We start from the raw sequence: 60,948 nt of genomic DNA, 5'->3' as shown, positions 1-60,948 counted from the left end.
CACTTAGAACGTTTTTCTTCAGGTAGTTTGATGTAGCGCACCAGTGTCATTTACCGCACGACTGAGACCCCGAATGGTCAGCATTTCTTCACAGGCCTCAGATTTCTGGCTCTTATCGCTTTAGCGGCAGTTACTTGTGGTGGCCGAGCTTCCGCCAGGCGGCAGTTCTCGTCACCTCCGGCGCCACGCAGCTGACATCTCAGTATAAACGCAAGGTGACCTCCATGCCACTTGCCACAAGCTGCGCCGCGCTGAAGCAGGTAAGCTGCTTACTGTAGGAATATTTGCTACTGGACCAAAAATGTTGTGAGAAAAATGCGATTTTCGGTAGAAATAATTGTTAACTGAAGATTCAGTTATAGTGCCATTAAGTATAATAGATTTATTCGTTTCATACGTTACGCTTTAACGTGCCGCAGACATCGATGTCAGCATATGGAGCACTAGCTACGCAGGATGTTAATCTGAAACGAAATAGTGTTTTGCTGGAGGAAACATTGTGGAGTGCGAATGACACTCTTCAGTGAAATCACGGAAAATCCAAATCACAATCACCGTGCTACTGAGTATCTGAAGACTTCATACAGGAGACTAAGCATGTGCCGTATCTGCTCTGCTGTCATTTTAAGACGCTTAGCGATTCCCAGAAATGTTTTACCTCATTCATCTTAATATTTTTTACAATACTGGCCATTGCCATTGCTACACCAAGACGATGACGTGCTACAGACGCGAAATTTAACCGACAGGAAGAAGATGCTGTGATATGCAAATTATCAGCTTTTCAGAGCATTCACACAAGGCTGGCGCCGGTGGCGACACCTACAACGTGCTGACATGAGGAAAGCTTCCAACCGATTTCTCATACACAAATAGCAGTTAACCGGCGTTGCCTGGTAAAACGAGGTTGTGATGCCTCGTGTAAGTAGGAGAAATGTGTACCATCACGTTTCCGACTTTGATAAAGGTCGTAGCCTATCGCGGTTGCGGTTTATCGTATCGCGACATTGCTGCTCTAGTTGGTCGAGATCCAATGACTGTTAGCAGAATGTGGAATCGGTGGGTTCAAGAGGGTAATACGGAACGCCGTGCTGGATCCCAACGGCCTCGTATCACTAGCAGTCGAGATGAAAGTTATCTTATCGGCATGGCTGTAACGGATCGTGCGGCCACGTCTCGATGCCTGTGTCAGCAGATTGGGTCGTTTGCAAGACAACAACCATCTGCACGAACAGTTCGACAACGTTTGCAGCAGCATGTACTATCAGCTCGGAGACAGTGGCTGCGTTTACCCTTGACGGTGCATCACAGACAAGAGCGCCTGCGATGGTGTACTGAACGACGAACCTGGGTGAACGAATGGCAAAACGTCATTTTTTCCGTATGAATCCAGGTTCTGTTTACAGCATCATGATAGTCGCATCCGTGTTTGGCGACATCGCGGTGAACGCACATTGGAAGCGTGTATTCCTCACCGCCATACTGGCATATCACCCGGCGTGATGGTATGGGGTGTCATTGGTTACACGTCTCGGTCATCTCTTGTTCGCATTGACGGCACTTTGAACACTGGACGTTACATTTCATATGTGTTACGACCCGTGGCTCTACCCTTCATTCTGTCCCTGCGAAATCCTACATTTCCGCAGGACAATGCACGACCGCATGTTGCAGGTCCTGTACGGGCCTTTCTGGATACAGGAAATGTTCGACTGCTGCCCTGGCCAGCACATTCTCCAGATCTCTCACCAACTGAAAACGTCTGGTCAATTTCGGTCGAGCAACTGGCTCGTCACAATACGCCAGTCACTACTCCTGATGAACTGTGGTACCGTGTTGAAGCTGCATGGGCAGCTGTACCTGTACACGCCATCCAAGCACTGTTTGACTCAATGCCCAGGAGTATCAAGGCCGTTATTACGGCCAGAGGTGGTTGATCTGGTTACTGATTTCTCAGGATCTATGCACCCAAATCGCGTGAAAATGAAATCACATGTCAGTTCCAGAATAATATATTTGTCCAATTAATACCCTTTTATCATCTGCATTTCTTCTTCATGTAGCAATTTTAATGGCCAGTAGTGTAGTTATATGTTCCATAAATCACTTGAACGATTTTTTTTTTCGAAATGATGTGGGAACAGTCAGTTTACACACGATGTATATATGTTGAGTCTCAGCGGACGGCTTTACAATAGCCATTTATAAGTTCCTGAATGTTAGACTGCCTAAATTTAACTTCAATGAGTATATTAGTAAACATATTTATTTTGCAGTCGTATTCAAAGAGCTACGATTAAAACAAGGTTTTTTTTCCTTTATAAGCTACCAGTTTCTAAATAACTGTATGTCTGTCAAACAGACTGAGTTTTCCAGAGGAAATGTTTTTAGGATATATTTGTAGAACCACCAGCTGCGACAAAGTCGCATATATGAACAGTGATCCAATACTGTCCAATGATTTTTATTCCAGTCTTTGATCACAATATCAATTCTTTTGAGGATGACCGGTTCCAGTCAGTAATGACCATCCTCAGATCTGTTTCTGCACCATGTCCCAAAGTGATAAGGCCGTAATAGAATAAAAAACATATATATATACTGTGCGATACTCACTGTCAGACGTTTTATTTTACTGGGCAAAGCGTCAACCGTTTTTGTTAACGCATATTGCACTCCTTTCTGGTCCACTGACAGCGTTTAATAATCTGTGTGTCTGGCGTTCCTGTTAATGCTAGGGGGTAAAATATTGTTACTGGAAGACCATGGTAAATTAACTCTTTGCAGAGACAGGCGTTTAATAGGATCATATTAAAAAATGTATCTTCAAGCGATGGCACTTCAGCACACAGTTGATGGTACTAAATATTATTTCTCTCTTCTTACTTCAGTCAACATCGTGTTTTCCTCACACCCCACAGCAGGAATTCGGTTAAACCGAGTTGTTTCTAGTCCGAAGTACTTACTTTGAAATATTTACTTCTCTTGTCGTATTTGTGCCAGTCGAGCGAGGCTCATCAGTTTCTTGTGATATCTGCGTGCTACACCGCGAACTCAACATACAAATGACCAAACAAGCAATTCCATGTTCAGATAGACTCTACCATGAACAAATAACTGTTGAACTGATAATTATTCATTTTGCTCAATGCTAATGCAGCTGAATTTTAAACATCCACGAAATATTATTTAATTCAGTTGTTAGAATTAAAAAGTGTCCAGCTATATTTCCAGATTAAATGGTTCAAATGGCTCTAAGCACTACGGGACTAAACATCTGAGGTCTTCAGTCCCCTAGAACTTATAACTCCTTAAACCTAACTAACCTAAGGACATCACACACATCCATGCCCGAGGCAGGATTCGAAACTGCGACCGTAGCAGTCGCGTGGTTCCGAATTGAAGCGCCTAGAACTGCTCGACCACAGCGGCTGTCTTTCCATATTGAAAGAAAAGAATATGTTTCTCGTAACGGTACCACTATTGCGATAGAAAGTCTGTCGCACTGAGAGTGCAATTCGGTGAACCATAATCTTCTGACGATATTAATTTTTCATGGAAAGGGTCACGTCATCAGAACGTTGAGGGAGCAGATGATTGAGTGAGTGAAAGATATCTTTAAAGTACTAATTTCTTTTCTCTCAATCAGTATTGTTTAAGTTGAAGGTAGATTAATTTACAATCACATTCATTAAAAAAATGCAAATAGCAATATGCCTTAAAAATTAAAGATTTTCCTAAGTCGTTAACGTCATAGTATCCAGATTTATAAACACAGTAGGCACCCAATATAGAAAGCACCCAAATGCTCTCTGGAAGACTGTAAAATGACATGTAAATCATTTTCTGAAGTCTGGGCGACTCACAAAACGGACTTTCACAGCATAGCATCAACGTTTGATCCCAATATAATAGAAAACTAAATATTAAATTCAATCACAACTTCCGAAACAGATTCTCAAATTGTGAACTATGTAATGCAAACAAAAAACAAATACTGAACATGACATTTACGAAAAAACAGCTGAAGGAGCGCCAAGCCGAAGCAGGGCACCGATCAGCGACTCTCTAACACCGATACATAAGCCGCCGCCATATGCTAGCCCCAAAATCGAGTACAGGCTCTTTACTCTCATCCACTTCTCAGAATTACAGTAGGAGTGGAAAGCTCAAGGATTGCCACAGTGACAACCGGAAATCTTCCCCTTTCTTGCTGCAAGCTGGGAAAGCTTGGAGAACTTTCTTTTCCAGCACTTCTTGTCTTCTCTGTCAACAAACTATAAGCTGGAGATGTACTCCCCCCTCCTCCCCTTCCCCCCCCCCCCCCCCCCGCCTTATGACTGACAAAATGATATCTGGACTTGTAAATAAAGTTTGCTGCACACGTCGCTTATGGCAACATAGTTGTGGCTCTGTTCTCTGCTTAATCATTCGCGACAACTTGTGGGATTTTTTTAAGATCCGTTGGGAGCTCACATGGTTTGCACTACTTTAAAAGGCACGTTTGAAGTACTCTGGCTTAAGAGGTACCTAAAGTAGCTTAGTCGCGTGACCATTGCCCGAGTAAGTTCCTGATGAGAAACCTCTCAGATTTCTACTATTGTCTATCCACCACCTAAAACTTAAAAGTGGCACGTCTCGTCAAAATTCCAACTGGAGGCAACATGTGTAAAATGTCAGAATTTATACGCCCTTTTCTCCTTCAGAAAGTTTAAAGAATACAACATTGAACAGTTATACTATATTGCCGCTTTAACGAATAGAGAAGATTGACTGAGAACTGGCGTACATAATTAGGAATTCCTTAAACGACGATACGTTTGTGAAGCATAAAAATGGCATAGAAGCAACTGAGTGTTATTATACGAAAACAAGGAATTTGTACCACTTTCCATCTGTCTTTAAAGAAAAGTGATCTAAAACGTACATGTGAAACAGAAAAATAATGTAATAGCACTGTTCACACCACCGCCTCTCCTCGTCATATCCATAAGTATTGACGGTGAAAATACCTCACACGGCCAAAACGCGGCCTGAATTTCTCAGAGTCGAACATCACTACACAGTAGTGCATTAGCGACCTTGTCTACTGAGCTGTAAAATGTCAGAATTCATACGCCCTTTTCCCATTCAGAAAGTTTAAAGAATACAACATAAAGCGATTATATTATATTGCCGCTTTAACGAATATTGAAGTTTGACTGAGAACTGTTGTTCCACTTCTCCTTCCGCTACCGTCCATTGTGCGTTATACATACATCAAAATAAGTTTTGCATTACCTCGGTTCCGAGAGTTCAGGATCCTGTACAGAAAATTGGAAATAGATCAACATAAACATCATCTCCACCCTTTTTATTGCTCATGAAAACCACACACTGCATGTTGTACCACCATACAGCGAGACGTTGAGAAGTGGTAATCCAGATTGCTGTACACACCGGTACCTCTAATACCCAGTAGCACGCCCTCTTGCATTTATGCAGGCCTGTATTCATCGTGGCAAACCATCCACAAGTTCATCAAGGCACTGTTGGTCCAGATTGTTCCACTCCTCAACGCGCATTCGGCGTAGCTTTCTCATAGTGGGTGGTGGGTCACGTCATCCATAAACAACCCTTTTCAATCTATCCCAGGAATGTTCCATGAGGTTCATGTCGGGAGAACATGCTGGCCACTCTAGACAAGCGATGTCGTTATCCTGAAGGAAGTCATTCACAATATGCGCCCATGAAAACGAATGCCTCGCCAATATGCTGCCGATATTATTACACCATTAGTCGGTGGATGGCATTCACGTATCGTACAGCCGTGACGGCGCCTTCCATGACCACCAGCAGCGTACGTCAGCCCCACATCATGCCACCCCAAAACAGCAGCGAACCTCAACCTTGTTTCACTCACTGAACAGTGTGTCTAAGGCGTTCAGCCTGACCGGGTTGCCTCCAAACAAGTCTCCGACGATTGTGTGGTTGAAAGCATAGGCGGCACTCATCGGTGGAGAGAACGTGATGGCAATCCTGAGCGGTCCATTCGGCACATTGTTGGACCCATCTCACCGCACTGCATGGTGTCGTGTTTTCAAAGATGAACGTCGTCATGGACGTCGGGATTGAAGTTGCGCATCATGCAGCCTATTGCGCACAGTTTTAGTCGTAACACCACCTCCTGTGTCTGAACCAAAAGTATTATTCAACATGGTGGCATTGCCGTCATGGTAGCGGTCATCCACTGCAGCAGGAGCCCTTGGGCGGCCTGAGCGAGGTATGTCATCGACAGTTTCAGTCTCTCCGTACCTCCTCCATGTTCAAACAACTTCGCTTTGGTTCACTCCGAGACGCCTGGACACTTCCCTTGTTGAGAGCACTTCCTGGCACATACTAACAATGCGGACGTGATCAAACAGCGGTATTGACCTTTTAGGGACGGTTGAACACACAAAATGTGTACCTCATTCCTGGTGCAATGACTAGAACTGATCGGCTTTCGAACGCCCTCTGTGTAGTAGGCACTGCTCAAGCATGGTTATTTACATCTTTTGGAGGGTTTATTGACATCTCTGAACAGTCAAAGGGACTGAGTCTGTGATACAATATCCAGTCAACATCTATCCTCAGGAGTTCTGGGAACCGGGATGATGAAAAACTTTTTTTGATGTGTGTAGATCGTTCAGTGGGCCATCGTATAAAAAGACGTCTCTGGCTACAATCCACTACATTCCATTAGCTTGTGTACACGAGATGAAAATTGTTAAAGAAACGAAAGAATGGGGACGGTAACGTACATACTTGCGTGACTTATAGGCAATGTGCACCATTTTTCAAGGCATTACTTGCCAAAGTGGTGTCATCTGATTTGTAATAACTCGTTCACCAGCCGGATATAAATGCCAAGAACTGACGAAGACTTTTGGTGCGGCTTAGTGCTCCTCCTGAATTAAGCACTGGGAAGCGAGCAGATGCAGCAGCTCGTCGGCCGGCGTTATAAATTCACTGCACGCACAGTAGGAGGAGTGGAAAGCCGTATGAAAATTAACCGCCCTCCGAAGCATACACTTTTATAGCTGCCAAGCAGAACGTTGATCCCCAAACTCAAGTTGCAGGAGTGTTATTACTGACTAGAGATCCTGAGAACCGAGACATTTAAATATGGTTTCTATTACATTTCGTTTCCTTCACAGCAGCACACGTGTCAATACGAATCCATTAATTATATCGTTATACTAAATTTGAGGACAGTTTCTATGAATGGCGCTTTAAATAGGTGTGATACCAAACCAGTCTGTTTCTCAATTTAATACCATTCAGTGCACTGTTAAGTAGTTTTTGAGACACTGCACTCTCATCAGATGATGTTACAGAGATATTATGTTCTGGACCATATGCATTATGGTGGTGGTGGCGAAAATAACGCAAATTAATTAATGTATTTATTTACGCATTTACCTCACGTGTCAATATTAGGACCATTAGCTACAAGTAACGAATGTGAATAAAACTAAAAGGTCGTTCAACTTTAAAGCACCTCCCTAGCATGGCATTAATGATAAAATCATTTTAATACAGTATACTAGACCTAGCTTAAACACACGCATATGCACACATTCTCTACCTCTCTCTCTCTCACTCTCACACACACACGCACACGCACACGCACACAGTAATACCTATGTGCATTCAGTTTAACCACAAACAAACACTGAATGTAAACTGAACAAATATGAAAATGATAGTTATACCATCGTGATCTTTGGTGTGAGATGTATTAAAGGGCAGAATAAATACTTGCATTCATAAAAACTCAATACTTCAAGTCGATGTTCCTATACATTGGATATATACATACCATGCGGGGGTCAGAAAAGTTACTGAAAAACAATTAGAGTGAAATATTTATTACATAAAAAAGTGAATGTGTGTCACATATCCTGGTAACTACTTCACTCTGTTTGCCTCTATTTTTTTTATTCACGCTGTATATATATTACCAATTAATGGACTCATAAAGCTCCAGTGTTCAATTATGTCCACTGTCAAGCCATGAGAGCATCTTATTCCGGAATTTAATGTATCTAGTGTATAAGGGTATAAGGTCGTGTTTTGACACAGTGTAATAACTGCCCCCCTCCTGCTCTTAGTACTTACGTTCAGTGTTTGCTCACTGCACTTAAATACTGTGTGTGTGTGTGTGTGTGTGTGTGTGTATGTGTGTGTGTGTGTGTGTGTGTGTGTGTGTGTGTGTGTGTGTCTGCGTGTGGGTGGGTTTTTGCGTGCATGGGTGTGGGTGTGTGTGTGCATGCGCACGTGCATTTGCTACAATGTACATTTTCGAAATGAATTTCTAGTGTATGTCAATGCGAGTATCATAAAATATTAGGATATTTTCATTTGATACATGTTCGTTAATTTTGAGTAAGCACTGCAGCCCTACGTCTAGCTGCAGATAGCTCAGAAAATAATATTCCTGCAACATCTCCATCTGATGATGAGCCCGCTATAGCTTGATAACTGGTTAATGTTACAATGTAAACTATCAACGTCTAAAATTCCATATCATAGCTACACATACCACTGTCGCACCACTAGACCTTTACCTTAACGGTCTGGGTAGATACGAACTTTAGTCGTTTTTTTCTAATAATTTCCGGGTATGCAGCCGGATCCCGTCGACATTCTGCCACGATATTTCGGCTCAGAGACGTCCGGCCATCATCAGGTCAGTACACAACTACTGAAGAGCCCAGGTGCAGTCGCGGTATTTATGCCGAATCTAGCGCATGCGAAATGTACTGGCATCCTACAGCGCATGGGTCACGTATTGACATGCGCGGCATAGCCGAGTTGTACGTGCTGCCCTCGGTGGTGAAAGTAAAACATCATCTAGTCATTGAGTATCGAATGACGCTATCTATTCCGCTGTGATTGTATAATTTTAATAACAGTCGTACTGCCTGCGGATTAGGGTAACGCCACAATTCTTCTGACAAGGGAAGCCTACGAGAAGATATATTGTCAGCTAACTGATTCTACGTACCGCAGAATTGAAGAGGACCCAAAAAGCCGAATATCAAAGAAAAGTGCTACCCTTTTGAACGACTGTTCTCTACCTGAACAAGTTATCAAGAGATTGAGACCACACAATGCAGTACCACCAAGACTCTACGGTCTTCCCAAGATACACAAGGATGGTGCCCCACTACGATTAATAGTGAGTAATATTGGTGCTGCCACCTATTCTACAGCAAAATATCTGGCCTCACTACTAAAGCCGTATGTGGGTAGGTGTTGCCACCATATACGTAATTCCGAGGATTTTGTCAGTCGCTTGAAGGAAGTTAAGCTTAGCAGCTCGGATTTATTAGTCAGCTATGATTCCCGCGAAAGGCAAAGGTCCCGAGTTCGAGTCTCGGTCGGGCACACAGTTTTAATCTGCCAGGAAGTTTCATATCAGCGCATACTCCGCTGCAGAGTGAAAATCTCATTCTGGAAACATCCCCCAGGCTGTGGCTAAACCATGTCTCCGCAATATCCTTTCTTTCAGGAGTGCTAGTTCTGCAAGGTTCGCAGGAGAGCTTCTGTAAAGTTTGGAAGGTAGGAGACGGATACTGGCAGAAGTAAAGCTGTGAGTACTGGGCGTGAGTCGTGCTTCGGTAGCTCAGATGGTAGAGCACTTGCCCGCGAAAGACAAAGGTCCCGATTTCGAGTCTCGGTCGGGCACACAGTTTTAATCTGCCAGGAAGTTTCAGCTTTGAAGCGGTCTCACTATTTACCAAAGTGCCTTTAATGGAATCGTTACATCTTATTGGTAACTTATTCAGTGCAGAAATGACGGCCTTGTTTGAACATATACTCTCCTCAACGTACTTTTTATTCAATGACGTATTCTTTGAACAAACAGACGGCGTCGCCATGGGGAGCCCTTTGTCCCCCGTGGTCGCTAATCTCTTTATGAAGGACTTTGAGGAGAAAACACTTGAGTCTGCTGTCTTAAAGCTTACGGTCTTCTGGAGGTACGTAGATGATACTTTTGTTGTATGGCCTCATGGCAGACAGGAACTGGAGAAATTCCTTCATCATGTAAACTCTTTACATGATAACATCAAATTCACGATGGAGATTGAAAAAGATGCCACTTTACCACTTCTAGACGTGCTAGTATGCCGTAAATATGATGGGTCATTAGGACATTCTGTGTACAGGAAACCGACTCACACAGATCTGTATCTCCAGGCGTCAAGCTGCCACCACCCAGCACAAACAGCCGGCGTTCTCAGTACCTTAATACATCGAGCGCATGTAATATCGGATGATGAAAACCTCCACGCAGAATTAGAACACTTGGAGAAGGTTTCTAAAGAGAATGGCTACACTTCCCGCCAAATAAGAAAGGCCATGCGCAACTGTCATAACAAGAAGCAGCGCACTGAGGACGCTGATGACGACTTTAAATCAACTGCGTTTCTTCCATACGCTGTGAATGTGTCTTCAAAAATAGGCCGATTACTGAAGAAGAATAGAATCAAGGATATCTTCCGTCCACCAGCAAAGAACCGGGCCCTGAATGGATCCGTTAAAGACGATTTACAACTGAAGAAAGCAGGCGTCTACAAAATTCCCTGTGAATGTGGCTCTGCATATATTGGCCAGACGACAAGAACTGCCCATGAACGATATACAGAACATGAAAGATACACCCGTCTGCGGCAACCGTCAAAATCGGCAGTAACAGAGCACTGTATTTCATTGGGAAATTCAATGGAATACAATGGAACAAGAATTTTAGCTCCGGTTTCCGGATTCTGGGATTCCGTAATCAAGGAATCAGTGGAAATATGTCTTGCCGATAATCTTATAAATCGTGACAACGGCTTTCAACTGAATAAAAATTGGAATCCTGTTATTAAAATTATACAATCACAGCGGAATAGACAGCGTCATTCGATACTCAATGACTAGATGATCTTTTACTTTCACCACCGAGGGCAGCACGTACAACTCGGCTATGCCGCGAATGTCAACACGTGTCGCATGCGCTGTAGGATGCCAGTACATTTCGCATGCGCGACATTCGGCATAAATATCGCGACTGCACCTGGGCTCTTCAGTAGTTGTGTACTCACCTGATGATGTCCGGACGTCTCTGGGCCGAAATATCGTGGCAGAATGTCGACGGGATCCGGCTGCATACCCGGAAATTATTAGAAGAACAAATACACCGGGAAAATTTTAGAAGTCTTTAGTCATTTTATTTTAACAAGTAGATTTGATTTTACAAAAGACTCCATATTCAGATACAGCAACATTTAAAGACTGCGTAATGTTTTCACACATTAATTTTTTAATGGTAATAGTAAATTTCAACAGTTGCTTAAATCTTGCACTTAATGAGTCACATAGAACATACAACTTATAGAACCTTTCTTAAAATTAAGCATTTCTTTAGTAACAAATGTGAACAACTTCTAGCCAGTTAACATCTCTCGGTTGACGACACGGTTGAAAGAGATTAGATATAAAGCTGAGCAGTTCGGTAACACTTTACAAAAACATTAGTAATGTATTGCAGTTGAGTAACAAATTGATCAGCTGAGCAGAACCGCAACGAATTCTGTTCTCTGGTGCTATTTCAGCGCAGTGTTCCCTCGACTAAATACTTCTTAAACATCAAATCGGAAATTCGGCTTCTTTGGCCTTACAATGCTTGCATTAGCAAAGTGAACGAACAGTTCTTTCTCACATAAATGTATACGCCTTAAGGCATGGCGGCTTGTTTATAAATTCCTAATTGCAGCGTATGCATTAAAAATCAGTACGTCAAAATGGAGCATGTACCAGTAAGGTTTCTTCAAGGAGCAACATTTATATTAACTCAAATGCACTTCTATACTTGACACTTCCATTTTTTCTTGTAACTAACAGATAAGTGCCCAGAAGGCATGTTCAACGCGTACAGGTGCTTGCTGTCAGGGACCAGAATTCCCATAAAACGAACATATCTGGGTATGTACAGTACTGATACTGATAGTTTCAAACTAATCATAAAAAGTACATCACGTGATAACAAAGGGTCCTTGTCAACTATAACTTAGAGAGCGCCTCGAAACGACGCATCTGTACCAGTGAAGAACATTTATTGCTTACCTAGCTTAACATCACTGAAGCTGCTTAATGAAAGTACTCACCTACGAATATGCCTTCCTGTATTCAGCAGGGTACATTACAATCAATTCTGTATTCAGCAGCATATATTACACTCCCCACTTGTTGCAGTGTCATTGACAGTATGACACCAAAAAGTCTATGGAGTTATCACTAACTGGACGCAAGCACAAATGACCTTGCAATTTATGCTGCTGTGAATCTCTTTTGCAAACTGTCTCTCGTAGACGTGGTGATCCGATTATGTCTATACAATTTAGCGCTCCGTTGCACAGGTTACAGTTAATACTTCACACGCCACAATCACAGTATTCACGGGCACTTGCTCCGTCAGACCGCCGAGAACCACCTTCCTGGCCTTAACCAGTGGCCACTATATCCCGAGCCAAGACGAGACAATTTAATTCACTTGTCCTTCATCTTTGAATTAGTGGTCATGAAAAGTGTGATAGCGCAAGCCTTGTATCAAGATAGTAAAGAGAGGACATACTGATACGAGGGAATAAAGTGGCAGTGAATTATTGCACGTATTCATTTGGACAGTAACTATACCTTGCAGACAGGTGTCTGAACAATACACGCAGATGTCATTTAAGAGTGACTTGTAATTAGATTCAAAGAAGCCAGTCTCAGTAATCGGCGAATTGCTCGACATTTCAATAGGAGTGATGCCGCTGTTCGACGATGTTGGCAGGAATGGGTGAACCACGGTCGAACACAGTCTCATGAAGGAAGCGGTCGACATAAAGAGAGCACAAAGAACGTGATAACTTTTGAGCATTAGAGACAGGGCCTTCCAATGGCACAATATCTCTCAGGACAAAAGTGAAACTCGTTTCATAAAGACTAGAGGTGGACCAACGTATTATTCACTTGTTCAATCTGTGATGCTCTTCCTCTTGAAAAATAATCCAGAATTTCTGAAATTATAATCTTTTGTTTGTTTGTACCTGTACATCACCTACCGATTTGCGTGCCACTCTCACAAAGCCTTCATGTGCGTTGTCTTTCTCTTTTCTCTACAATGTGTATATACACTCTAAGAGAAAAAATACGACGCACCGCATAGGGTTTGTAGTACATTTATGTGTCTTTAGGTTAATTTATTAATATGTAAACTTTTATATATATTTATGTGTGGATGCACGTGTATGAACAAGTATACATGAGTGCATACATTGCAGACCCAAAGAAATTGGTACATCTGTCTAATATTGTGTAGGGCCCCCGCGAGCAAACAAAGTGCCTCAACACGATGTGGCATGAACTCCAGTGACTGAAGTAGTGCTGGAGGGAAATGACACCACGAATCCTGCAGGGCTGTCCATAAATCCGTAAGTGTACGAGGGGTGGATAACAGCATGTTTCAAAGTATTCCAGATATACTCAATAATGCTCATGTCTGGGGAGCTTGATTGCCAGTGGAAGTGTTTAATTTCAGAAGAGTGTCCCTGAACCACTTTTTAGCAATTCTGAACGTGTGTCGCATTGTCCTGCTAGAATTGCCCAAGTCCGTCGGAATGCACAATGGGCATGAATGGATGCAGGTGATCAGACAGGCTGCTAAGGTATGGGTCACCTGTCAGAGTAGTATCTATATGAATCAGGGGTGCCATAGCACTCCAACTGCACTCGACCAACACCATTACAGAACCTCCACCAGCTTGACCAGATCCCTACTAACATGCTGGGGCCATTGGTTCATGACACAATTTGAAGCGCAATAAGACAGCATGTTTCTAGTCATCAACAGTCTAATATTGGTGTTGACGGGTTCAGGCGAGTCGTAAAGCTTTGTGTCGTGCAGTCATCAAGGGTAGAAGAGTGGACCTTCGGCTCCGAAAGCCCATATCCAAGCTGTTTCGTTGAAAGGTTCACACGCTGACAATTGTTGATGACCCCGTACTGTAATCCGCAGCAGTTTGCGGAAGGGTTCCACTTTTGCCACGCTGAACGATTCTCTTCAGTAGTCGTTGGTCCTTTTCTTCCAGGATCCTTTTCCGGTGGCAGCAATGTAGGAGATCTAAAGTTTTCCCAGATTTCTGATATTCACGGTGCACTTGTGAAATGGTCGTACGGGAAAATAGCCACTTCATCGCTACCTTGGTGTGTTCCATCGCTCGAGAACTGACTATAACACCACGTTCAAACTCACTTAAATCTTGATAACCTGCTATTGTGTAACAACTGCCTCAGATACCTGCTGTCTTATACGGATGTTGTCGACCGTACCGCCGTATTCTGCCTGTTTACGTATCTCCGTATCTGAATCGCATGCATGTGCCATTTTCTTTGGCGCTTCAGTTTATATGCACATATGTATATATTGCCTATTAGCTAATAAGTTTCCCTTCTCTGTGATATAAAATTAAATATAGAGAACAGGAAACCACTGAAGATAAGAGAGAAGCAAGGGAGTACACATTTCTTCAATCCTTAGGTTAGAACTTTTTTTTTCTCTTTAATCTTGCTACTGATTTAGAAGGTGTGATTTCCTATCTGTGAATGAATCTATAACATTATGAACGTTCGTCAAACGTTTTGCTAGATGAAAAATCAAAATGTCGTCTACTAACGTTGTCTAAACACGAGTAACGCTCAGGACGGGTGGGGTTTCTCGATTTCGTTTCGTCTGACTTGTCACTGTCTGCTAGATAGAAAGAAATAGCTACTTTCAATATTGCAGAAGTTAAAACACACATCAAAAAGTCGGGACTGTTTTGGCACAATTGTTCATTTTATGTACCTCATTTACCTAAATAACACGACAGAATAAAATTCATGAAGCACCAATATCAAATGGACTACCAACATACCAGGTCCTGGCACAGACATCTAAATACTGGGATAGCGACGTTAGAGAGGCTATCGAAATTCGTGCCGGGGACACACACATCAATCGAGATTGCGGCTACAACATCAGCAGTGCATGGGAACCAGCATTGAGTCTAATTAAAAAGACGCTCAGCAAAGGAAAGGAACGGGCGACTAAGGCGGACGAGGCAATTACACCGACGCCACGACAGACGCCGACGCCAGCGTCTGACCGACCGCTGACGCGCGAGCTAGTACCGCAGAGAGAAAGCCTCGCGTGGGGAGGGGATTTAAGACAGCCACCCACCCTCAGGAGCACCTGCTGTGTGGCTGCCGAAGCGTGCGGAAGCCCTGTGCTGACGCTACCGTGGCTAACCCTTCGCTCGTGATAATGTAACGACCGGTCGCGCGGGTTCACGCAGTCGGCTACTCGCCTCGCGTGCTCTCGCTCACCAGCGTTCTTCCAGAATTGACATCAGCCTGCAAGGACCTTTAGGGACTCGGGTGGCAAAATGTACGTGGCGTGACCCCCCTGTCAAAGAAAGGAAAAATTTTCTTCGCTTTGCCGGCCGGGGTGAGCGAGCGGTTCTAGGCGCTAGAGTCTGGAACCGTGCGACGGTCCCAGGTTCGAATCCTTCTTCGGGCATGGATGTGCGTTATGTCCTCAGGTTAGTTAGGTTTAGGTAGATCTAGGGGGATGATGACCGCAGAAGTTAAGCCCCACAGTTCTCAGGGCCATTTGAACCATTTTTTCGTCGCTTTCTAAAAGAGCAAAGTTGTCGTGTTGGAGGAGGAGCCGAAACGACATGATCACTCTGGCGAGACGCAGGGTGTGACAGATGACGGTCCAAGGGATATTTCCAAGACACCGGCAGCGTCTGACGCCGGATGGACGTGGAAATTTCCGCGAATGTTCGCGCCCGCACACTCTCAGGACGGAGACGACGCATCGAGCCGCCGTTCCCCCACCACGAAGTAGGAAACTTCCCCCGCCATCACCAGACTGACCCCCGAGGAGAGTTGCATCTACATGCAACGCTTGGCCATGGGCACCGAAGAGGACAGGGAGGGTGTACTCTCGAGACTCCGGTCCTTGGTGCTCGTGGGTCGCGACATCCAAGCGCATGTCGCAGCCGTCACGACCGCTGCCGTGCCAGCAATCGCACCAGCCGGGCCGACTACAGAAACAGCCAAGCCGTCGCCAACGTCCAGTCTGACTACACTGGACAAGCCTGCAGAGGTCGCGCCAACCTCGCGGGAGCGCCCAGCCATGACCGTAGAACACACTCTCTCCCCCCAGGCAAGTTCCGGTAGCGCCAGGCGGAAGAAGAGGAGGGTGCGTTGCAGAAAACCCGATAAAAAGGCTTCATCGCACCCTCCCGGCGCCACACATCGAGAGCCAGGGCGTTCGAACTCGTGACGCCGGAACAGGTCAAGGCTGCAAGCCGGTATGCAGATCTGCCGGGGCTAGCCGAGACTGACGGGGACGGGGCCACACTGACCACAGCGACGAAACCGCCCCGCCGCCCGCCGCTGATCACCATCCAGTGGCGCGAGGGCTATAGTGTGCTGAGAGAGAAGCTCTACTCAGTCGTAAAACTGCAAAAATGATGGCGGGGACCGACACGTACAAGGTTAGAGCAGAATTCATAGAGCACCACGCGAAACTCGTGCAGCTCTGCGAAACCGAGAAGAGGAACTGCTTCACGCAGAGCAAAATGTTCAAATGTGCGTGAAATCTTGTGGGACATAACTGCTGAGGTCATCAGTCTAAGCTTACACACTACTTAACCTAAATTATCCTAAGAACAAACACACACCCATGCCCCAGGGATGACTCGAACCTCCGCCGTGACCAGCCGCCACGCAGAGCACTGAACAGCTGAAGCAGCTGCCACTGAAGATGGAACCGGCGTTCCTACAGCGGCAGCTGCAGGAAATCGGCTTCCAGACCCAACACGTCGGCCTGATGGCGTCGCCCAGGACCCACAGGGACAAGCCCTTGTTCATAGTGGTATTGGTTGACAACCGGAAAATTTTTCAGGTTGACAACATTGTCGACTTCGACGTAAAAGTCGAACAACTCCGTGCGAAAGGCAAACGAGCCCAGTGCTTCGTCAGCGCATGGGTCACGTGGCAAAATACTGCAGGATGCCTGAGCGCTGCTGCAAGTGTGCCGAGGAGCACCAGTCACGGGACTGCCCCAAGAAGAAAGAAGACCGGCGGAAGTGCTGCAACTGCAACGGGGATCACGTCGTCTGTTATCGAGGATGCGCCGCACTCAAGCACGGGAAACGCGCCAGCCGCATAAAGGCCAGTCGCAGCTTCGCGGACGTCGCTAAGAGTAAGCCGACCGCCCCTCAGAGACGCCAGAGCCGCTCGCAGGGGAGGCCGCACCGGCACCGCAGCCGTCACACCTACCTTCGCCGGTGGCGTCGCCTGCAGTCGGGAGATGCGGCTTGCCGGCGCCCACGGCTGCAAGGAGGGTTGCCGGCCAAGTACGGCGTTCCCAGCGCGCCGCTCCGCTGCCGACTACGGGAAACGTCGCGATGGGGTCAAACGTTCCCGAAACAGCGAAGGAAGACACCACCGAGCTGGCCGCGCTTCTGCTGTCGCTCGGCCAGCAGTGACGGCGGCCATCCAGGCCACCAGCCTTATAATGGATAACGACCATATTTATGGATTAACCATTTGCACGTTCAACGCTAGGGAACTCCACACCCGGCAGGGTGAATTTCGCCTATTCCTACGGGACGAAGCGGTCGACATCTGCCTTTCGCAAGACATCTTCCTCAAACTCGGGGTAGACGAGCGGGCAGCAAAGTTTTGATTCTACCGGGAAGACAGAGCCACCCACCGGGGTGGCACTGCCATCTACGTGAAGTCACCGCGCCACCACTGGGTTCAACTGCCGGCGCTTAATGCACTGGAAGCAACAGGAGTGGCCGTCAACACTACTGCAGGAAAGATTCCATTCGTGTCGATGTACCGGCAACCTGGCAGATCATTAGACGAAGCTGACTGCGACGCCCTGCTGTCGTTGGAGGGCCGAGCTTTCATTGCCCGTGATTTCAGTACGAAACACACCGAATGGAACTCGCGAACTCTCAACCGCAGCGGGTGCCGCCTCTTTCGCGCTGTCCGCCCTGGAGCCGTTTGACCCCACGATCTTCCCTGTACGGGGACAACCGGACGTGCTCGATATTGCTCTTCTCAAGGGCATCGGGCAAATCGCGATCGCCGAGACGCGAAACGTCTTGTCCTCTCAACATGTACCGGTCATTTTTTTCCTCGACGTGGTCGGAGCTTCTCTTCCAGAGAGCCATCCGAGCTATCGCAGGCTGGACACCGAGCGCTTTCGGACGAAAACCCCGCAGAGGTAGGGGCAAACGCCACCCTAGCATTCTGCACCCGACGAATACTCCGAGCAGCAGATGAAGCCACGCCGAAACATCACCAAGGGCCACGAGACTTTTCGCGACAGCTACCTAGCCCTATTCTGGACGCGATCACCGAGAAGAACCGGCTGTTTTTTGAATGGCATCTCACTCGCCAACCAACACGAAGGGCCGCTTAAACCGCATGCGACGGTAAATTAAGGCAGCAGTCGATCAACAACGGAACCAGAAATGGGCAGACCTTGTGTCTACCCTCAATCCTGAGGATGGTAGTACATGGAGGGTGGTAAGAACCTTCCTACGATGGAGAGAGCGAATACCATCCTTACAGGTCGGGAACGACTTCGCCAGCGATCCGGACGCGAAACCAGCGTTCTGTCTGACGTATTCGCAGCAAACTTCACACTGGTTGCCGACGTCATCGATGTGGAGCACATTCGGCAGGTCCACGAGCAACTAACAACCTACCGCGCTGCAATGGAGGAAGGCCACGTTATCTAGCAGATAACGGAGGAAGAAGTTGCTGTGCAGCTTCACTCGCTGAGGCCCAAGAAGACTGGAGGCAGCGATGGCGTCACAAACCTCCTGCTGATGAACCTTCCACCGGGATTACACCGGCAACTTGCCGATGTTTTCAACGAGATCCTCAGGTCAGGTGTCTACCCCTCCGCTTGGAAACACGCGGAGATTGTGACCATTCTCAAATCCGGAAAGGATACCGACCCAGCAGCCTGCTCGCGTCCCTCTCGAAGATTTTCGAGAGGCTGTACGCAAGAAGACTGATGGGCATGTCACCCAGGAGGGCATCATCCAGGACGAGGAGTTCGAGTTTCGAGAAGAGCATGCCACTTCCCACCAGCTCCTGCGGGTTGTAGACCAGGCGATGAGGGCACTGGAAACAAGGGCATACCTTGGGGCAGCGTTCCTCGACGTCTGCCGAGCGTTTGACTTGCTGTGCTACGACGGTCTCGAGTTCAAACTTTCTGAACAAGGGATACCGACGTCCCACATGACGCTAATGCTGTCGTACCTGTCTCAACGAACCTTCCACGTGAGGGCCGACGACGGTACGTCCACAGACCGACAGATATGTGCAGGAGTTTATTTCAGACAATAGGACATTTTGTGCCCGCTCCTGACGCCTGAATGCTACACGCGAACATCATGAGTGTACCACGAGCATTTCACCTGTTCAACTGCATCGCTGATCTTTTTGTGTCCATCTGGAAATTCCCCAATGCTGTTTTCTAAAGAATTTCTCCATCGCAAGCAGCGCTGGCCTGCTGCCTGCTCTCCTCGATGTATTGCCTGGTGCCTTCGTTGTCTCTCTCGCTGTGGGTCACGAATGCCTTTTTAGAAGCATTCTGTTGTACTTGGGCCGTGTCGGCACAGCTCACGCCTGCCCCAAACTAAAACATTTCCTCCAGCAGCTTCTTCACCTTTTTCTCATTGACATGCGGGATTCAGGTTCAGTGTGTTAATATCGTCAAATTGAGTGTCAGCCCCTTGCATTACATACTGTACATTTTGATAGGCGTATCTGCTCATTATCACCAAAATATGCCAGGTGACATAAACAGCTACTTGTTACGATTTGTATAAATCTCTCATGTAAGGTGCGAAATTGATATTCATTCAAGCTGCCACCTTACAGCTTGTTCTGGTTATTTCGTGCCTTCTTCCGTTATGAAGAGACACTGATGCCTGTAGTACCCCAAGGCTTCTTTAACTGATGTGCCATTACTACATTTAATTATTTTTTGGGAAAATTCTATGAAAATGGATACAAACTCTTTGGAAATATGATGAATTTAATTACCATTAGGTTCATTGTAAAATTCACCCAAATTAACAATTTTTAAGCTTTCTTTAAGTCTTCAACAGTTAGCGTCACTGTTTTCTTAGAGTGTCTCCAAACTGTGTGTGTAACTAAGTTGTATAATGTGACTAACTATGCCCCATGACCTGACAATGTGTTTACCACTGGATTGGTCCATGTCTCTTAACTTCTGCTTGTTGAACAAATACTGTAACTGTAGTGATATTACTATCTTGAGGAACTTTGGTAGGAAAATTTATGACACAACAAATCATAAGTGGATAAAACCACCTCTAAATCACTTTTCCTGTCAGCTTAATTCGAAAAATGTACATTAAAATGGCCACAGATAAATAATTCCTTCCTTTTGTCTGAAATATAGCAGAAAAATTCATCAAAATTTCTCATGCAATTTTCCAACTACGCTGTGGAAACCTGTATACTGTATCAATCACAAATACTACATTTTCCTAAAGCATCTTATAAGCACATGCTTGTAAGTCTTGAACTATACAGAATGTATTTATCCCTACATTTTTATATTTATATGCCTTTTCTATAAATCTAATACCACCTTTATTCAGATTGTCTCTACATGAATAAGAAGCTAACTTATAACCACATATATTAAGATTTTCTATCCCTGTGTTTATCTGGCGTTCAGAAAGACAAATTACATCAGTTTCTTTCCAGCTGCTTAACTCTTTCAAATGAATTAATTATTCATTTACTTTAGTTTTAACCTCCATACTATTCTGATGACGCAACTGATTTCATTTTTCCTCAATTATTATAAAATGAATTAGGGTCTCTCTCGTTTAATGATTCTCTGAATTCTGTATTTGTCCTGATGTCAGTCTTCCATGGCCGCTATAACCATAAGGATTTTGCTTTATGGGCCTGTGGTCTCCTTTGTTTTTTCTGCATTCAGATATAGGCCACAAGAAATATATCACTATCTTCCTACAGCAGTCACTGGAACAGCACCATTATGAGACTTTGCATCCATCTGAAGGAGCCGACACAGCTCAGTGTTTACTCGCTCTGCAGCAGAGTTAAGCCAGGATTCGTCATGGTACCACAGAATTTCCATAAAACCAACATTTATGCGCAGCGTAGCTGCTACTATTTCGACCAGGTCAACCCTAGTATGGTATTTTTCGATTCTTACCAGGCTGTCTCCAGCTCCTCCAACTATCAGTACCATACCTTCTTTGTTAAAATCCCTACGCATTTGTGTTAGTTTTCTATTATGTAGCTAAAGCTACTTCGTTCCAGAAGTTTGTTACCTCGAACTCTGCTACTAACTTTTCCTATAGCTGCTGGTCTACACCCCTCCAATGGCTGCTACCTAGCAGCAGAACTCTTCTTTTCCTGTTATGTTTTCACCCGACTTGTCTAGTAGCTTCTTAGCGTTGTCCTACTGTGCCCTAACTTTCTCCACATCTGTAAGACCCTCTTCCTTACCTAATTCTGACAGCAAGCGAAGTCCACTGTTTAATGAGTTTCGAATATGCTAATAAAATTTTCCCCTGTTCACCCTCTGTTTGCTGCCTTTCCCCAGCATCAAGTCTCTTTTACGTCCTTTAGGTGCGATAGTTCAACTTCCGTGATTTCTAACTCTAGCTGAAGGACAAAAGTGTTCACCTGCCTTTCCTCCGTTTTCCTTCGTATCTGGAATAATCTAAAATTCCGTGGATGAGCCAAATCGATCACCTCATACTCTTCCGCACTACAATAGCTCCAGTGAAAGCCTACCATGGAATGTCCGTTGCAAATTACCTGTTTGACTAATCTAAGACATCATCTGCACTTTTCACAGAAGGGTTGTTGATTTCATCGCTGTATACTATGACACAACTGATAAACGAATTTTTGTTACTCTTTTCGTACGATTCTCACGCATGGGTATTGACCTCAAATTAAGACTGTAGATGCAGAAATAAAAATACTCCTTTTCACCGTTTTACTTTGCTTTTCACGACAATAACAATTAAGCCAATGTATTTACGCTTTAATATATTTACAACAACTAGAAATGTGTATTATTAGTTTATAATCTATTATTTACGTAATTATTTATGACACTAGAATGGCCAACGTGCTTGCGGGCGCACTACTGCAAACTCACGCATTTCTGACTCTTCACAAAAGTTTATTCGGTGACTTTCATTTGTATTAATCAGGTTAAACACGTATATTAGTCTGAATACAATGCATGAGCCACACAGCATGGATACATATAATGGATGAGATCGAAACGTAATGTAAGCGAACATGTTCGTCTGTTACAGAACAGGAACTTATTTCTGTACCTTTCTGCACAGGACATGGGTTCCAGGGCTGAATGTGTGGTGCTGTTGCTGGTGACAGCTCTGGTGGCGGAGGACGTTCAGGCAATCACCCGCCAGGACGTGCGTGACTTCTTGGGTAACCGCGCTTTTATGAGTAGTTTATTTTCCTGTCTGATGAATTACTGGCGATGCAGCTACATCACACAGAAAATAAAAGGTAAAGGTATACCCAGCTGGTAGATTTGTAGACTGATCCGCAATACGTCGCACGCACACGCACACTAGCATGAAAATATAAGTATCACAAGCAGTCCATCAGCTTGCGCTGTACCAAGAAACTTCGACGTCTCGTTTTTGTATCAGTTGTCGGAGAGTAGCTCAACGGAATATAGACAGTTTTCGCATTATACACTGTTGTCCAAATCAAAGCAACAAACGGAAATTTTGTAAGGTCACGTTTATTTTGCTACAAACCAGCATAAAGAGGTGATAGTAAAGTGGAAATAATGTAAAGAATACAGAACGTGAACAACTGCAACATGCATAGAGGTACACAATCATGTTCCTCGTTTTTCCCAACTTGTCGGATCTGCACACATGTTCTGACATCTGGTTAATGTGTTGTTCAGTATGGGGTGTGACCATCTAATAACGACGGGGTGTACTGTAAACGATGTCATCAGTCTCGTGTTGAGGCAATAACGCCCGTTCTTAATGCAGAGCAGCTCGCAACTCGTGGAGAGTGGTTGGTGGATGGTGATGTGATGCAACCCGTCTCCCAAGCGCATCCCAGACAGGCTCTGTGGGATTGACGCCGTGCGTCAAATATCCCAAGTTTCCAAGGAAACATCAAACAACCGTGCTTTATATGGTCGAGCATTATCTTTCATCAGTACGAAGTCTGGGACCACAGCTCCTCGTAGCAACCACACATTACGTTGCAAGACCTCGTCACTATGCCTGACAGCAGTTAAACCTTCCTGATTCACCCATACAATTTCATAAAGAGATGTCAACTTAATCCCTGCCCACACCATTACGGATCCTCCTCGATATCTCTCTTTCCACAATGTTTGTGTCCGGAAATTGTGTTCCATGTTCATTCCAGACAAAATCTGGATTCACCTGTGACAAGAATATCGGCTCACTGTTCGACCGTCCAGATGGCGTGTTGACAACTCCGCTCTAGACGTTCTCTTCAGTGAAGATGCGTCAGAAGTACACATACAGCACGTCTCCAACAATAAACACCACTCTGACGAAGCCTACTGTACACCATTTGCATCTATGCAACACGTCCAATGGAGGCTGCAGGGTCAGATGCCAGTTGCTGTGTAGTGGTAAGGCGGTACCGTCGTGCCCTTACAGAAAAAACCGGTCCTCTCTTTTTACGTCACACGTGTCGGCCGTCCCCTGGTCTTTGGGGTACAGTTTCGGTCTTTATGAACTGCCGCCACGTCCGAGAAACAACATAACAATTCACATTAAGCCATCGAGCTTCCTTTCTTCCTATGGCCCTCCACCGCAGGAAGTCTGGTAGGCGTCTTCTCTGTGCCATACTGCACTGTCTGTGGCTGTATACACGGCGATAGTGGATGTGGGACTACCCGGCAAACATCACCACGTTTGAGAGATGCCCTGACGCAACTGTTGTCGTCGTTGTCCGTTGACAGGAATGCTACCTTCCGCGCAGAACACAATCGTACCGACATCTGTTCACAATTTGTATGGTTATATCGTGAATTACATACAGGACGGGATATACTGACGAGGTTTGTTCCTCTAATTTTGGACGCCAGTGTACATCACACTGTGACTAGACTCTACGACAATATTTAAGAATATGGAATTTTAAGCGGTAGGTTTCTACAAAAACAGGTACGCCAAATTCATTGCAAGACATTCGCCATGTCCTGCCAGCCAATTCTGAAGAACGTAGGACGTTTTCACTGTTACGACATTCTCTCGCTTGTTTTACCAATGATGCTTTCAATACTGTTAAAAGGCCAATGCGCTCCGTTTTGATGACATCGCTACATATCTTCATAGTGTCATCATTCTTGTGTTACATAGTTTACTGTACTTCCTGCTTGCTGTTTGTGGGCAAGAAATAGCTCCACAGGTTCTAAAATGTTACTAATTGTAAATATGTGTGCCCTGTATAGCGCAATTGTCCTGCTACCTGTATAATTACCGTTTCAAGAAAACAGTTCCAACATGACTATTGTACTGTGTTGTTAGGACCTCACTCTAGCTCAAGTACTGTTGCTGTTTGGCTTTCCTATAGCAAACTGCTGGAATCAAGTAGTTTTACGGTCAACTATTTCCTTCTAAGCAAATGCTACCTCAGTGACTATTGCGTACCTGAGGATATAGTGTATTCGAACATAATGAACTACCTCAAAGAAAACGATTTATTGACACAGCCAGCACGGATTCAGGAAATATCGTTCTTGCGAAACACAACTAGCTCTTTATACTCACAAAGTAATGAGTGCTATCGACAGGGTATGTCAAACTGACTGTATATTTTTAGATTTCCAGAAGGCTTTAGACGTCATTCCTCACAAGCGTCTTCTAACCAAACTTAGTGCCTATGGAATATCGCCTCATTTGTGCGACTGGATTCGTGACTTCTGTCAGAAATGTCACAGTTCGTAGTAATAGACGGAAAGTCATCGAGTAAAACAGAAGTAATATCCCTCGTTGGCCAAGGAAGTGTTATAGGCCCTCTGTTGTTTCTTATCTATATTAACGACACAGGAGACAATCTGAGCAGCCGTCTTAGATTGTTTGCATATGATGCTGTCATTTACCGACTCGTAAAGTCATCAGATGACCAAAACTAATTGCAAAATGATTTAGGTAAAATATCTGTATGGTTCGAAAAATGGCAGTTGACCCTAAATAGAGAAAAGTGCGAAAGTATTCACATGAGTACTAAAAGAAATCCACTAAATTTCGATTACGCGAGAAGTCACACAAATTTTAAGGCTGTAAATTCAACTACATACTTCAGGAATACAATTACAAATAACCTAAATTGGCATGATCACATAGGTAATGTTGTGGGTAGACCAAACCAAAGAATGCAATTCATTGGTAGAACACTTAGATGGAGCAACGTCTATTAAAGAGACTGCTTACACCACGCTTGTCCACCCTATTCTGGAGTATTGCTGTGCGCTGTGAGATCTGCATCAAGTGGGGTTGCCGAATCACATCGAAAAAGAACAAAAAAGTGCAGCTCGTTTTGTATTAACGCGAAATAGGGGAGATTGTGCCACAGACATGATACGTAGATTGGAGTGGCAATTATTAATACAAAAGCGTTTTCCGTTGGGACGGGATGTACCCATGAAATTTCAATCACCAGTTTTCTCCTCCGATCCAGAAAACATTCTGTTGGCACGAACCTGCGTAGAGAGAAATGATCATCACCATAAAATAAGAGAAATCGGGGCTCGCACAGAAAAATTTAAGTGCTCGGTGTTCCCGTGCGCCGTTAGAAAGTGTAACAGTAGAGAGACATATTATAGGCCGTCCATTGAACCCTCTGCCAGAGTAATCACGTAGATGTAGGCGTACATTCATAAACAATCTTTCTTTAAATAGCAAATTACACTGTTTTGCAGAGAAACACGCGCACTCAGTCAATCCCACACACAGTTACAGTTGCGTCCGACTTCTTGGACACTGAGGTGGTCAACAGTAAAACAGTGAAGTAGATCGCTCTGAATAAGTAACACTTTATTAATTACGGCGAAACTTATCTTTTCTCGCCAGGCTGGGCTGTAGCAATGAAACTATATACGCGAAAGTAGGGATCAGAACACACTAAATGATCTTCGATTAATGAGGGGGGAACTGATACAAGTTCAGAATGGACCTGCTGCTGTTTCAGTACAGTCACTAGAAAGAAAAAGTTCGTAGACACTTGTTGATACAATTCTGATAGCGCTGGCGCATAGGTACACTTCACAGGAGACGAAGTCTCTTCACTCCCCGGCGGTGGACGCAGGCTGTGTCACAGTTAATAGCTAGCAGAACGACGCTATTGCGACACGAAGTTCCTGGAAGTGGGCAGGATGCGACCTCGAACAGAACCGCCTTCCTGGCCTCTGGTGATACTATTTCGGGCAGAGGCGCGGAGGAAGCGCCTCGGAACTATGGGAGGGACGGATTCCTACTGGCATTTCATTGGCGCCTCGTGATACCGCTTTGCTGTGCAGTATCTCTTGCAGAGGTCCATACTTCTTGAGCTTCTATCGATACTAGACAACACATTTACAAAGCCAGGAGAACATAAAATAAACAGTGAAGGATTCCAGTGGTAATGATAATAATCACAACAATAGATAAATGGCAGTCTGGGCCTGTACATATTAGGCCGGACTATAGCAGATCTCCACAAAATATCTTCCATTGTGAATAAATACACTGACAGAAACAAATCGTAACACAAACAAGGAGTTGTGGAATATTAACAGAAGTTGGTAGGTCTGTGTCTGAATATGACAGATGACGAATATGAGTGGTGCTAGTAGCGAATCAGGTTTGTTTTAAACACACACCATAACGGTCGTGGGAGTTAGTTACCTTTGGGATTCGACGTGGGAGTTAATATTAGTCAAGAATGCCTTAAAGGCGACCAAGACACAGTTATCAACAACTCACAGCGTATGACTTGGGCCACGTAGTAGGGCTAAGAGGAACTAGAATTTCCACCTGTGATTTGCAAAAAGACTTAACGGCCACCAGCACTGATCACGGGAACGTATAGTCGCAAGAAAACCGGGCTCCAGACGGCCACGTAGCACTACCGAGAGGGAAGCGCGTCGTATTCGGCATGTGGGTCTGACGCATCACACGGAACCTGCAGCAGCAATCTGAGCAGCAGTCGGCACCGCAATGACACAATGAACCGCTACAAGTCGGATACGTCAAGGACAGCTCCGAACCAGGCGCCCTGCAGTGTGCGTTCCACCGACATCGGACAACGCCGTTTGCGACTTTTTTGGTGTCAGGTGAGAGCTGATTGGACGGCAGGGTGGAGGTCTGTTGTGTTTTCGGATGAAATCTGGTTCTGCATATGTGCCAGTGGTGGCCATAACCTGTCTGGGTGCCAGACACACTGGACATACCCCTGGAATTATGAACGTTATCGCGGCTATGCAACGCGTCCTGAATGTAAATTCAGTGTGTTGGATCCATTTGATATGTTACCATTCATGGAGCAGCATTCCATGGGATGCTTTCCGAAAGGATAATGTTCACACACATGCCGCTGTTGTAACCCAACATGCTTTACAGAGTGACGACAAGTTGCCTTGTCCTGCTCCATCACCAGACCTGTCTCCAAACAAATAAACATGTGACGTTATCGGAAGACTACTCCAGCGTAATCCACAAACAGTATTAACCGTCCATCTAATGACTGACCAAGTGTAACAGGCATGGGACTCCATCGCACAAACTAACATCTGGCATCCGTACATAGCATGAACGTTTGCGTGGTCGGACTCAAAATTCTGGCGGTTGTACCGGTTATTAGTGTAACAGCATTTCACATTTGCAATGACTTATCTCGCGCTTGTATTAACCTGTACTCCTGTAATGATAATCACTTAAATGTGTTACCCAGACAAATGCGTTCCGAAATTTCGTCACCCAACATTAATTTCGTTTTGGTGTTGAGATTTTTATCCGACATTGAATATACTAGCATTTCAGATACTGTTTTTAATTAATGTAACTGTAAACTGACACCAATGAAAAATGAGAAAATATACCAGCTTGCGGCATTCATGGATGTAGTAATCATTCTGATCATACTCTGAAGTGTAAACGAATCACAGCTCATTCGTAAGAGGACTCGTTCAAATGATGTTTTATTTTATAAAGGAGTCAAGCGGATCGCCGTATTCCATTAGTGTCCATTGTTCTCAAAGCGTAGGTGGTAGCGCATTGTCTCGGGTGCGATACTCACCACCATCCCAGGTCCAATTCTTGTGTCGCTCTCTGGTTCGGTTGTAGGGAACCGGTGAAGTACACTTTTGGCGACTGAAAATACAAATTTTGGGTGCGCTCTTCACTTTTTTTGTAGCGATTTTATTTCTGCCTTCTCACTTAAAATTTCCTGTCAGTCCAACTCGAAAAGGTGTCTGGATGAACGCTGTGAGTAGGAAAGATTAAAAACCTACCAAAAATAGCAAAATTCACTGACAAAAAGTCGCAATATCGAAAAGTAATTAATGTACAGTAATGAAATATCGGAATTTCATTTGTCTCGGTAACATATCTTAGTGGTCGACATTGTAAGATCACAGGTTAATGCAACTACAAGATAATCCATTATATATTCTAAATGCTGTCAGAATGTTGAATGCAAGTATGCAAACGTGTATCCATTGTGTGGTGCCGGATATTAGTTTCTGGGTTCGTTGCCTGCTGCTGTTGGTCGATTAATGCAGGAACACTTAAAGCTGCTTCTGGATTTCGCTGTATTTATGGTGCGATACTGCCCCATATCTGCCCGACTGGAGGCTGACTGGTGGTCAAGCAGGCCAAGGCAACTTTTCGACACACTGTAAAGCGGGTTGGTTCAAAAAAGCGGTATGCGGGTGAACGTTATCGTTTTGCGAAGCATCCCCAGTAATGGTGCCGTAAGAGATAGAATCACCGCACTGACGTACAAATTTACATTCAGAAAGCATGGTACAGCCACGAGAATGTTCCCACTGTCATACGAAATCGTACCCCAAATCATATCTCGAGGTGTAGGCCCAGTGTGTTTAGCACGAAGGCAGGTTAGGAGCAGGTTGTCAACTGCCCTTCTTTTGACCAACATACGACCGCCATTGGCACAGAGGCAAAATCAGCTTTCATCAAAAAACAGACCTCCACCTTGCCATCCAATAAGTTGTCACTTGACACCACTGAACTCGCATGTAGTGGTGATTTGGATTAGTGTAACGCACGTTACAGAGCTTTTGGATCGGAGCTCTCCTCGAAGTAACCGACTTGTAACAGTTCGTTGTGTCACTGTGGTGCCGACTGCTGGCAAAATTGCTGCTACACTGCAGTACGGTGCGCCAGAACCATGCGCCGAAAATGATTGTCTCGCTTCCGATAGCGCCACGAGGCCGTCCGGAGCCCGGTCTTCTAGCAACCGTTCATTCTCGTGACAACCGCTGCCAGCAGTCGGGTACAGTGGCTACACTCCTTTCTGAAGTATCAAAGAACAAACATCCAGTTTCTCGTCCCCCTGTTTCACGACCTCGTTCAAAGTCAGTGACATGTTGGTAATGGCGTCTTTGTCACCTTCAAGGCGTTCTTGACTAACATCAGCTCACCATGTCCAGTCCCAAAGGTAACCAACACTCATGACCGTTCCAGCGCGTATTTAAATCAGTCCTCATTTTCACCGTTACAGTGGCACTACTAGCTTCACTCTTGTTCGACTGGCGCGAAAACTGAATAGACATGATCTTTCAGGTGTAGAGACACGCCTACCAACATTCGTTGACGTCGCTCAACTTCTTCTTGATGTTGTGTTTTTTTTCCGGCAATGTAAGTTCTCAGCAATTTGAGAAAAGAACCTGCTTCCTATACCACTTTAGACAGTCCTTAATAAGGAAAATGCTGAATTATACAAGAATTCTTTTCATAACTTGTACTTTTCTCCTTCTTTATTCGACGCTTATACCAAAAGGAAGTTATATTAACGAGGGGAAATGCGTCGTTTTACTGTATAAGTTATGCATTTCACACTAGAAAAACGTCTGGAAATGATTTCCTGATGCTGTGCTATTCACGAGAAGACTGGGAAATTTTTGTTTGAAGCGCCTATTGCGCGGACACGAGGATATTGAGAACAAGAAGCAATCATGAACTGTTGTCTGCATATGTTCTAGGGCATATAACTTGGCGGTGCCGGCTTTAAAACGACTTGCAGTCTAATTCTTTAGCGCCATCGCGCCTTATTACGAGGGTTGCCCAGAAATCAATTCTCCGCATTTCTTTTCTCAGCCAAAAACTATGCTACGAATGCGAAGCGTTACGTACGTATTTGAGGTCTTCTGACGGAGCGCGCCAAATTTCCGTCACTTCCGAAAGATAGCGTAGGTGCACGACATTTTCAAAATGGCGTCTGTAGGTGATGTACGTTACAAGCAACGTTCCGTTCTTTAATTTCTCTTTGCAGAGAAAGAAACCGTGGGGAATATTCAAAAACGCTTGTGCAAACTCTATGGAGCATATGCTGTAGACAAAAGTACAGTTAGTTATTGGGCATGACTCCACGATTTGCAGCGGTCAGGGAAACCATCCACGGCTGTCACACCTGACATGTTGCAGCAAGCTGATGTTGTCATTGGCCATTAAAAGATGCCATTCGTGGCAGACATTTTGAGGACGATCAGAGGGAGATTCAAACAGTGAAGCACTGGCTTCGCCACCAGGACAAGGATTGATACCGATTGGGCATACACGCTGAAGGGAGGCCATACAACGAGATGGAGATTATGAGGAAAAATAGGGTGCGTAGATAAAACACCATTCTTTCGTGTGTGTAATTCTCATAATGCCGAATAAAGAATTGTTGAAGAAAAAAAAATATAGGTGCATTACTTTCTGGGCAACCCTCCTATATCTCTGTGGTTCCACATCTTCCTCTGTCGAAAGTCCGAAAACTGACAAGATGACCTCTGTACCCCAACTCCGTCGTTGATTAGCAATGACTGCTAGCTAGTACGACGATGTACCGTACTGAAAAGTAAATGAATCGGCTGAAAATTTCTTGAGATCAAAGTAAAACTTCGTAACACTTCTGGCAGCATCAAATTCTTTGTCATCTCTACGAGGTTAAACGGATGGGATGCAGTGAGGTACTTCATAGGCCACACACGCAACAGTTATTAGCGACAGTGTACACCCACATATTTATTATTGTAGCTGGTGGGGCATCAGTTAACTCATTTTTTTTACTTTACAGTAGTTGGTATGCCCCTACAATCACAAATGTAACTCCAGTTTCGTTGTGAATCACAGCAGTCCTTACAAAATCCTATTATGTTTCAAGATAACGTAACTGCTGTCTGCCATTAAACTTTCTTGCAATGTATTCTTCTCTTCTGTCTTCTATATTCCATCTGCGACGACTTCAGTTTATTCTCATGTCTTCTGGTCTCCTCATCTTTCTAATAATGTACTGTTCTGCATCGAATGTTTTAAAAACCTGATGTTCTGCCAAAAATATTATTATCTCATTACAGCAATGCCATTACACCCTTTCCGTCAGTTTTCCATAACTACTGCGAAGTAACACCTACACATAATCATACCTCTCTCTAGAATGAGATTTTCACTCTGCAGCGGAGTGTGCGCTGATATGAAACTTCCGGACAGATTAAAACTGTGTGCCCGACCGAGACTCGAACTCGGGCCCTTTGCCTTTCGCGGGCAAGTGCTCTACCATCTGAGCTACCGAAGCACGACTCACCTCGTTTGGAAGGTAGGAGACGAAAGGCAAAGGTCCCGAGTTCGAGTCTTGGTGGGGCACACAGTTTTAATCTGCCAGGAAGTTTCATATCTCTATCTGCTTCTTCTCCACACGTCACTGTCCATAACTCTACTCAAAGAACATATTCTCCCTACCATTACGGAAAACGTACATTCGTAAACGTGTTTTCATCAACAATTCTCTCACTCGACACCGTCAACTGTCTTCCTCTGCGTTATAATAACATACCTAGGGTATTGATAAACTACTCCATCTGTATATAGTTCGTTTTTGAAGGCCATCTGCAGCTTAATTACATAGATGATAATTTTTATTGTAATGGCCCTTAGCGCTACTTGCAAGTGAAGCAGAAAACAGTGACATTATATAAAACTTAACAACAAATATACATTTACAGATAATGTAGAATCTGTATAGTAAAAGATCGGTAAAACATCTGTCATAAGAAATCAGCATTACAATGATGTACAGTAGATGAATAAGGTGCTATTCAAATCTATCTTACAAAGGAAAAAAGTCTATTACAGTACAAAAAGAGAAATTCTGCCTTATGCAAGACACCTTTTTTCTGTTTTCCTTCACCCAGACATGTTTCAGCACTTTTTGAAGTATCTTCTGGGTTATTTTTATTTAAAAAAAAAATAAAAAAAATAATCAAAAATAAAAATAAAGTAATTAAAAATATAAAAATAAAATGAAATAAATAAATAAAGTAATAATAAAAATAAATAAATAAAATAACCCACGGAAGATAGCACAAAAAGTGCTGAAACATGTCTGGGTGGAAGAAAAAAGGTGTCTTGCATAACGCGGAATTTCTCTTCTTATTTCGTAGCAAGCGCGTACATAACAAGAAGAACTGCAACACCACAATATGATAATCTGTTACAGTACTTTGTAACGCATAGCTTCGTCAGTTCCCTCCAGCATCATATGTGCGGTATTTCATTTTCTGTACACATCGGAAACAAAACTTTCAGTATGACCAGTGCTGATTATACGTTCATCATTTGCTGTCTTATTACTTTTTATGTCCATATGTTCTTATTACTTCTTGTGAACGTGTGTTCTTCGTATTGAGTGATAAAATTTTTGGCGATTTGTCCGCTACATCGGGTGTCTCCCCTAAGAGAGGTCAGGAGCCTTATCTCTGGTGTTCCGGCAGATATCTGGATTTAGTTTTTGCTCTGTGTAGCTGGAATAATCCCAGGCACTTACTGCTCGTCATGTCTTTCATGCGACGCGTGATGTCAACATAAAGCGTCGGTATTTCCCATTTCAAACAAAATTATTCGTCAACCGGAACTTTATGGATCCATTCGATAGAGTGGTCCCAGATTAATCTAGTGCGATATTCTTTGTATCGACATGTATTAAGAGATGCAGTAAAACGCGAAGAGTAATCAGGAGCCGCCCTGGATTAGCCGAGCGGTCTGGGGCGCTGCAATCGTGGACTGTGCGGCTGGTCCCGCCGAAGGTTCGAGTCCTCCCTCAGGCCTGGGTGTGTGTGTTTGTCCTTACGATAACTTAGGTTAAGTAGTGTGTAAGCTTAGAGACTGATGACCTTAGCAATTAAGTCCCATAATATTTCACATACATTCCTCTTCTTCAGTAATCAGGACTGCAAGTGAGCATCGCTTCTGTGTTATGGTAGCAGTCAGCGCGGGCAGTGCGGCGCTGGCCCTGCTGGAGTACTGGTTGGTCTTCGAGCTTTACTGTCCCCGTCAATAGATACAAATGTCGCACTAGACTAATTTCAGACTACTCCAACATAAAATTCCACGTAAAATGCCAATTCTAATTCAAAAATCATTTTGCTTGTCATGGCGAGCAAACCGACGCATTCTGTCGACGCTAGACGTCAAATGAATGACGCGAAGAGCACTGTTTGTTTGATCTGCTACCAGCTACACAATGCACAAACGAAATTGTAAATATGTGCTAAAACACCAGAGAAAATGCGGCTAATGACTCGTAAGAGAGGCATCCTGTATACGTCAAAACTTCTTCTTGCGTTACGGCCTTCATAGAACCATAGGCAGCCTCCCAAAACCTTTACATCATCCCTCCTCTTCTCTCCCATTCTTCTTCCAAGATTTGCAGTATCTTCTTCCCTTCTTTGTTATGCTGGTGACTATCCTTTTTCTGTATCCTCTCTGACACCGATATGTGGCATATTGGTCGGTAAGTACTTGCTTCTCCAATTTTTCTTCTTTTTCACATTCATCCCAAATTCGGCCAACGCTTTCTTTATTCCACAACACAGTTAGATCCTGCATTTCCTCTTACCCTTCCTGTTGTTTCCCCTAGCATTTTCGTCGTATCCATATTCATCATGATCATATATCCCTAGATCTTAGTAGCTACCTCTCAGCATCACTTTTGTGTTTCTTATTTTCCTCAGTGTTTTTCTCTTCTTTCTCTAATCGCTCTCCTTTATTTATTCTTATTGTTATCGTCCCAACTGTATCTAGTACCATACTCCTCACAATTGTCTTTTAGTGTCCGATTTTGCGGTTGTAGATATATTCTTCTCACTGTATACCTCAAACAGAAGGCGGAACTCTTCTTCTTCTTCATCATCATTTCTGTTATTCCCTCTTTGCTACCTTCTTTTCCTGTCACTATCAGGGGACACAAAACTGGTGTTCTACGGATCGGGGCGTGGAATGTCAGATCCCTTAATCGGGCATGTCAGTTAGAAAATCTCAAAACGGAAATAGATAGGTTATATTTACATATAGTGGGAAGTAGTGAAGTTGGATGGCAGGATGAAGAAGACTTCTGGTCAGAGGCTTTCAGGATTATAAATACAAAAGCAAATATCGGTAATGCTGGAGTGAGTTTAATAATGAATAGAAAAGTAGCAACGCGGATAAGCTACTACGAACAGCATAGTGACCGCATTGTTCTAGCCAAGATAGACACGAAGCCAACACCTAACGCAGTAGCAAAAGTTTATATGCCAACTAGCTCCGCAGATGGTGAAGAGACTGAGGAAATGTGTGATGCGACAAATGAAATTTCATATAATCAAGGGAGCCGAAAATTTGGTAGTCATGGGGAACTGGAATGCGATTGTAGGAAAAGGAAGAGAAGGAAGAGTAATAGGTGAATATGGGCTTGGGGTAAGGAATGAAAGAGGCAGCCGCCTGGTAGAATTTTACACAGAGCATAACCTAATCATAGCTAACACTTAGTTTAAGAATCATACGTGGAAGAGGTCTGGAGAAACGGGAAGGTTTCAGATAGATTACATAATGGTAAGACAGGGATTTAGGAACAGGCTTTACATTGTAAGACATTTTCAGGGGCATTTACGGACTCTGACAATAATTTATTGCCTATAAACTGTAGATTAAAACTGAGGAAACTACAAAAAGGTAGTAATTTAAGGATATGTGACCTTGATAGACTGAAAGAACCAGTGGTTGTGGAGAGATTCAGAAAAAGTATTAGGGAACGATTGACCAGAACTGGCGAAAGAAATTCAGTAGAGGAATGGATAGCTTTGAGAGATGAAATAGTGAAGGCAGCAGGGGATCAAGTAGGTGAAAAGACGAGCCCTAGTAGAAATCATTGGGTAACAGAAGAGGTAGTGAATTTAATTAATGAAAAGATAAAATATAAAACTGCAGTAGGTGAAACAGGCGAAAAGGAATACAAACGTCTCAAAAATGATATCCACAGGAAGAGCAAAATGGCTAGGCAGGGATAGCTAGAGGACAAATGTAAGGATGTAGAAGGATGTATCACTAGGGATAAGGTAGATACCGCCTACAGGAAAATCAAAGCGACCTTTGAAGGAAAGGGAACCACATGTATGAATATCAAGACATCAGATGGAAAACCCGTCCTAAGCAAAGAACTGAAATTAGAAAAGTGGAAGGAGTATATAGAGAGTCTACACAAGGGCAATGTACTTGAGGGCAATATTATGGAAATGGAAGAGGACGTAGATGAAGATGAAATGGGAGATATGATACTGAATGAAAAATTTGGCAGAACATTGGTAGACGTAAGTCGAAACAAGGTCCCGGGAATAGACAACATTCCATTCGAACAACTAAAAGCCTTGGAAGAACCAGCCATAAGAAAACTCTTCCATCAGGTAAGCAAGACGTATGAGACAGACGAAATTACCTCACACTTCAAGAAGAATACAATTGTTCCAATCCAAAAGAAAGCAAGTGCTGACAATTGTGAAAATTACCGAACTATCAGTTTAGTAGGTCAGGGTTGCCAAATACTAACACGAATTCTTCACAGACGAATGGAAAAACTGGTAGAATCTGGCCTCGGGGAAGATCAGTTTGGATTCCGTAGAAATGTTGGAACAAGCGAGACAATACTACCCCTACGACCTATGTTAGAAAACAGTTAAGGAAAGGCAAACCTACGTTTCAAGCATTTGTAGGCTTAGAGAAAGATTTTGACGATGTTGACTCTTTCAAATTCTGAAGTTGACTTAGGTAAAATACAGGGAGGAAAGGCTATTTACAATTTCTACAGGAAATAGCTACGAGAGTCGAGGGGCATGAAAGGGAAGCAATGGTTAAGAAGGGATTGAGACAGGGTTATATCATATCCCCGATGTTATTCAGTCTGTGTACTGAGCTAGCAGCAAAGGAAATTGTAAGTCAGAGACGACAAAGGACCTGGAAGAACAGTTGAACGGAATGGACATGGTCTTGCAAGGAGGATATAAGATGAACATCAACGAGAGGAAAACGAGGATAATGGAATGTAATCTAATTGGAATCAGGCGATGCTGAGAGTATTAATTAGGATATAATATACTTACAGTAGTAAATGAGTTTTGCTATTTGTGAATTAAAAATACTGCTAATGATCGAAGTATATAGCATGTAAAATGTAGACCAACTACGGCATGGGAAGCGTTTTTGAAGAAGAGAAATTTGTTAACATAGATTTAAGTGTCAGCAATTTTTTTCTAAGTGTTTGTATGCAGCATAGTCATGTATGGAAGAAAGATATGGACGAAAAACAGTTTAGACATGAAGAGAATACAAGCTTTCGAAATGTGGTACTACAGAAGATTAAATGGGTAGATCACGTAACTAATGAAGAGGTACTGAATAGAATCGGGGGGAAGAGGAATTTGTGACACGACTAGGAGAAGGGGTCGGTTGGTAGGAAGCGTCCTGAGGTATCAAGGGATCACCAATTTAGTGCTGGAGGGAAGCATGGAGGGTAAAAATCGTAGAGGGAGACCAAGAGATGAATACAGCAATCATATTCAGAAGGATGTAGGTTGCAATAGTTATTCGGAGATGAAGAGGCTTGCACAGGGTACAGTAGCATGGAGACCTGCACGAAACCAGTCTCTGGACTGAAGACCACAACAACAACATACTCTCCCAGGTATTTTAATGTATCCACCCTCTGTGTGGTTCCTTCAGTGTTTTCCAATCGCCAGTGGTATTTAATGTCTTCGTCTCGTTACCACAGTCCTATCTTTCTGGGTACCCAGCTTACGCTGTCGAATTTTGCGACGTGTCTTCTTCCGTCTAACTTACCATCGCAAAGTCGTCAGCGAGAGGAAGGCGGTCCACTCGGATCTAACTGCACTTTTGTCCCACAAGTACCTCTGTGATATTCGCGTTTGTTTCATTTATAGTTCTTGGGTCTCATCACTTCATCTATCGTTACGACGAACGTAACTGGTGTCATTTAATGAACGTAACTCTATCTTCTGGTGGATACCAATCGCTGTTATATAGGTTTATTTCTAGGCAACCAGTTTTGACGTTACACTATGTCATCTTCAACCCGAAACTTCTCCAATCCAGTTAGCTTCGTGTTACATATATAGCAGTGCCTTTAACTGGTCTCGCAATAGCTGTTAGGGGCATATGCATTGAACATTGAACATAGTTGCTGACTGTTGTCCAATGAGCACGTATGCACGCAATAGCTATTACGAGACCAGATAAAGGCAGTGCTATATTTGTAACACAAAGGTTACTGGATTGGAGCATATTTGGCTTGAAGATGACTTAGTGTAACGTCGAAACTGGTTGTCTAGAAATAAACCTATATAACGGCGATTGGTATTGTTTTTATTCATAACTGGTGTCAATCTGTCTTCTTGTTGTACACCGATCTTAATCTCACACTTCCGATATTGCTTCTCTGAATGTTACTTACTACTGGATTCATGTCTGTCAGCATTTCTGTTACTAATTGGCTCTGAGCACTATGGGACGTAATATCTATGATCATCAGTCTGTTACTAATTCACATTTAGTGTTGTTGTGTCTTCTGTTCCACACGTTCCTTCCAAGTGTCTGTCTTTTGAAGGAACCCTCGTAAACTCCGTAAGATTATTATTGGATTTTTGATCTCTACAGCCCTATGCTCCATCAGTGGTTTCACCGCATATTTGTGTTCCACACATACTCTTTTCTTCCTAAATAGCTCTGATAGACACCAACTCTATTTTCCGTGTGTTGTTCTCCTCTCATCTGGAATTTCGACAGCACCCTGAAATCTGACTTCTACTAGTGATGATCCTCTGTAGTTGTTTGCATCGCTCTGGACACACTTCTCATGTATTGGCTCTATGATTAGATTCGTCCAAGCTCTAGGTAACTTCTGTGTTCTCCAAATCTGCTACTTGGCGTTGGTCATTTTGTCCACCGCCTTGTCGCCTCCCCACTTTATTGTGGCGGATGTTGTTCCATCATCACCATTGATCTCATTTTTCTTACGTCACTTATCGCTTGTGCGACCTCGGCCCTGGTTGAAAGTCGTGACTGTCTTTTGTGCCCTTCCACAATTCTACCTCGTCTTCAGCTGTCCGCAGTTAACAAATACCACATTTATCCACTCCAGAAAACAAATACCTATAATTTCACTGTTTCAATTGTTTAATTGTTAATTTGTTCTACTGTGGAGTTTAAATTTCTGTTCACCTACCATCATACCATCAATTCCTAAAGTGTATAGTTTGATAGCGTTCAAAGACTTTGTTCGTGTGTTGCAGACAATGCACACGACGCGTTGCATGGTCGGTGCCGCGGCTGCTCGCGTGACGAGCGGAACCTCATGATGTGGACTATCAAGATGGCTCGCCGCAGTTACCCGAAAGAGTTCCGGAAGGTGTGGTGCCGATACTACTAGCGGGTAGTATCTCGTACGAAGATGACGCAATCACCACGAGTTATTATCTTGTGTTACCTGAAAGACCAAACTTACCACCTTACGCGGGTACAATGACAGAGATGGAAAGTGTAAACGCCTTACGCCTTACGCGTGTATAGTGACAGAGATGGAAAGTGTTACAGCATATAGAGCCTTCCCAACATTTGTCAAAATTTGCGGAGAGGTTCATCGTACAGGACTAATAAAAGACTAAACATTCTTTTCTTTCGAAAATGATTGTCTTTAACATCAGCATCATGTGTGACACCACTGGCACGAATACACTTTCTTGGTGTTTTATCACAGAAGCAAATAGCGTCTGAATTTCATCTTGCCTGAATCACACTCTACGTCAGTTCATCAGTATTTCAGATCAGAACCTGGTATGAAAGTTTACATTTTCTATCCCATCTCAAACATGCCTTACGGGTAATAAATTGGGAGCATTGGTAGGCCAGTCAAGGACCCGTACGAAGTATTTCCGGTGTAAATTACACTGCGGTGCCTCGTGCACTGGCCACAAAATGTATGAAGCAAAGTTTTATCTTTCTCATCAAGTACTGGCTAGCATTAGGCCTCCCTTTACCGACTGCCAGATCCATTCTTTCCTCACCATGACTCCAGGAGTCTACCATTCCCGAGGCACTGTTCTCAACTATCGCTGCTTCCTTTGACATTTCACGAGGTTGTAAACGGACACAATGGAACCAATCCATACGCCACAAACAGGATCGAGACTCGTCGCTGAAGAACAAAGACTGTCTGTCGGTGTTCCATTTGAAGATGGCTTCACACATGTAAGTTTTTGTCATATCTAGGCAGTGCTAAACGACGTCTACAGTTGATATCTCAACGCATCTTCCATTAATGTCTGACGGTGGGTTCCTGGTGACATTCTGGTTGTAAACTTCGACGGATATCACTCCTCTGCTCTTGAAAGCCAGTCCAGCAATTATACGATATACTCGTGCTGTGGTTCTTGTGGAATGGACTGTGGATGTCCACACCGTACTGTTGCCCTCAGCTTATTTCGTCAGCACTCTTTCTAGAGTCATTACACAACAGCCAACTGTCTCCGCGACCTGTCACTTTGATGTTCCCATGTCTCTTGTGCCCATAATTGCAACCTTCTCAGAGCCTGAAATTTGGCAATTAGTTGTGCACGTCCTCCGGGCGTGCTGTGTTGCAATCCTTAGTTGAAACGTTTCTGTAACATGGACACGCCCTACGACCACCATGGAGTCACACCATTCTTCAGCTGTAGGAAACGGTTCAACTGTCTTTGAAACACTGAAAACAGTTGTGCAAAGGGTGAATGTCTATTGAACATACCTCACAGACCTGAAAATACTGTCGTATCTGCTTTGGTAGTGTTCACACAAGGTATTCATAAGATAACGCTTTCCTTTTCCGTCAACGTTGTTTTTATAGAGCAAAAGCTTGGAAACCAAAACATGATGAATGTTTTCTTATAACTGAGATATTTTGTTACATTTTTTTGTTAGTGTGGTCACTGATATACCGCGAAAGAAAAGAAGGACAAAAGGAACTACTGTCTGCTATTGTTGGACAAAAACCGGATAATTTTTTCTACATGTATGTCCTGTTCAATGGACTTTTATCTACTTGTCAGCATCTGCTGCTGAAAGAACTTTTGTAACGTTAGTATAGATGAAAACGGTTTGCAGTCATATTAAATATTTTTTTACATTTAGCACTGATAATGAAACGTAGTCTTAATTTTGCCCATCACCTAATGTTACCTAGTATAATTTACACATGGGCAAGAGGAGAGGAAAGCAAGCTGTCTTAATAACAGAATCGTTTCTTGTGTAGTAATTTCGTTGTGTGTGTGTATAAAACTGCACAGAAGTATACATTACATTGTCAGTGATATAGTACAGAACTAACTGATACAGAATGTAATGATCTTACTAGTGTGCCGTGTTCTTACTGTACTCCATCTAATAACAGGATACACAATAGCGTCTAACGAACCATTACGAGCAGCAGATCCTGAGTCACCAAACTAATTGGCACTTAGTTCAAACAACGTATGTTAACACATGAAATACAAGCAGAGTCATATTTTCTAAAACAGAACTTTCTGGGTTGTCGTACGTTCTCTCCTCGATATTAATGGAAGAGTAGAGGTAAATTTTCAGTAAAGTGATTAAAACGCAATACAATGCAACAGCTCATGGCAATGAACTGTGTAATTTAATCATCGTGACTTTCCTTTGCTTTCTGTAGTGCTCGTACAGTGGTGTACCCTACTATGTCCATATCTCGCCTTTCTCAGCCGTGTACACACTATTCCACTCCACTGTGTACATTACCTGTGCTTTTCTGTAGGCTATACCTATTGTCCTGAAGGTTTCAAAACTTCTTTCACCTTTTTTGTTATAAGATACTTTTTCTACGTCAAAATGTACTACAAACGAGTCATGAATTTCCTGAAGCCTTCCTGCTTTCATGATATGTAACGTCAGAATTAATTCTCCAAATCCAAAGTGACTGTTGCATCTCGGATCCTCATTCATCTACTCATTTATGTAACCTGAGTCTGTCCACACGAAGCATCGTACCATTGGTGTTAAGTTTGATATCATGTTCCTTAGATTCAGGAAATTGTTGATTGTTAATTGTTAATTGAAAACTTTCGAACTTACGTAGAAACTGACCAGATACGAGACTGGACTCCAGTCCCTGTTGGTAGAACTCAACACATCATTCTCAACGAAACGAAATCACAGATGTAAAAGATTATACGTCAAGGAAATATGATAGCTTAATTTTTCGAATATACGTAGTGTTAGCGGTTTAGGTAGAAATATTTTGATAACCGGTACCTTAATACGCACCCACTAAGTTGTTTCAGGTGTTTTTTCTCTATGTCTAACCGTTTTCAAGCAATAACATCAGAAAAGTTGATGCTTTCTGTACAGTTGTAACTGCGCCGCAAAATGGAAAATGCCAGTCAGCGTAGACTAACCGTTGTACATCCACAGATCCACAATACCTGACCAGCGGCACAGGGGAAAGTAAACATTAGTGACTTGCTTGTGCCACATGTACATGGGCGTACTAGCCAACCTAAGAACATACTATTCGTAGTAACTAGTACACACATCAAAAAATTCTTTTACATCACCCCGGTTCCCCCAACTCCTCAGGATAGACGCTGACTGTGGATATTGTATCACAGACACAGTCCCTTTGACTATTCAGAGATGTCACTAAGCGAGCCCAAAGACGTAAACAACCAGGTATGAGCAGCACCTATTAGACGGAGGGGGCCCGACAGCCGACCAGTTCCAGTCATTCCACCAGGAAGGAGGTACACGGCTCGTGTTTTCCGTAGTTCAACCATGCCTGGACGGTCAATACCTTCAATCGCGTCCGCATTGTTACTTTGAGACAAGAAGGGTTCTCAACAAGGGAAGTGACCAGGCGTTTTGGAGTGAACCAAAGCGGTGTTGTTCGGACATGGAGGAGATACAGAGAGACAGAAACTGTCGATAACATGTCTCGCTCAGGCTGACAAAGGGCCCCTATTGCAGTGGATGACCTCTGCCTACGGATTATGGATCGGAGAATCATGACAGCAACACCACCAAGTTGTATAATGCTTTTTATGCAGCCACACGACGTCGTGTTATGAGTCAGACTGTACGCAATAGGCTTCACGATGCGCAGCTTCACTCCCGACGTCCATGGCGAGGTCCATCTTTTCAACCAAGACACCATGCAACTCGGTACAGTTGGGCCCAACAGTATGCCGAACGGTCTGCTCAGGATTGGCATCACGCTCTCTTCACCGATGAGTGCTGCATATGCCTTCAATCAGACAACCGTCGGAGACGTGTTTGGATGCAACCCGGTCAGGATGAACACCTTAGATACACTGTCGAGCGAGTGCAGCTGTTTTACGGTGTCACTATGTGGTCTGTATGAATTTCTGGCGGGGCAAATCGTGGGCCTGTTGCACTTCCATTCGTTGAAACTACAAAATTCCTGGGGCTGATGCTCGATAGGAAACTCTCTTGGCCGGCCAATGTATATTACCTGGCAGCCCGCTGTATGCGGTCCCTCAGTGTCCTATGTGTCCTGAATGGTAATTCCTTGGATGCCGATTGAACCATCCTCCTCCGTTTGTACTGGTCCCTTGTCCGTTCGAAACACGACTACGCCCACTTCTCTTACGCGATCTCAACACTCTCCACCATCATGGCATCCATTCGGCCACGGGTGTCAGTTACACCAACTCGGTAGAGTGTCTGTATGCTGAAGCTGCTGAACTACCACTGTCCTTCCGCCGTGACTTTCTTCTCAGCAAGATTGCATGTCATTTATCAGCCATGCGTGGTCGCCCCTCCTATGCCTGCTCCTTTCATGTTTCCTTTCATCGTCAGCATGGGGCTCGTCCCTCTTCTCTGTTACCTCCTGGAGTCCGATTTCGGCACTTGCTACAGCGGCTTAACTTCACATTACCTGAAACTTTTCCAGTTGGTGTGAATTCTTCACCACCTTGGCTTCGTGAAGCGGCCCATTTTGACGCTGGCCTTCATTCGCTTCCTAAGGACACTACTCCATCCTCGGTCTATCGCCTTCAGTTTCACGACCTTCGCATGGAACTTGGCAATAGTACCTTTGTCTACACTGATGGCTCTCGGACTGACCGTGGGGTGGGGTGTGCCTTCGTCATTTGCTCCCACGTATTTCGATATTGGCTTCTGGCACACTCCTCAGTATTTACAGGCGAGCTCTTCAACTTGTATCAGGGCACGGTGTACATCAAGGGACACAGCCTTTTCAATTGTGTCCTCTGATCACTGAAGGCCCTTCGAAGTCTATGTGCGTTTTGCGCTGTACACTGCCCATCCCTTAGTGCAGCGGGTCCATGAATACTGTCACTTGCTCACTCACGGTGGAGCCAGCATCATGATTCTGTGGATTCCTGGTCATGTCGGTCTGCCAGGAAAAAAGATGCTGCTGCCAAGGCTGCAGTCCTCGTACCTCAGCCCAGTAGCACCTATATCCCTCCGATGATCTTAGCGTTGCCGTCTGTCAGAAGGTGGTGTCCCTTTGGCATCACCAATGGTATTTCCCTTCACGGTAATAGTCTTCGGCTTATTAAGCCTCCCCCAGCGCCTTGGAAGAATCCTCTCGGCCCTCCCGCCGGGAGGAGATTATTTTAACTCGCCTGCGTATTGGGCACAGCCTTTTTAGACATCGTCATTTCCTAAGTGGCACCACCCCACAACTTTGCACAAATTCCGCCGAAATTTTAACTGTCCGCCAGTTCATGATGGAATGCCCTTTTTTTTTTTTTAACCCTTTACGTTCCAGATTGGATTTGCTGTCTGATTTACCAGCAGTTTTACCGAATGAGGCGTGGGCTGTCGACCGCTTCTTACTTTTTAACCGTCGAAGCAATGTGGCGAAGGCCATTTAACTTTTAGTTTTGGACTTCTGTTTCTGTATGGCGTCTTTTTTATCCCTTTTTCCACTTGCCTGTTTTTAGCTGTCTTCTATACTGTCAGTTGGGACTGAAGTATAGTCGTTTAATTCTTCTCTGTGTTAGTGTTCTATAGTTTTGACTTGTGCGCGTATGAACACAGTTGTTTTTTGCGCCCTAAAGCAAAAGAAAATCAAACAGTCCAATTTCAGTGTTGAGGGGCACACGAGAGGCCTGAAGCTTTGTATCGTGCAGTCATAAAGTGTGTATGAGTGGGCCTTCGGCTCCGAAACCCAATGTCCATGATGTTTCGTAGAATGGTTCGCACACTGACACTTGTTGATGGCCCAGCACTGAAATCTCCAGCAAGTTGCGGAAGAGTTGCACTTCTGGCGCATTGGACTATTCTATTCAGTCGTCGTTGGAGCTGTTGTTGCAGGATCTTTCCCGGCTGCAGCGATGTCGGAGATTTGATGTTTTACTGGATTCCTGACATTCACGGAACACTGGTGGAATGGTCGTACGGGAAAATGACCACCTCATCGTTACCTCGGAGATGCTGTGTCCCATCGCTCGTGCACCAAATATAAAACCACATTCAAACTGACGTAAATCTTGATAACCTGCCATTGTAGGAACAGTGACCTATCTAGCAATTGCGCCAGACACTTGTGGTCTGATATAACCGTTGCCAACTGCAACGCCGTATTCTGGCTCTTTACATTTCTGTTTTTGAATATGCACGCCTGTAACAGTTTCTTTGGAGGTTCAATGTATATCCTCATTCCCCACCAAGTAACATTCCTTTTCAGTGAGCAAAAGTAAAAAAGGAAAGTTTCTTCAACTTCAGATGTAGCTGCATGAGACAAACCAATATGCACAATGTTAGCGCTACGGAAAATACCAAAGGTATTTTGTGGATGAAAATACGCCTTACAGGAATGCTAGGCTGTTGGAACAAGTGTAGTCTATACCGATCCAGCGGAACTCTTTTGCGAAAACCGCAAGTTAATCTGATTTATGTATAAATTATTCTGTTGGTCAAAGATTCATTCTTTCTTCTAAATCTCCCACCTGTAGACGTCGTCTTCCAGATTTATGCTTCGCATACTTTCCGTTTCACCGTTTGTCAGCCTACAATTTTCAATACCACTCGCAATTTTTGCACGTTTCATCCGAGAAAAAGTGTCGATCTGAGAGCTGAGTGCATCTGCAGTGGTACTCTGGCGAGGAGATAATGTAAGAGGAAACAGGCGCCTAAATGTGGGCCGCATTCGAGGATCGTTTCGCTTAACACTCGGCTCTGCGCTTGAGTGTCGTGCTGCCAAGGCGAGCCGAGCCCGTAAGACATTGCGACACACAGAAAGGAGAGCAAAAGGGACGCAAGGAAGGCGAGCCGGCGAGCTCCTAACGAAGGCAATTCCGTTTCGCTGAGGACAGACAGAGGGACCGTCTTCAAGACCGCGGCCGCGTTCGCTAGCGACTTCACACGCGGTGCGCAACTTTCACGTCGTTTTTCGGCTGTATTTCAGGGCAAACCAGAAGATCGCTTTCATGCGTTTGTGGTGCATACGTGATGTGATAGCGGGAGAAGGCGCCTATTACTGTGCATTCCTAGACGTTTTTGACCCAACGGTTTTTTGTTCATGTATTAGAAGAAGTAGATAGTGGAAGGAAATCGTTGCTGGAGACATAATCTAACGGAAGTACGATGTACGATGTAATCCTGGAATTCGATACGGTGTTGGCCCGACCCTAGCCTTAATGATAGGTTCCACTCTCACAGGCATACTTTCAGCCAGTTGCTGGAAGGTTTCTTGGGGAATGGCAGCCCATTCCTCACAAAGTGCTGCACTGAGGAGAGGTATCGATGTCGGTGAGGCCTGGCACGAAGTCGGCGTTCCAAAACATCCCAAAAGTGTTCTTTAGGATTCAGGTCAGACACTTTGCAGTCCAGTTCATTCATTACAGGGATGTTATTGTCGTGTAACCACTCCGACACAAGCCATGTATTATGAACAGGTGCCCGATCGTGTTGAAAGATGCGATCGCCATCCTCGAAATGCCCTTCAAATGTGGGAAGCAAGAAGGTGCTTAAAACATCAATGTAGCCTTTTGCTGTGATAGTGCCACGCAAAACAACAAAGGGCGCAAGCCCCCTCCATGAACAACACGTTCACACCATTACACCACCGCCTGAGAATGTTGGCACTTTCAGATGCCGTTCACCGGGCATTCGCCATAGCCAGACCGTGCCATTGGATCGCCACAATGTTTACCATGATTCGTCACTCCACATGACGTTTTTACGCCGTTCAATCGTCCAATGTTTACGCTCCTTACCAAGCGAGGCGTCGTTTGGTATTTACCGCGTATGAGTAGCTGCTCGACCGTGAAATCCAAGTTATCTCACCTCCCGCCTAATTGTCATAGTAGTTGTAGTGGATCCTGATGCAGTTTGAAATTCCTGTGTGATGGTCTGGATAGATATCTGCCTATTACACATTACAACCCTCTTCAAATGTCGGCGGTCTCTGTCAGTCAACAGACGAGGTCAGCCTGTACGCTCTTGTTTTGTACGTGTCCCTTCCCGTTTCCACTTCAGTATCACATCGGAAACAGTGGACCTGTGGACATTTAGGAGTGTGCAAATCTCGCCTACAGACATATGACACAAGTGTCACCCAATTAGCTGACCACATTCGAAGTCCGTGAGTTCCGCGGAGCGCCCCATTCTGCTCTCTCACCATGCCTATGGACAACTGAGGTCGCTGATATGGAGTACGTGGCATTACATGCAGCACAATAAACCTAATATTAAAAACGTATGTTTTTGGGGGTGTCCGGGTACTTTTGATCACATAGCGTAGTTGGAAAACGACTCAACCTGATGAACGTCTTTTTAGCGGCACATCAAAACTGTCAACAATGTTCCGAGAACTCAAAGACACGTCTCAAACTCTCGGTCTCAATAGACTTTAAAATGACCAAAGTCGATTTTACGTTCTCAGTCGAAAACTTTGCTATGGAAGTAGTAGATGAATGCATTTACTGCGACGTAAGACTAGTTTGAAAAGGATAACTAGACAACAGACCTGACCCGATGAATTGTTCTCACCTGGATGGTATCCAAAAAACTTTGTTACATTTTCCACAAAGTGTATATTCACATTAATTTAAAGATGAAAATTTATGAATCGTGCATCCTGCCAATAACAACGTATGAGCTCGAAATGACACATCAGGTCAACTCCAGCAGCACAGCTGGCTTCTGTCCAGGGAGTAGGAGCACGCATACTGTGTATTATGAAAGCAGGCCTTTGTCTCTGACACGGTGAATACAGCAACCATCTGCTGCCATTGCTAGATGGGCATCCCAGCATCGTCTTCATCCACAGCCAGATGTCGCCTGGGTCTGTAGTGTATACAGCACCATCAAGTACATGTTGCTGGCACGGTGACTGCATGGCCAGCATATGTAACGAAGCTGCTGGTGCTCAATTGTGTAGCTTCAGAAATGAGGGACATGAAGGCAGCCAGCTCAACAGAATCCAGCGACGTGCTGGGGACTGTCCTGATATACGAAACAGCACATATGCACCAATAAAAGAAATTATTACATTTACAGTTGTCTTCTCAGGAGCTTCCTGGGCCCACCTCTTGCCTTCGTCACCAGCTCACTCCATCCCGGCTCACAGCCGTCCATAGCCGCCTCACCCAGCACCAGGGGCAGCCATTGTTTGGTGTCAGACTTCACGGCATCATCTTCAAGCAGCACAATGTCTGGACCAGGATCTGCGCTTTCGACACAGTGGAACCATTTGGCTATGTTTGGAAGATGTGAACACATGGAGAGGCGCCACTGTCGTTATAACTTGAAGGTTACCTTTTTTTAAGCCAGAAGACTCGATTAACTTACTTGAGGTTAAGGGTAGGGCACTATATGATCCGTGTAAGGTGCATGTAAGTAACTTACTGGGGCATATTTGCTATAATCTTTTGGAGCTGTAATTTGAATTCAATTACTTCGTAATATAGTCACAATGTCAGAGGCAGAGACAAAAGGTGTGTCAGAGCCAGAAGCAGTAATCTTACAAGTAGTAGACCAGATAACAGTGGATAATACCCTGCTACATAATTAAGGACGAAGAGTTAGCTTTTCTTCAGGTACCGCAGGATGAAGTGGATAGAGTTGCTGCGGGAGGGATAGTTTCCTTTTTCTGGAAAATCGTCAAAGGGTGTGCAGTGATTCCTAGAGGACCTTGTAGGGTCAGCGGAGATGGGTGGCTGAACTGACACTTACTTGTTGCAGTTATCAAAACTGCGACTATGTGAGAAGCAAAAATGTGCATACAGTGTGCGAAAGCATTAAAGAATGCAGCAAACTTTGGACAACGGGCTTTTGAAAAGATATAATAAACAGAGTATTGCAATATTTTTGGGGAACAGTTGAGCACTGTTTTGAAGAGACATGGGGAAACTGTTGAAAGTTTCACAGACAGGATAAGGAAATGTAACGAAGGCGTGTATGAGTTAGGGCAGAGTGAAGTTTCGGTGGAAGAATATGCTTTTCTGGTGGGATTGCCATTAGACTTGCCAAGGAGAACGCGTTCAGGTACACCAAACGATCTGTATTCTCCTGTTCGGTTAGCAATGACTTCGAAGAAACTGACATATCATCAGGGCTATGAGGCAGACATGGATTATTGGCTGCAAACATTAAGTGTTACAGGTGTCGACAGGAAGGGCATTTACAGAGGCAGTGGGCAGTGTCGCCAGACACAAGGAAATAGACAAGGAGATTATCAGCAGCAGAATTTTAGCAATTGATGTAGGAGTGAATGAGGAGGTGGTAAGCAGCTCCTGAACGCAACATGGAAACCTAATATTAAATAAAGGCTTTAATGTTATATTTAGATGAAAAGAACATGTGTGCAGAGGTTGAGGGTACGATAATAGTTGTTGTAACAGATAAAGAGTACAAATTCTTGAAGAGGTTGAAAAAATTTACCAACCAGTTACAAGTTTATTTGGCCCTTGACCTAGATTTAGATGTTTCTAAAAATATCTTCTTCAGTAGAGTGAGCCTTGTTACATCACATGATGGCAAATTACATTACCTGAAGCCGATCGGCATCTGCCATATATAAAAACCAGCACCATCACCTGTCATGGTTTAATACAGCAGCCAGATTACATTCAGCTTACTTCAGAATAAATGCATCAATGTATTCCCCACTGGTAAAGGCCCTTTTCAACATAAAATTATAACAGGAGTCCAAAGGATAACATATTTGCATAACCTAAGTATTAACCGTGCCAGAGACAGTGGCCTACTTTCATAATATACAGTCAGTGTCTTGATAAATTTGAGAGTCAGATCAAAACTGCGTAACATTTGAACACAAAAAAATCATAGCTCTACTTTCAATAGTAATTATTTCTGTTTATGTTGCTAATGAATACTAATTATTAATTTTTTCATCGAAACCAATTATTTCGAATAAATCAACATCATCTACTACATTAATATCAAGTTCTTCCCAATTTATTTTAAATTGTTTACGAAATACCATCCGATACTTCTCCAACCAGTCAAGGTGCTATCATTTATTGAAGCCAATATCAGTTACGATTGTGAAGGAGAGAAGCTTCCTGTTCGCTAGTCGGTACTTGCTTAAACATTACGTGGGGGTTGCAAAGACCAGCCTCTACTTCTCCTAACATTCGACTACCTTGATAAGGACACCGCCTGTTAAATCAAAAATTAAGCACTAATTAAATTTGGTAATGAACATTTACACAACGAACAGAACGCTTGGGAATCCCGTAGGACCATGGGGGTTGCAACCATTTCTCAGTGGATTCATTTCTTCTATTAAGAAAAATGTATTTCTCGGATAATCCTACTACTATGAGAGCGACCTCTCGGGAAGCGAAATTTCACATTCATTTAACATACATGGCAATATTTAAGGAGTGGAGAGCGTTGTGATAAACCTTTTGCATTTCTTATTTTTATGTTTTCGTTTTCTTTAAAGGCAAAGAGAAAACATGAAGAGGTAGCCCAGCGTAGAGGCTGTGCCCATCGTCAAGTATTTTTCAGTTTCAGATATTAAAAAAGATAACATGTTTTCCGGTTCCTCAGTACGAGGAGGGAATTCGCGCTCTGCTAGTGAAGGAAGGTAGACACAAGTATCTTAGCGCGTAATCGAGTCAGCCATTTTAGGCGATGTGAATAATTGAAGAGTATGTATTTTCTATGTGCATCGAACAGATAAATATAGTATTATTTTACTAACTGAAAGTTTGTCTGAGTTATTAATTCAAGTAGTATTGTAACAAGAAGAACTGAAGCTTACCTGTGTACTTCGGAAAAGTACGAAGATCCAATTGTAAAAGTAACGACGAACAAGGTCAAGATTTTGTAAGTGGATACGGCGATCGAACCTCCCTAGAAACATTGATAATTATTATCTCGACATGAAAGCGTTGATTTACTCACAACCAGACGGTGTAAGCTGACCTATATAAAATCGTTTTCCAGAGGAACATGCAGACGCACATCAGATCGACCGCAGCAAACGAGACTCCAAAAAGTATTCTAGAGGCGTCTGTTGAAGATGAATCGTCTTTTTCGGCAAGGAGAGGAATGGCGCCTTTCGGCTGGCCAATAGAGTGGGCACGATAAATTGGGAGGACTCCGTGTTTGCGGCATGCTTTTTTAGGGGACGTCTATGGTTAAGAGTAATTTAGGATGGTATTTCCAAGACTTTTTAATCCACACCTTGTCATATTCTCAAGTGACTCTACATTTATTGCTAATGGCTACTATGTACAAAGAAGTGACTTATCCAGTTCAAACACTAGATGAATACTCGTTGCACACAACTGAATCTCTTTTCTTCTTCATTATGTTTCCCCCGTCATTCATTCATATGAAATCAAGTCTTGCACAGGCACAACTTTGACAGCAACTGAGCACTCAGCGAATGCTTCATCATCTCGATCAATGCGCAAGTTGAGCACCTGAACTATCTTCTCCATTACCCCTATTCGAAATAAATAAGCTCTGAAACCTGATAGAAATGTCAATAAAGTTTTCACACTTAGAGTAAAACATTACATCATCGGATGGCCTTAAATGAGGACGTCAACATACCTTCCTTACCATGCAGTTACTAACCTCTTTACAAAATTGCTGCTGATGGGGACAGAGTAATTACATCTGTTACTCATATCTGTCTGATGTCCTTTCCTTTCTCTGTTGTTCGATCGTAACATCAACTAGGCTCTGACATCTCGGGTCTCCTTGACATTCTTCTTAATGATATTGACCCTTCACTCCATTCTGAAAAATTCCAACATCATTACATTTAATAAATAAGAAACTATTATTACTTAGTCTCCTTATAGAAGTACTTCTAATTGCCTGAGCTAAGTTTCTTCGTACTGGATTTGATGAACACTATTTCTTCAACGAACACTCAACTAACTCTCCTATTTCTACATGACGTTCCCAAGTCAACAAAAAAGTTCAGATACTTCCTCTTTACAATAAAAAAGAGACCAAACAGTACAAAACCGCATTCACGAACAAAAGAAACAGACAAACTACCTTCCGCATCATACCAAGGAAATAAACACGTTTAGTTATTACATAGGCCTTAATTTGAGGAAGAAATTTCTAAGAATATACGTTTTGAGCACAGTATTGTGAGGTAGAGACACATGGACTGTGGGAAAACCGGAACACAAGAGAATCGAAGCATCTTGGATGTGATGCTACAGACGGATGTTGAAAATTGAGTGGACTGATAAGGAATGAGGGGGTTCTGCGCAGATTCAAAGAGGGAACGAATATATGGAAAACACTGCCAAGAAGAAGGGACAGGATGCTAGGACATCTGTTAAGACATGACGGAATGACTCCTATAGTATTAGAGGGAGCTGTAGACGCTAAAAGCTGTAGAGGAAGACAGATATTCGAATACATCCACGAAATAAATGAGGAAGTAGACTGTAAGTGCTACTCTGAGATGCAGAGGTTGGCACAGGAGAGGAACTCGTGGTGGGCCGCATCAAACCAGTCAGAAGGCCGATAACTCAAAAACAAGTATTAATTGGTCAGTCCCTCAACACATATAAGGAGCCAAAAAGAAAATATTTACAGTAAACATGAGAATGTTAAATGAGCCACACTCACACAGAGACAGAACAGTAAGAGAACTGATAGCAGCATATAAAACAGAAATCAAGTTAAAAAGTGTGTGTGAAATCTTATGGGACTTAACTGCTAAGCTCATCAGTCCATAAGCTTACACACTACTTAACCTAAATAACCCTAAGGACAAACACACACATCCGTGCCCGAGGGAGGACTCGAACCTCGGCCGGGGCCAGCCGCACAGTCCATGACTGCAGCGCCTTAGACCGCTCGGCTAATCCTGCGCGGCAAAACAGAAATGGGAAACGATGCTACTAATAGCTGTGACCAGGACTCAAACGTTCAAATATGCTGAGTACACATACCCCTGAGGTGATACTAAAATTCAATCAACGAGTAGTCAATTCGGTACAGTTGAGGAGAGGGGGGAAGAGGTGGCAACATTTTTGTGATGAAATCCGCGCCCCACGGTATGTCTGCCATGAAACTTACTCGCTGTGACCCAGAACACACTATGTCTCTGGTCAGGCGCCATGTTCTAGTGGCCACAGCCAGCGTTGGGTAGATAACATCCGCATAACTTTCACGCTCTCATCCATTTATGTTTGCAAGACCTCTCTCTTCTTATTCTTTATTTATCATGTCAAACATTTTGGAGATGGCAAGGAACGTGCTTCGTAACTCCGTAGCACTAAACATACCTGGAATTTGCGTCTGAACATGCGCTTTCAGGTCGTCGTACTCTCGTAAATCAAGCAAGTTACGAAAATAAATTACGAGCAAGTCTGGAGTATTCCAGTCTCCGGCAGCTACAAATTCTGATTGCACTACAAGTATTTTGATCAGTACCACATACCTCACTTATTGTATCGAAGATTTAATTAGAGTACGTATCTCCCAACTCCGAGTTACAGTGTCGGTGATCTTCAAGGAAATTTTGCACTCACTTTACTCGGCTGCGTTTCTCACCACTTGCACGCTCTCATCTTGCTGCACTCCCTCTCACAGTTTTTCATCAAGATTTGTTGTGACACGCTTTCCGATCATGTGGAACACATCTGTAATATATACGCTGGAGCCACACCTTTCTGCTTTCGCAAATCCGGATTTACAAGGGCGTGCTGAAAAGTAATACCTTCAAATTTTCGTGTGACAATTCTTAAGATTTTTTTAATAAAATAAACGTTATTGATATCCTACATCTTTGCTCTTCATGTCGACATATTTATTTCTCAGCATTGTCACATTTCTCCTAACGAGTGAACAGTTTGTTGATATCTTCACCTTAGGATGTTTGATATTTTTGACGCAGCCACAACCTCACCTCTTCTTGCACCGCTTCATCTCTGTCGATGTGAAGTGCCCGAAGGTGTTCCTTAAGTCTTGGAAATAGGTGAATATCGGATGAGGGATGATTTATGTCAGTGAAACAAGCCGTCAGATTATAGTGGATGTCGCAGAACTCGTGTGTGGTATGACGTTGTCATGCTGAATGAGAAATTGTTCCATGTGTGGACAAGCTCTTCAAATTCGAAACTCGATTGCAACACTCTGTTTCTCATTTACCGTTATAATGACGTTACACACCGCTATGCAACACGCTACAATTCGAAACCCTCTACCAGCAGAGAGTTTATTTCATTTAAACGCTCTAAGAGTTTTCACATTAAGAATTTGGAGACATTACTTTTCAGCAAGTGCTCGTACTCTTGAGAGTCTCATTTGGTACAAACAGTTCTTTGCTACACTTACTACATTCCTGCTTCCTTTCTGCATTAATTTCCTCATGTCGTCTCTGCAGTCTCCTGTTTCCCTTGTCAAATACTTTATCTGTGTATTCTAATTGTGCTTCGAACTGCTACAAAGCCATGTTTGGAAAGTGTTGAAATTACAAATAAGAGTCGAAATCCTTGTTTTGCAAAACATTGATCCACAGGCTGACGGGTGGTTGACCTCCTTTCCTACCTGCCGCGCTTGAAGACTCGTCGACAAAACCACACCATCCTGAGCCTGCTCTGAACGTGACTTGGGGGACCACGTTTCCTGGCTAATGGCTCCATCACTTTCTCTGTCGTGGGCCCATTGGCCACCAAACTCCATAGTACTTCCTGACGAAAGAATGTGACCTTGTTTCAACATCTCCACCATGCAGCCGGTTGCTGTGGCAGAACGGTTCTATGCGCTTCAGTTCGGAACCACGCTGTTGCTATGGTCGCAGATTAGAATCCTGCCTCGGGCATGGATGTGTGTGATGTCCTTAGGTTAGTTAGGTTTAAGTAGTTCTAAATCTAGGGGACTGGTGACCTCTGATATTAAGTCTCAGTGTTTAGAGCCATTTTTTTCCACCATGCCAACAAACATGTCCTGACCTGCCACAGCTTCCCTTAACTAAGCTCTTTGCTCTCCAATGAGTTGATAAATTCATCCCTCTGAAGATACCTCACTACTTGCTCGATTAATTACTGAGCTATCACTAACTACACATAATTTCTTTTCCTCGCTACGCAATCACACACAAAATTTGACATACAGTCTACAAAATCACCACCAAAAGAGACACGAAATCACAAACATAGAAAAACAACAACAAAACCAATTCTCTATTTCAATGCTTTAGGTTAGGTTAGGTTAATGTTGTTTAACGTCCCGTCGACAACGAGGCCATTAGAGACGGAGCGCAAGCTCGGGTTAGGGAAGGATGGGGAAGGAAATCGGCCGTGCCCTTTCAAAGGAACCATCCGGCGTTTGCCTGAAACGATTTAGGGAAATCACGGAAAACCTAAATCAGGATGGCTGGAGACGGGATTGAACCGTCGTCCTCCCGAATGCGAGTCCAGTGTGCTAACCACTGCGCCACCTCGCTCGGTAATGCTTTAGGTCATTACACTAACTGCTTTGCTTAACACATGCGGGAGAAAAAAATGCACAATACACATTATACAGCTTACTGCCTGATTGTGCCAAGACTACACTGACTATGAATCATAGCATCGGTCACAACACGAAAGAGGTCCATTACTTTTAGAAGCCAATATCATTTATATAAGTTCGGAGTTTTCCACAGTCGGTAACATTTTGAATAAAATAATTTTGAGTAAAGGAACGCGTCATTATAAAGTTGGCAGGTTATAAGACGTGCTCACTGGCCAAAATTATTTTATTCAAAATGTCATGTAATTGTGAGAGAGTAAGGTTCAAATGGTTGTAAGCTCAATGGGACTTAACATCTGAGGTCATCAGCCCCTAGACTTACAACTACTTAAACCTAACTAACCTAAGAAAACCCATGCCTGAGGCAGAAATCTAACCTGCAACAGTAGCAGCAGCGCAGTTCCGGCCTGAAGCGCCTAGAACCGCTCGGTCACATCGCCCGGCCAAGGAGGATAAGCTTCTTATTTGCTAGAACTTGCTCAGACATAACATGAGCGCTGCAAAGGCTGGCTTATACCCTTAGTAAGATTGGACTAACGTGTTTCGTCATTTAAATGGATTTTTCTTTGTCTACCGAGATTATTCAGGCAATTGCTATAAAATACTCTGCTTCCGCTATTCTTATAAAAACAGTATTGTCGCTCACCATATGTGCAATGTAGCACTGAACCAGTATTAAATGAAAGCTCTTGTTAATATGCCACTGAAAATAGTCACTCAACAGATAGAATACTTAGTATGCTGTACGATGGTATGATAACAACGCTTTCTTTATGGAGTTATACCTCGTACTAAGGGACAATATATAATCAGGATAATACTACTATGAGAGAGGGTCTTTGAGAATGTAATATCATATTCATTTAATACATACCGCTAGTTTTGTGGGAGTGTAGAAAATGAATAGGTGAATCAACTAGAAGTCAGTTCCCGTAACTGAATATTTGCTGTAGAGAAATCCCTCTACACATCAAAAAGAGTCGTTACATCATGACAAATGTTCACTTAAGTTCCATACGCAAAGAAGTATAATTAATTATATGATCAGCTACAATTGTGGGATTAGATGCATTCGAAGTTAATAAAACGAAAAGGGTTGATTCGTCACGAATAACCAGTCAAACAAAGGAATGAGAAGTTCATCACTTCTAAGAAAACCCGATTATTTCAGTGAAATAGGAACCAGGTAACGCTAATAATGTATATAGCGATTTTTTATGCTGAGTGTATTTAGAACCACGCATTTAAAGAGCGAGCCTATAGATATAAAAGGGAAGTCAGAGCACAAAATAAAACATATTCATTTCAGTAAAACAGGTTTCTGAGAATAGTAATTATGCATACATGATTTTTTTACACTCAGGGAGTTTGTGCATTGTCTAATAGAAAGAAACTTTACTTAGAAATTTCCAATTCGAACACACGAGGTGAAGTGTCCTACCTCAGTGCTTCCTACCTTTCCGTGGCCATTACCACTGAGCGCAATCGTATATACTGAAACACAAAAGCAACTGGTATAGGCATGCGTATTCAAATACTGAGGTATGTAAACAAGCAGAATATGGCGCTGCGGTCGTCTCTGTAAGACAACTATCTGACGCAGTTGTTAGATCCGTTACTACTTCTATAGTGGTAAGTTATTAAGATATAAATGACTTTGAAAGTAGTGTTATAAACGGGGCACGAGCGATGGGCCATAGTATCTCCGAGGCAGCGATGATTTTCCGGTACGACCATTTCACGAGTGTATCCTACCGTGAATATTAGGAATCCGTTAGAATATCAATTTTCCGACATCGCTGTGGACGGATAAAGATCCTCAAGAACGGGACCAGCGATGACTCAACGGAGTCGTTCAACGTGACAGAAAAGCAGCCCTTCGCAAATCGCTGCAGAAATCAGTGCTAGGACATCAACAAGTAAGTGTTCTACGAAACATCATCGACATGGGCTTTCGGAGCCGAAGGCCCACTCGTGTACTGTTGATCACTGCACGACAGAAAGCCTTCCGCCTCGCCTAGGCCTATCAACAGCGACATTGGAATTTTGACGACTGGAAAAATGTTACCTGGCTGGACGAGTCTCGTTTCAACTTGTATAGAGCGGATAGAAGTGTACGGTTTTGGAGACTACCTATTGAATCCATGGATGCTGCTTGTCAGCAGGGGACTGTTCAAACTCGTGAAGTCTCTGTAATGGCGTGGGACGTATGCAGTTGGAGTGATATTGCTACTGAGTGGCTCCAGGAACAATCTTCTGAATTTACAACACTTCTGCTGGCCCCAAACTCCCCAGACATGAACACTATTGAGCTTATCTGGGATGCCTGGCAATGCGTTGCTCGGAAGAGATCTCCACCCACTCGTACTCTTACGGCTTTGTGGCAACCCCTGAAGGATTCATGGTATCAGTTCCCTCCAGCACTATTTCAGACATTAGTCGAGTTCACGCTGCGTCGTGTTGTGGCACTTCTGTGTGCGGGCAGGGCTCCCCTCCCACGTCCAACATTACAAAAATTAGTGGGTAATCAACTTTTAAAATGAAAAAGAGTTTTGTTTGAACAGCTTTATGTTTAGAATAACGAAAGATACTGCCGCAGACATATTATTATATGATGAACTAATGTTTTTGCTTATTTCTAAAACAGTGTTGTTTAAGAAGGATGAAATACTTAGCAGTGTACCGAGCGTACTACCTGTAACACCTCTTCAGAAAAGAAAGCTCACTATCCACATTGAGGATAGCCATTTGTTACAAAATCACCCACATTCAACGCTCCATTTAAATGCAACTTAATTAAAATACTTGCCCTTACTGGAATATCTCATTCTGGAAACATCCCCCAGGCTGTGGCTATGCCATGTCTCCGCAATATCCTTTCTTTCAGGAGTGCTAGTTCTGCAAGTTTCGCAGGAGAGCTTCTGTAAAGCTTGGAAGGTAGGAGACGATGTACTGGCAGAAGTAGAGCTGTCGGGACGGGGAGTGAGTCGTGCTTGGGTAGCTTAGTTGGTAGAGCACTTGCCCGCGAAAGGCAAAGGTCCCAAGTTCGAGTCTCGGTTCGGCACACTGTTTTAATCTGCCAGGAAGTTTCACTTGCCCTTACTGTTCGTACATTGCTTCATTACTGTACACTTTACCTCTGAAATGGTAGAAATTGGAAGACCTCGGGCTGCCAAAGCTTTATGTCTGACAACTACTACTACTACCACTGATAATGATAATAATAACACTGTGAAAGCCCTGCAGTAATTTAGTGATCATTACATAGTTGCTCCCATGTGGGGTTGCTGGTCCCCCATCGGGCGCCTCCCCACGTGGCGGATAGGGGAAATCCTCTCAGATATGGGTGACACAGGGGACATGAAATACCTGGGGTGGACCACAACTAGCAACGTGGTGGCGTCTGTACTGTGGAGCGGCCTACCAAAGGCGTCTGTACCCTATGTCAGGGGCGGCCTGGAAATTATATCGCCAATCCACTCTGAAGCAAGGGTGGCGATTATGCTTCTCACCTTCGAGTTATGTTGTATGACATTAACGTTAAATTTTCCGGAGTAATAGCCCCACAATCGGATCTCCACGTGGGAGCAACTTTGATGTCCCAAACACGAAGAGGTGCTGAGAAGAAGAGACAGACTCTTCAAGACTTTACATATAACTGTCGCTCCCTAATAGGCAACGTCAGACTAGAAGGAGTTTACAAAAATCAATTGGAGGATTGTTGGTTTAAGCGAAGTACGCCGAAAAGGGGAAGACTGTCTCTGTTGGCACTCTGGCAACTTGTGTTACTTTTGTGGTGACCCAGAAGGAAAACTCAATGGAGTTGGGTTCTTAATCAACGAGAATATTGCTGATAGAGTATCTGTCTTAGAAGGAACTTCCAGCAGGACAATTCGAATGGTCCTGAAGGTGCCGAATAGGTATAAAATATAGATTGTTCAGGTGTGCGCTCCCACCTCAAGACACCCTGACGAAGAAATTGAATCCTTTTATGAAAGTCTGGATGGCACCTGTAAAAAAGGTAGCGATTGTCACTTCCAGATGGTCATTGGCGATTTCAATGCATAAGTTGGCACCAAGAAACAAGGTGACACAGTGGTGGGCAACTATGGGATTGACGACCGAAACGATAAAGGTGAGAGATTAGTCCAGTTCGCTGAGTACACCAGTATGTCCATCATGAATACGTTTTTTAAGAAGCACCCTGACCGAAAATGGACTTGGAGGAGCCCAAATTTCAGTGTCAAAAATGAGATAGACTTTATTCTGTCAAACATTCCGCAGAGTATAAAAGACGTATCAGTGCTAAATCAGGTCAACACTGGCAGTGATCACCGTCTTGTGAGAGCAAGGGTCGAACTCGGTGTAAGAAATGAAAGGAATAAACTTATGAAAGGGGAGAGAAGGGTAATCAACCTCAAAAACCTGAAAGAACATTACTCGAAATTCAAAGAAGTCCTCCAAAGCAAGTCCACGTAACTAAAGATGATCATTTGGCGGAAATTATTGTTTCAAGTGCACAATAAGTCGGTGGCTTATGTCAAAAAAGTAAACGACCAAAGAAATTTAGTGCCAAAACTGAAACCCTTTTACAACAGAGGAGAGAAATGAAAATCCAAACCGATCGTGACATGGTAGCGTATTCCGAACTATTTAAGGCAGTGCGAAGAGAAATGAAAACTGACACATAGAAATTCACTGAAGACATCTTCCGAGCAAGGTTGGAGAACAAGACAAGTTTAAAGTCAGCCAAACGCAAACTCACAATCGGTAAAAAGTAGATTATCGCAGTCGATGAAAATGGGAGTCGAATCACTGAAAAGAAGGAGGTTTTGAAGTTCATCACAGACTTTTATAGCAATTTCTATAGCAATCCAAGGGAAAATTTGAGTGTATCTAAATTAAATGAGGTACCTAGTGTTACAGATATACTCCCATCGGATTTCAAGTGTTCTCTCGATAGTGAAGAAGGGAACAGTGCCGGGTGACGATGAGGTCAGTGTTGACATACTCAAACTGGCAGGAAAGGTAACAATAAATCACCTGGCAAAAGTATTTACTTCCTGCGTGCACTGTGCTTCAATCCGATTATCGTGGAACGAGGCTAATATTATTTTTATACACAAGAAAGTAAGTATCCACATTATTAAAAACTACCGTCGTATCAGCTTGCTCTCAATTTTGTACCAAATTTTCACAAAGATCTTGTTAAACCGAA

General features: G+C 43.7%; 1 protein-coding gene across 2 annotated transcripts; it reads left to right on the top strand.

Moving 5' to 3' along the window:
* The first annotated feature begins 204 nt into the window (after window positions 1-204).
* LOC126281468 (uncharacterized) lies at window positions 205-41,148 on the top strand. Of its 2 annotated transcripts, none has more exons than XM_049980462.1 (3): window positions 205-260; window positions 22,515-22,617; window positions 39,014-41,148. In XM_049980462.1, exons 1-3 carry the CDS (start codon window positions 225-227, stop codon window positions 39,148-39,150), a joined length of 276 nt encoding a protein of 91 aa, XP_049836419.1. In that variant the 5' UTR covers window positions 205-224; the 3' UTR covers window positions 39,151-41,148. The 2 variants fall into 2 exon arrangements, with proteins under 2 accessions (XP_049836419.1, XP_049836418.1); XM_049980461.1 differs by having other exon boundaries at window positions 22,515-22,698.
* Window positions 41,149-60,948: the final 19,800 nt, after the last annotated feature.

Source organism: Schistocerca gregaria, chromosome 7 (genome assembly GCF_023897955.1).
Source record: "Schistocerca gregaria isolate iqSchGreg1 chromosome 7, iqSchGreg1.2, whole genome shotgun sequence".
Lineage (NCBI taxonomy): Eukaryota > Metazoa > Arthropoda > Insecta > Orthoptera > Acrididae > Schistocerca > Schistocerca gregaria.
This window is presented reverse-complemented; position numbering and strand designations above follow the sequence as displayed.

Excerpts from the sequence above, each read along its gene's own strand:
- LOC126281468 (XM_049980461.1), top strand. The coding sequence starts at position 225 with ATGCCACTTGCCACAAGCTGCGCCGCGCTGAAGCAG. Across the intron at positions 261-22,514 it reads GCTGCGCCGCGCTGAAGCAG|GACATGGGTTCCAGGGCTGA; the intron begins GTAAGCTGCTTA and ends CTTTCTGCACAG. Across the intron at positions 22,699-39,013 it reads CATCACACAGAAAATAAAAG|ACAATGCACACGACGCGTTG; the intron begins GTAAAGGTATAC and ends CGTGTGTTGCAG.